This window comes from Watersipora subatra, chromosome 10 (genome assembly GCF_963576615.1).
Source record: "Watersipora subatra chromosome 10, tzWatSuba1.1, whole genome shotgun sequence".
Taxonomy (NCBI): Eukaryota; Metazoa; Bryozoa; class Gymnolaemata; order Cheilostomatida; family Watersiporidae; genus Watersipora; species Watersipora subatra.
In genome coordinates, this window is record NC_088717.1 from 32189815 (window position 1) to 32261903 (window position 72089).

The window sequence follows — 72089 nt, forward strand, 5'->3', positions numbered from 1 at the left end:
TAATTACAGAAACCTTCGGCAATTGAACAATTCCATAGACTGGTGAAATGTGCACGTTTTCTCGTGAAATTTGGACGACTTAATAGTTATACTATCTGTCGCACAGCCTTATTGACGTTTTGTTGGCCGGTCTTAATTTTGATTAAAAAAGGCTTCTCAAGTTTCTATTTCGATTTTAGGCCGAATTAATCTGTCTTTTTATGTATCATACGATCAGATGGGTTAGTTTTAGGACTTTGCAGTAAACTTTCAAAGACTTAGTAACATATTTAAATCGGTTTATATGTGTTTTGTATCATTATTATACTTGAACGACTCTACACAAAAATGGTTAAATTTGTTGAGGAAATTTTGGTACAAGGGTTTGATAATTTTTCGGGAGTTGTGTGCACATATGCATTTATCATAAATCTCCCAACCAATCGCTTTGCTCGTGTTTGATTGCGGGACAATTTAATTGGTTCATGTCATGTCACAGCATTGCAAATCAAGTACTTATTAGAATGCCTGCACTTTGACACAAGCTCGTTTTATGAGTTTAAACTTGCAAGCTCAGGATTGTATAGAATGAAGTACGTCTCCCAAATGCACAAATTACAGCGTTTACTGGTCTTATTGTAACTACTCGCTTTCTTCAATATTCTCCACTTGATGTTGTACTGGATGGACTGATCTTTAAGCTGCCAAATATAACTACTTAGCTCTGTTGGTGTTCGTTTTGATGGATTGTTGAAGCTGCTACGATGGTTGAAGTATCTTTTCTTGAATGTTCCCTCTGTCAGGCTAACATATTTTTGTTTGGCAGCATCAGGTTTGTTGGTCTTAAAGGTTGATTTGCAACAAAATTCACATTACAGTTATTTGGTATCATAAGATTCACCATGTCTTACTCTGTTCTGTTGTAGGTGCAAAATATATGGGAATGTGATTACAAGCTCTTAAAAGTTAAAAAACGAACAATTAATTGCAGCCATACGGGACCGCTGTAGTTTGGATTCGCTTTCCAAAACGGCTCAAACGGGACGTAGTTGTTACAGGATGGTTTCTGTTTACACTTTCATGCAATCTCATTTGTCAAAATATTTTCACAAATATACTCCACACATTCAATAAAACCATGTCTATTGTTCTTACGCATCTGTTTTATCGTCATATTAATGCTGTCACTTTTAGCACTGATATCTTATAACTTACCATAAAAAATCGTTAAACTTTTTAACCTCACCTCGAAGGAGTACATATCATTGTCTGATAATCATGACAAGCCTGTTAGTTACCTGTGATAATCGAAAAGTGCCGCAAAAATTATTTTTGAAGTATTGGGTCACATGATCAGATTACGACTTGACGATTAGTCCAAGCCGAAACAAAACTGTAAAGTAGCGAGCATCTATATTTGATACGGGGTCTTCGGTACAACCCGAAGTGTTTGTCATAAACTACTGCTACAATAAGTTTTATATTGAGCTTTTTATTGGCCTTTCAATTCACGTGAGAACATCACGTGACAAGGCGATAACCAAACTGTAATGACAACGTCAGATAAATAAAGAGATTCCAATCTACGGCGGCTTTTCGTTTTTGAGCTTTTAAAAGCTTGTAATCACATTTCCACGTATTTGGCACCTACAAGACAACAGAGTAAGACATGGTGAATCTTTTGATACCAAATTACTATAATGTGAATTTTGTTGCAAGTCAACCTTTAATTGTAGCCTGATAGATGACAGAACTAAACGACAGATAGACTACAGACCTGCTATATATATAGCAGGTCAACTATATATATATACATGTATATTAGTATATATAAATATAATTTATATATATATTATAGGTATATATATATTATAGGTATATATATACATGTGTATATATATATATATATATATATATATATATATATATATATATATATATATATATATATATATATATATATATATATATATATATATATTATAGGTATATATATATAGCAGATACCCTGCTTTCATATGATTATGAAACAAGGTACCACTACGCAGAGTTAACAAGGCCATACCTAAGAAGCTGTTAAAAGGCATTACTTGGCACTGGACTTTATCTCAACGGGATCGATCAATGAGACTAATGCTCTAATCTGCAGTACGACAACCATCGTCTTAGAGGAGATGGGTAATACACCACTGTCAACAAGGCTTCAAACCAATCCGTTTTGGCAGATGAGGCTGCAAAATAAGATCAAGGACTTGTGCAAGAAACTTAGTAGGCTTGGTGAGAGATCTAACCACATTTTGCAGCATCTAAAAGGGAAGCCACAATGGAAGCTCTAGAATCTGCCAAACAGCAGTTAGTAGCACTTTCGGCGCGACCGAAGTGCTACACCAAAGAGCGGGATAACAAGAGAAGGAACAAACTGTTTACCAGTAATTTATCGAGAATGTATTCCCAGTTCAAGGGTGAACTACAGAGGCCAATGCCAGACCCTTCCAAATCCTGTACCTCAAAGTTCTGGAAGGACATCTGCAAAAACGAGGCTACTCATAACACCACTGAAAATTGGCTGAAGAGGCTCAAAGAGCGCCACCAACACACTGTGGCTCAGCAAAGACTCACCATCAGCAAATTGGACATCAAGTGCAGAGTGCAGCGTATGAAGAACTAGGCAGCACCTGAACCTGACATGGTTTCAGCCTCCGGTTGTAGAATTTGATATCACTTTACAATGGAATGGCAAAGTAGATGGAATGCCAAATGGAAGAAGGTGATTATCCAGAATAGTTGACCAAAGGACAAACTATACTTCTGATGAAAGACGCGAAGCAGGGGTCGATTCTCAAAAACTATCGGCCAATAACATGCTTGCCCACTACATGGAAACTGCTCTCAGAAATAGTTGCAGAGAAACTGGAATAGCACATGATTCACTATGTGACCAGTGCTCAGATAGGAGTTGGATGCAACACCCGAGGAGCCAAACATCAGTTGCTGGTTGATCGAACGGTCTGTCAAGACAGCAGGAGAAGGCATACAAATTTTGCCATGGTTTAGATTGACCAAAAAAAGGCCTATGACTCAATTCTCCAAAGTTGGATACTTGAGTGCCTAAGGTTGTACAATGTTCACCCTGCCCTTGTGACGTTCATCAAGATGCCAATGACCAAATGGAAGATGGAACTGGAGACTAATGGTAAAAAGCTGGCGAGTGCCAAAATCAAGCGAGGCATCTATCAAGGTAACTCCTTATTACCGTTGCTCTTTTGCATATGCCTAAACCCTCTAAGCGATATGCTGGAGAAGACTCAATATGGGTACCAGTTTAGAAGTGGCACCAAAATAAACCACATTTTTTACGCGGGTGACATCAAGCTGTACGCTAAGAAGGAAATTGACACCGGTTCACTAATACATCTTACTCAGGTCTACAGCAGGGACATCGGAATGAAGTTCAATATTGAAAAATGCGGAAGGCTACTTCTAAAAAAACATTTTGTGCACATAAATGGCCTAGAAATGCAAATTGGTACCATCAAAGATATAGAAGAAGCGTACAAGTACTTGGGGATTATGCAAAGCAACATCAACCATCAACCGAATGCAAAAAACGCGTTCGGCAAGTCCTACGAAGTCCGCTCAATACCAGAAATGAAGTCATGGCAATAAATACCTACACACTGCCAGTAATAAGATACTCAGCAGGCATAATAAAGGAAATAGATATAGAAACTCGTAAACTGCTGACCATGCATGGAGCACTCCACTCAAAATCCGGTACTACTAGATTGTATCTCGGTAGGAAAGATGGTGGTAGGAGACTCAAAAGTGTGCAGCAGACAGTGAAAGAAAAATAACAAATCATTAAAGCCTATGCAGCCTCCATGGCCACTACAGATAAGTTGTTAGATGAACTTAAATTGGCTGCTCTTACAATGGAGCTTCACAGTAATGGTGAGGAGCTTGACTGGCACATAAAACCTCTTCATGGTGCTTACCATCAACAAATATCTAAGGTTGGCAATCTCCACCAGACATATGTGTGGCTGAACAAAGGGAACTTACCGGCCAATATAGAGTCACTACTCATGGCAGGCCAGGAGCAAGTGCTCTCAACAAGGCAACTCCAAACAAAGATCTATCACACTAGAAACAATCCTAAATGCAGACTGTGCAAAGATGTACCTGAGACTATCCAACACATCATCTGTGGATGCGAGCGTCTAGAGCAAAGGTTTCCAATTAGGTTCGCTGGTTTTCCCCCTTTCCAAACTACAAAAATTCTCTCCCCCTATTCTATCAGGCTTCGTCGTGCTTTCAATCTGTATACTTCTTCATATTTGGTCATTTCTGCATTTAACAGTGCCAAATATTACGGTAACTATCTCAGCATTTAGTAGTTTACCTAAAGTCTAGTTAAAAATTTTGTAACACATTTTATTTATGATTCTAACAAATTGTGTTAAGTATATACATGCTGTGCAAATGAATAAAATACATATGAACAAAATAGGAATTCATAATAGTGTGATGTGTGACATTTTTTCTCCTCCACCAGTTTGTTTATGCGTGGGTTGGTTGATGATATTGCACACCTGAGATCTGGCTCAACTTTCAGTTTGTTGCACTGCTTCATTTTGATATCTAGTAGCATTGAAAAGTCGGATTCACATAAATAAGTAGAAACAAATGGGAGCAAAGTTTGAAATGCAAGCTCTACCACTTTGGGTAGGAATGCTGCATAAGAGCCCAGAGTTCCGTAGCCTCTTTCTCTTTCCATACATCTTTAGCCGTCAAATAGTTTTTCAGTTCAAGGAACTCATCTTGACATGCATCAGACAGCCTTTGTGTTGAAAACATGAATGGGTTTCAGACCATATCTAATTTATCACTACTCACTTCAGCGAAATAACTTCTAAACTCCTCTTCAAGTTCTTTTAGATGAGCTGTGATGTCACGTTGGATAGAACTGGGCATTTGATTACTGTTCTCTGCCAAAATCATATCCAAGTTCTCAAACATGCCTACATTCTTCACTGCCACTTTCCACTTTCAGTTTCCCATCTTATTTATAAAGGCTTTAAGGCAGTCTACAAACTTAAAATGTTAGCATTTCTGCCTTGCATTTGTAAGTTGCAAGCTTGCTTAGCTGTCCAAAGATGTCAGTAAAGTAGCCAAGGTGCATGATCCACTCAGCATCATTGAGCCAAGACAAAAATCTCAATTCACTTCATTCTTGGAAGAATAACTTCAGCTCATCTCTCAGTTCAAACACTCTTTCTGTGACATTTCCTTTTGATAGCCAGCGTACTTCGGAGTGATACAGGAGAACCTGGTGACTTGCATCCATACCTCCACAGAGCTGCTTGAAAAGCCTTGAATTCAGAGCACTTTCTTTGATGAAGTTCACAATCTGTATAATTTCATCCAGTGTGCCCTGTAGTGATGTTGGGGAGTATTTTGGAAGCTAAAGCCTGGCAGTAACTCATACAGTACATTCGGTTTACCTGCGGTGATTTTTTCTTCACAAGAGCATGAAAGACTGACTTTGAGCCAATCATACCTGGGGCACCATCCGTACAGCAACCACATAGCTTGTACAGCAACCACACAGCTTTGCCCAGTCAAGGTTGCCTGCTTTAAAAAACACTTCTACTGCTCTGAGAACATCTGCCACTTTTGTTGTTGTTTGAAGTGAGGTACAGAGAAGAAACTCCTCCTTACCCTTACCCTGGAGTGCACATACCTCGCGAAAACTAGCAGTTGTGAGCAGGAAGCAACATCTGTTGACTCATCCAATTAGATTGAAAGTAGGCCAAACACAGCGGATTTGATCTCATCAATTACTTGAGCTTTCATACCTTCACACAATTTACCAATCCTTCTCTGTACAGCGTTATTTGACAGCGCAATGGATGCTATCTTTGTTTCAGATCCTTTTCCAATCTCAGCCATTTTTGTGCACATGGTTTAATTAGGTTTTCTCCAATTGTGTGTGGCTAATGTTGTCGAGCGATTTCGAGGGAAACGACATATGAGGCTTCTGTAACTTTTTTATTTGTTTGGCTGAATGACCCAGATGAATTCAGTTTCATTCGTTTCGATGCTTGCCCATGAAGCTCCAAATGATTTTTCTTTGTCCTTATGTTGCGCATGACCATTCTGCAAGTGTCCCTTCAGTTTTGTAGGCTTCATAGAATCATTTGATAGTATTTTTGTACAAAACACACACTGTGGTCTTTCATCCCTATCCACTGTGGTAGAAATAAATCCATACTGGATGTAGGATTTCTCATAATTTTTTTTACTTCTACTCTACACGGAAAAATCTGTAGTAATGAAATTTAATTATACATTTAATATAGTAAACATAGTAATACACTTAATTCCAGCCACCAAAGTAGAGGTATTTACTATTCACTGTAAAGTATTTTTAAATAGTACTGGCTTACCTAATGGCACAGCCCTTGTATCCACTGAAAATATCAACACCTTGCTTCCTCCCAGTGCTGCACATAATTATATCTATAAATATCTATATATATATCTATATAGATTTATTTATATAATATATATCTATATATATATTATATAAATAAATATTTATATATATATATCTATAAATATATATATATATATATCTATAAATATATATATATATGTATATATATATATATATATATATATATATATATATATATATATATATATATATATATATATATATATATATATATATATATATATATATATGATACCGCTAGGTTAGTAGGGAAAATGTGGACAAGAGTTTGAGGTTGACCTCCGCTAGACTCTCTTGTTGAACAAAGGTGAACTGAAAACAAATACAGAGTCGCTAATCATGGCAGTATAGAAGCAAGTGCTCCACACACTAGCCACATAAGCTACGCTAGCCATGTCATCAATATTTCTTGCCAATTATGCTATGTTTAGAAACAATGATATCATGCGAGACTATGACTTTAGAACCTATGTCTATGACTATACAATACAACATTACCACTAATAAAGCAATATTCTTCTTTAGTGCTGTGCGATAGGGCACTGCATGCTAAAACGATATAATTATTGTCCCTGTGAGTTATCGATATCATTCAGTATCAAAACTTTGGAGTTATGCTCTCTCGATACAGATTATTGTGATGTTTCACAAAAAAAACAGCAATACAAGGGCGATGATCGTGTCCAAATGCAAAAAAATTAGGAGTTGTCTTTTCCCGCTACCTTTATTTAAGAGACTTTTATGAAACTTTTTTCTATTTTATCGGTTCGTTTCTAGAAGATTCTCAAAGATAAAACAAATGCGCTGGCTCGCAAATAAGTTTTTAGGAACTAATGCTGTACCGGTATTGAGTCATGAAAGCCGGCAATAATCGATGTTGGTTCTGCCAATTAAACACAGATATTTATCGTCTTGACATGATATCGAGAACGTCGATATACCCCATTATAGAATTGACCAACAAAACATCCCAAAATAATATCGTCCCACACAAAATCGACACCTATCGTCCAGTATCGTTTTATCATTCAGCACTATTCTTCCTATGACAGTATGCAGTAGTTACTACTGCCTAGTATGCAATATACACACAGTACAACTGTTTTCTAATGTGTAGTTAACAGTATTGGTAGTGATGGTATTACCCACTACACAGTGTGCAGTGCTGGATGCCGTGGGAGTGTTGCTAGTGCGCATTTCGTAGTGCTAAATGTAGTAGCAGCTTTTGCATTATAATGCTTACTGAAATATTGAGTTGAGTTGGATGGGACTGAAATATTGAGTCGAGTTGGATGGGACTGAAATGTTGAGTTAAGTTGGATGGGACTGAAATATTGAGTTGAGTTGGAGGGGACTGAAATATTGAGTTGAGTTGGTTGGGACTGAAACATTGAGTTGAGTTGGATGGGACTGAAATATTGAGTTGAGTTGGAAGGGACTGAAATATTCAGTTGAGTTGGATGGGACTGAAACATTGAGTTGAGTTGAATGGGACTGAAATATTGAGTTGAGTTGGATGGGACTGAAATATGAAGTTGGTGGGACTGAAATATTGAGTTGAGTTGGATGGGACTGGAATATTGAGTTGAGTTGGATGGGACTGAAATATTGAGTTGAGTTGGATGCTATCAAAACACAATTTTGAAAAATGGGAATGCTACTTAAACTTTGAGTATGAGTGGGCAAACAAATTGATCACAATGAGCCTGTTGTGAATAATTGAAATGAGAATCTATGATGGTACTAATATATAATGTTAAGAAGAATACAATACAAAGCCCCAATTTAATCTGAATGGTTATAATGCTCAACTCCCTATTTGATGATGATGATGGGGGGGCTAGAGCGGAAGTTCAATTAGTTGATGGCACTTACTACAAGCAATCAAAGTTGAAGCTGTGTAGGTCATCATTTCCGTTGTTAACTTTCAAACACTATTGATTGTGGTGAGATCTTGGGGCAGTGTGAAGTAACAGTAAAATATCAGTACAGATGCTTGTGAAGCTAGTAGTGTCAGTTGATTCACAGTATCAACTTCATACTAGTGAGCAGTTTTAACACACATGCAGCTTCAAGTTTTGGAGAATGCGCATTCACAGTATGCATGAAGTGCCGGGCTTCAAAAATTTCATGATGGAAGTAAATGCGCATTACATCACAGTAGTCAGTTTTCAGTAGATACATACATAGTTTCATTAGAGGTAAATGTCTATTACACATTAGAAAGTTGTAATGCACTGCAAAACCACTGCGCACTTCAATGACACAGTGCAACCCAGCGATGTGTGAACGAGAACAAACAACCTTACTATAGTTGATATTGAAACCAACATTACATTACAAATATTCACAATATGTATCAAATCAGATCGTTTACAGAACTGAAATGCTGTATTACAATGAGGGCAATATGAATACAATACGGGCATCCCACATGCTTTAAAAAGAGGTCTAATTTGCAAGTTGAATAAATTGTTGTACCAGAAAATGTTGCCAAGTTTTCATTTCTCTGGCACACACTCGATAAAGCATTGAGGTTCTCTGGCACACACTCGATAAAGCATTGAGGTTCTCTGGCACACACTCGATAAAGCATTGAGGTTCTCTGGCACACACTCGATAAAGCATAGAGTTTCCCTAGCACACACTCGATAAAGCATAGAGTTTCCCTAGCACACACTCGATAAAGCATAGAGTTTCCTTGGCACACGCTCGACGAAACAAAGAGGTCTTTTGACGGACAAGCTACTTTCTTTACTCTGTGATCAAACAACTTCAGATGTTATGAAAGGTGAAGGTTATGAGAGGTGGAGCTTATGAGAGGTGGAGCTTATGAGAGGTGGAGCTAATGAGAGGTGGAGCTTATGAGAGGTGGAGCTTATGAGAGGTGGAGCTTATGAGAGGTGGAGCTTATGAGAGGTGGAGCTTATGAGAGGTGAAGATTATGAGAGGTGGAGCTTATGAGCTGTGGAGCTTATGAGAGGTGGAGCTTATGAGAGGTGAAGATTATGAGGTGAAGCTTATGAAAGGTAGAACTTATGAGAAATGGAACTTATGAGAAATGGAGCTTATGAGAGGTGAAGCTTATGAGAGGTGGAGCTTATGAGAGGTGGAGCTTATGAGAGGTGGAGCTTATGAGAGGTGAAGATTATGAGGTGAAGCTTATGAAAGGTAGAACTTATGAGAAATGGAACTTATGAGAAATGGAGCTTATGAGAGGTGAAGCTTATGAGAGGTGGAGCTTATGAGAGGTGGAGCTTATGAGAGGTGGAGCTTATGAGAGGTGGAGCTTATGAGAGGTGAAGCTTATGAGAGGTGAAGCTTATGAGAGGTGAAGCTTATGAGATGTGAAGCTTATGAGAGGTGAAGCTTATGAGAGGTGAAGATTATGAGAGGTGAAGCTTATGAGAGGTGGAGCTCATGAGAGGTGGAGCTTGTGAGAGGTGAAGCTTATGACAGGTGGAGCTTATAAGAGGTGAAGCTTATGACAGGTGGAGCTTATGAGAGGTGAAGCTCATGAGAGGTGGAGCTTATGAGAGGTGGAGCTTGTGAGAGGTGGAGCTTATGAGAGGTGGAGCTTATGAGAGGTGAAGCATATGAGAGGTGGAGCTTTTGAGAGGTGAATTTATGAGATGTGAAGCTTAGGAGAGGTGGAGCTTATGAGAGGTGGAGCTTATGAGAGATGGAGCTTATGAGAGGTGAAGCTTATGAGAGGTGAAGTTTATGAGAGGTGAAGATTATGAGAGGAGGAGCTTATGAGGTGGAGCTTATGAGAGGTGGAGCTTATGAGAGGTAAAGCATATGAGAGGTGGAGCTTTTGAGATGTGAATTTATGAGATGTGAAGCTTATGACAGGTGGAGCTTATGAGGTGAAGCATATGAGAGGTGGAGCTTATGAGAGGTGGAGCTTATGAGAGGTGAAGCTTATGAAAGGTGGAGCTTATGAGAGGTGGAGCTTTGTTTCACATGAGTAAGTGAATTGATGTGCAAATGCAAAGCTCAACAATGTTAGACAGAGACTGCCTGGACAGTGACCTTTTCTCATTAAAACTTGCTGCTTCATGCTATTGCTGCATTTATTTTCATATCACAATAAATATGAATCAACCAATATGAATAAAAACAGTTGAAAATGTAGGATAACTCACTTCATAACAGATTTGATCTTTATCAATCAGCTGAGAGCATCATGGGTGATAGAGTTAGTCCAAACAGTAACTATACATTTGATTGTTCAACAAAATGGGATAAAATGCACAATTTTATCCCCACAACGATTTATAAGTGTTGTTATCTGTTCAAAATAAGTTGAAAGTGTCCGATCAGAAACTAATTCATAAAACATTCACACGTAACCTCAGCATATACTACGCTAGCGAATTCTTGACCTGGTCCAACATCTCGTCTAACACTTTCATAAACCTCTTCCTATCTGACTCAGACTCTTGTGTGCAGCATAGCGGTAGATGAGTGGCAACTGGCTGACGGTCTATAACATGTACTAGTATTGAAAGCACCTGCATCAGCTGCCATGCATACAACAACCCTTTCTGTACTAAACTTCATTTTCAGATCCTTTTTAGTTCATATTAATATGCACAAGATTTTCAGACACACCTTGAAAGAATTGTCCACTTTTGACCAATTTAGCTGCAGGAGAAAGAGCTAACCAGACGACTGTATCAGCACCTTGCACAGGGCTCCTCAGCGTTGATTTCATAGCTCTATAGAAAGCTGGCATAGCTTCCTTAACACCTGCATGTACAGTGCATATCGTATGTTCTAAACTGTATGACTACTGCGGCATACCAAATATGAGATTGTTAGGAAGGTTTTTTGGGTGAACCTAGAATAGGTAGGTAAGAACTAAAAGACGTACAGAGATTAACATGTATAGCTCCTAAATTCCTAAAAATGGCAAGAGGGCAGACGACAAATGGCAAGAGGGCGGAAAACAAATGGCAAAAGGGCGGAAGACAAATTTCAAGAAGGCAACGACAAATGGCAAGAGGGCGGAAGACAAATGGCAAAAGGGCATCGCTCAGTCTTTCCCGTTGGATCAATTTAAAAAATCAGACTGAAAGTGAATGTGAAAGAGAATCAAAAAGTGAGTTAAAATGAACCAAGCCGGAAGACAATAATAAAAAATTAGAACGAAGACAAAATTAGAATTAAGTTGTGTGAAAGATTACAACTTATTTCAAGTGTGTGCTTAGCAAGCTAAATTAATTTAAGTTTCAAGTTTATGTGATGTTGGCGTAAAAAAATGTAGCGTATCGAACATGTTGCTGGCAAATATTTCCCACACCGCTGTTAGCCGCTACATCTGTCTGGAATGTAAAAACTTCCTACAGCACCTACATAAAAATAATAGATTTTATTCCAGATCGCAACCACTAAATAGGCATCCGTTACTTTGTGAGCATAGGTGGGGAATTAGTACAATTAAATAAATATGTTGCTTTTAGATGGTTTATTTCAAAGGGTTGAGGATGCATTAATTACTAATTGAATTAGGAACTGACATCGCTTTATAACATTATACGACCTACATAGAGACAGACATAGAGACAGACAGAGAGAGAGAGAGATAGACAGAGAGACCTACATGTAGACAGAGATATTCACCGACAACTTATAAACAAAATTCTCAACACTATATCTTGTTGCGACGGTTTATTCCTATGCCTACATCTATATATAAGTCTAAGTGTTTGTTTGTCATCCGTATGTCCTGTTATCGTGATAAAGTTTTAGGAATCACTATGTTTCCATGATGCGCAGTGCTTCGGAGTTGCGCTATCTCCGAATCGTGGAAACGGCGTCTTCGCACTGAAATCACTGCGCACTGATCAGTGCGAAGCCAGTGCGAATTCGCAGCAAGGAAACAGCGACTGCGCAGTGGCTGCGCATAGCTCTCATGCCGTGAAGACGGATTCTTCGAGGGCCATAAACTAGTACAAAGGTTGTCCTGCTAATCTTGTTTTTTACTATTCTTCCGATCTTCTTTCACCTAAATTTAATTATGGTCTGCATTCACGAGGATGATGAGGTGATTACTTTCCTGGACTTTGTTATCGATGCCAACACTTTTCGAAAAATAGGTGGCAAGTACTAAATAAACGTTTAAATAATATATTACTTAAAAATACTTATTAAAAATACATTACTGTGTAAAAAATGTGTTAAGGTTTGTAAAATCTTGTGAATGTGTATTGTAAATAAAAGTATAATGACGACAGAATCATAAAAAGACCGTTTATGACGTTCGGTATCCGTGATCGATTCTATTTCTCCATCAGGCGATTCGATTTATACAATTTCTCTTCTCTGGCTAATTTGCGGTATTTGCTGAAAACCACTGCGCAGCATAGAAACGTACAATCCCCTCGACTTCGGAGGGGGCTGCTTCGCAGTACTGCGCACCATGGAAACATAGTGATTGAAAAACCTCTTCGCACTGGAATTGAACTCGAAAACCCCAGTTCTGCAAACAGGTGTGCTATCCACTATGCCACAAAACCGACTTGCCATACTATGGAATAATTGTGCACATTATTTGACTTGCCATTCTTTAATGGTAATTGGTTAAAATATGAACGCTTCACGCTAGCGCACTTGAACTACTGGAGAAAAAAAATGTGCCCAGACTTCTATAAAATTCTATAAATACATAGGTATACAGTGCACCCCTGAGTTACGATTCCCTGTTTTATGGTTTTTTCACTTTACGATGGAGAACACGGTGTCTTTCCTTCCCCTCATCATGGTATTTTTTCGCCATTCGACATCAACAAAAATGTCACTCGAAATTCAGATTTGGCGACCGGTGTGCTGAATACATCGCAATAACAAAAAAGCTATTGTAATATGCTATCCGCCAAAATCCCTCCTACAATGCCTGTAAGAGATACCGATGTTCGCTTTCTCTCACTTCAGCATTCTTCGTGTTTCGTAAATGCTTGATATTACGTGAGTGAAATGAAAATTAGTGAAAAGTAAAGGAAAGGGAAAATTTACTGCACATTTTAGTGTTTAATATAATATTTACTTTAAACTTTAATTCATTATACATATTCAACTATATAACTACATATATAACTTTAATTCATTAGCCATGGGCCCTAAGATTAATAACGACAAAGAAGGACCATAATCGTAATCATAACCATAATCATAAGCAAATCATAACCACTAAATACACTAAAGTTCTTATAGGTAACTATAATTACTATAATATATATATAGTATTTAGGTTTATATACTATTTTGTTGCTAATTTTTAATATGTACAGTATGTATATAAAATTTTGATGTTTTTTACCAGGGAGTGTTTGCATTAGATAATTATTATGGGTTTCTATACCCCTCTATACAACATTTTCACCTTATTATGCCAACACAGGAATGAATTACAGTGCACCCTCAGGATACGATTTTGATCCGTTCCATGGTTGGCATCATATGGTAAAAAAATCCTATGTAGGGATATAGAAACCAAAGTAATTATATAATGCAAACATCCCCTGGTATATAAGAGCTGTACATATTGAAAATTATTAACAAAATAGTATGCTAACTTTGGTAACTATAGTTACCTACAGTAACTTTATTACATTAAGTGAATTTATTGGTTATGATCCGCATTAAAATGTAACGTTACAATGTGCTATGAGGTACGCTACTACATACCGTACCAAGTTCTTACCTTCAAGATAGAAGTACGTATAACAAAAACTTTGAATTCACTTTGAATAAGTTTAGCTTACTAAACACATACACTTGAAGCCAAGTTTTAATGTGTATTTTTAACTATTTCACTGAATTTCAACTTTTTATCATTAAAATTTTATCCCTTATCAGTTTTTGTTTTTGGTTTCACTATAACTTTAATCGGACCTGTTTAAAACATTTTCAACCTAATTCAGCAAATAAACCCGAATGATGCTGTGGATGAAGTGGAATTTTGTTAACAAAGTAATTGAAGTTGTCTGTCTACTAGAAGCTGTATGAAAAGGATTGCAACTCCAACTTTGCTACTGGCTTTGAAGGGAAAATATTACCGTTTTACACACGAGAACTGCTGAACTGAGAGAAATCGGTCATCATGTCTCTTTCAGGCGTTGTGAAAATATTTTTGACAAACAGCATCGGTGTCTTGTTTATTTTGACGTACGTAACAAGCACACCGAAAATAAGCAATTTGAACTCGAGGGAAAATTTTGTTGAATTCTTATAGTGAAATAAGATTCGTATGGTTCACCTCACCAATAAGTATGGTTCACCTCACCAATAAGTATGGTTCACCTCACCAATAAGTATGGTTCACCTCACCAATAAGTATGGTTCACCTCACCAATAAGTATGGTTCACCTCACCAATAAGTATGGTGAGGTGAAAAAATCATCACGTTCAACTTCGTAAGGTAAAAAAATTGCATGTCAGGGTTTTATCCTGATTGTGCACTGTTATGTCCTATGGCAGGGTAATCATATCCTGAGGGTGCACTGTAATGTCCTATGGCAGGGTAATCATATCCTGAGGGTGCACTGTTATGTCCTATGTCAGGGTAATCATATCCTGAGGGTGCACTGTTATGTCCTATGACAGAGGTCCACTGTATATAGCATAAACTGTCCTATGGCAGGGGTCCACTGTAATGTCGTATGGCAGGGGTCCACTGTATATAGCATAAACTGTCCTATGGCAGGGGTCCACTGTATACAACATAAACTGTCCTATGGCAGGGGTCCACTGTATATAGCATAAACTGTCCTATGGCAGGGGTCCACTGTAATGTCGTATGGCAGGGGTCCACTGTATATAGCATAAACTGTCCTATGGCAGGGGTCCACTGTATACAGCATAAACTGTCCTATGGCAGGGGTCCACTGTATATAGCATAAACTGTCCTATGGCAGGGGTCCACTGTATATAGCATAAACCTTCCTATGGCAGGGGTCCACTGTAATGTCGTATGGCAGGGGTCCACTGTATATAGCATAAACTGTCCTATGGCAGGGGTCCACTGTAATTTCGTATGGCAGGGGTCCACTGTATATAGCATAAACTGTCCTATGGCAGGGTTCCACTGTAATTTCGTATGGCAGGGGTCCACTGTATATAGCATAAACTTTAATTCAACTTATAGCACAAGCAGAAATAAACAACCACCTTAATTTAAAAGTTAGATGGGTAAATGTTGTATATATCGATTAAAAATAATTTTTTTTGCAAAAAACAAATTTTATTACCCATGAAATGCTGGGCATTCACCTAGCATTATAATTGTTAAACGAAATTTTACGTAAAATTTTTAAGCATTTGTTTAAGAAATATTTGGAATATGAGGCATGGTTATATGGAAGACATAATACAGCTGCTAAGATAGAGGTTTGTCACATCTAATATGTGTCTATAATAATACAGCTGCTAAGATAGAGGTTTGTCACATCTAATATGTGTCTATAATAATACAGCTGCTAAGATAGAGGTTTGTCACATCTAATATGTGTCTATAATAATACAGCTGCTAAGATAGAGGTTTGTCACATCTAATATGTGTCTATAATAATACAGCTGCTAAGATAGAGGTTTGTCACATCTAATACATTGTATGTGTCTATAATAATACAGCTGCTAAGATAGAGGTTTGTCACATCTAATATGTGTCTATAATTTAGCATTAACTCCATACATCTACCCAGTTCTGCATTTAAGCTTGGTGATCTGATTATATATCAAATATATATGTGATGTACATATATCATATATATATATAAATATATATATAAATATATATATATAGATATATATATATATAAGTTTCGGCTAAATATATATATATATATATAGCCGAAACAGTACTATCTGTAGCATGAGCTTATACATATATATATATATATACATATGTACTACATGAATACCTGGCGTTGCACAGATTATAAAAACAACTTACAGTGGCAGGTAATGTAGTTGCTACTGGTTAATTTGAGTAAGATAATATACGTATTGCTAAGCTTATTAATAAAAGCCATTAAAGCAAGCTTTAGTGACACAGGAGCATAACACAGGAGCATTTTAACCCAGATAATGCCTATCTGCTAAATGAATCCAATGTATCCCATGTAGCTTAATGGGCAGCTTGTCACCTTGTTAATGGCCCAGATGAAATTTTCTGCGATGCGGACTTTTCAATGCTATATTTAAATCGCTATAGCTGGACACAGGGATGAAAACGAAAAGACAAACAAACGCTGAGATTCATATAGACGTATATACTCGCTGAATGCCCGAGTAATAAAAAGTCTTCGCACAGAAAACCTATTTTTATTCAACATATAACAACAGTTACCATTCTAACTTTCAAACTACATATCTTGAGAGAAGTGTTTTGTGCAGTTCAAATGAATTAATAGAAAATATAAAAGAACTGTAAAGGTGTTTAAATGTGAAAGAATTAGTAAGTAATGGCTACATAAAGTCTGTTTTGCTAGGATTACAATGGAGTCTGTTTTGCTAGGATTACAATGGAAAATCATTTGGTAATGATACAATTAATATGAACTGAGAAGCAAAATAAAAATCATGAATATGTTGAATTAATAATAACAATTTGTGCATAGAAGTGTGGGTGTGTATAAAAAAGGTTACTGTTCTAGCAAAAGCTATCCATCAAAACTTTGAATACGACGATACTGGTACCTCTCGATACTGGTACCTCTCGATACTGGTATCTCTCGATACTGGTACCTCTCGATACTGGTACCTCTCGATACTGGTACCTCTCGATACTGGTATCTCTCGATACTGGTATCTCACGATACTGGTATCTCTCGATACTGGTACCTCTCGATACTGGTATCTCTCGATACTGGTACCTCTCGATACTGGTATCTCTCGATACTGGTACCTCTCGATACTGGTACCTCTCGATACTGGTATCTCTCGATACTGGTACCTCTCGATACTGGTATCTCTCGATACTAGTATCTCTCGATACTGGTACCTCTCGATACTGGTACCTCTCGATACTGGTATCTCTCGATACTGGTACCTCTCGATACTGGTACCTCTCGATACTGGTACCTCTCGATACTGGTACCTCTCGATACTGGTATCTCTCGATACTGGTATCTCTCGATACTGGTACCTCTCAATACTGGTATCTCTCGATTCTGGTACCTCTCGATACTGGTACCTCTCGATACTGGTACCTCTTGATATTGGTACAAACGCAAAAATGATTTATCGGACTGTCTTTGTCCGACCGAACGAAGAGAGAATGTGGAGGTGATTCCTACTCGAGATTAAGCAAATGTCTGCGTGAAAAGTATAAAGCCTTTACAGATTTAGCGATTGAACCTTGAGAAAAACTGAAAATAAGTGTAACGCCATATTTAAAATTGAAACGGCACGTTTGAAAATTACAAATTGAAAAAATAAGTAATGTTAAAAAATTAACTTTAAAAATTTTTTAAAGGTAATATTAATTAATATCAAAGAATTGCACCTTTAGCGAGTGCAATTGAAAAAAGAATACACATTATACGGTGAGAGCGATGGGCATGATAAAAACGGCTTAGCCTTTATGTTACACACGCTTGTTAGTAGATTTGCGATTTTAATGTCGCGAGTTTAAATCTAGTATGAAGGTGATTTTTCATTGCTATGACGTTCTCGCCATAAAAGGACAGACAGATGACAGACAAATACTGAGATTTCTATGTATAAATAGATATATATATATATATATATAATATATGTAATTTTAATATAATAATTGTAAAATGTTACTTTTATGTCACACTTTAAGCTTTTGGTTAAGAAAGATTTGGAATATGGGGCAAGGTCATATGAAAATCAATGTGCAACGCAAGGGCTGAACTTTAGTTTATACCCCTTCAGCACAAATGGATTCACATTTATTAACCCTTTCAAAAGGAGGGTGAGAAAACCATCACATTCAAAGACTACGCACACTAAAAACCTTTCAATACATGTAGAATACTGCTGTACGTTGCTGAAATAATAGACATATTTATAGCAGTGTTGAGATGTGTATGCTGCAGCTACAGCACAAGTACCTGTAGTGTCGGCCCATCCAGGATGCATAGTACTGAAGTGAACAAGCGGATGCCTGGAGGCATACATCTCAGACATGACAACTTGCTGTCTTTTTTGCTGTGCGGGTGGAGTGTAAGCAGATGTAAAAAAGTTCGCCTTTTCACTCTGCGCGTCATCTGCATCCAATTTCTGTGTCAGCATTCCAGCAGATGACACTGTGACCTGACATTGGAGCAAATGCTGTTTAATAAACAGACAGACGATAATTATCACAGGTGTTACCTGGAGATACTAATAACTGACATTCTATCAACTAGCCACAACTAGTCACACTGACAACTGGGCATCCTATCATCTAGCCAAAACTAGTCACACTGACAACTGACCATCTTATCAACTAGCCAAAACTAGTCACACTGATAACTGACCATCTTATCAACTAGCCAAAACTAGTCACAGTGATGACTGACCATCTTATCAACTAGCCAAAACTAGTCACACTGATAACTGGGCATCCTATCAACTAGCCAAAACTAGTCACACTGACAACTGACCATCTTATCAACTAGCCAAAACTAGTCACACTGATAACTGACTATCTTATCAACTAGCCAAAACTAGTCACACTGATAACTGGGCATCCTATCAACTAGCCAAAACTAGTCACACTGATGACTGACCATCTTATCAACTAGCCAAAACTAGTCACACTGATAACTGGGCATCCTATCAACTAGCCAAAACTAGTCACACTGATAACTGACCATCTTATCAACTAGCCACAACTAGTCACACTGATAACTGGCCATCCTATAAACATGTGACCTAAGCAACAACTCATCAGACAACTAGGGTGAAGGTATTTGTCAAAAATAACATTACTGAGAATGCAAATAAAAAGTGACATAGTGCTGGTACACTCCCTATATATAGCAAGAGAACAAATTTTAAATTTCAAAATCATACCGAATACCAAATTTATATTTTTCATTTCTTTTCTGCCACCAATGCAACATGCAACAGACACACGAAGAGGGCAATAGTCTACAGGCCAACTTTTAAGCAACTTTTTGCATCTGTTTAAAAGTGTGTACGCCTTATAGACACACTCTGTACACCATTTTATATGCATATACAAAGAAGTTACCGTTTTCTTTGTCACAGCTTGTAAAATGGGCATGACAACAGAGTTGTTGGGGTGGTTAGGGGCATTACTAAATCTGATCTTTATCAAACGACAACCCATGAGAGTTAGGAAAACATTCCGAGCAGTTGGCAATACCTTATCATGTAATGTTTTGTGATGAAAGACAAGAGACACAATGGACACAAAGACACAGCAAACACTACAGATGCAACAGACACTACAGACACAACAACTTGTACAGAGTGTTCCAGTTGGCGTATTCAAGCCCTAGATAAAAACAAATACCACTCTTGCATCTTTAGACTCCTCAAGCAATGGCATAAACGTCTTTGTGAGAAGGTGAACAGCCAAGGTGTTTGTAGCGAAGTTAGTTTCAAAGCCGAGGTCATCTATTGTCCTCTTTGGTATTATGCAACCCGCATTGTTCACCTGCAATCAGTCAGGTAGACAAGGCGCCTATCACTACGTTTCATTGTTCACCTGCAATCAGTCAGGTAGACAAGCGTCTATCACTGAGTTTCATTGTTCACCTGCAATCAGTCAGGTAGACAAGGGCCTATCACTAAGTTTCATTGTTCACCTGCAATCAGTCAGGTAAACAAGGGCCTATCACTAAGTTTCATTGTTCACCTACAATCAGTCAGGTAGACAAGCGTCTATCACTAAGTTTCATTGTTCACCTGCAATTAGTCAGGTAGACAAGCGTCTATCACTAAGTTTCATTGTTCACCTGCAATCAGTCAGGTAGACAAGCGTCTATCACTAAGTTTCATTGTTCACCTACAATCAGTCAGGTAGACAAGGGCCTATCACTAAGTTTCATTGTTCACCTACAATCAGTCAGGTAGACAAGGGCCTATCACTAAGTTTCATTGTTCACCTACAATCAGTCAGGTAGACAAGCGCCTATCACTAAGTTTCATTGTTCACCTGCAATCAGTCAGGTAGACAAGCGCCTATCACTAAGTTTCATTGTTCACCTGCAATCAGTCAGGTAGACAAGCGCCTATCACTAAGTTTCATTGTTCACCTGCAATCAGTCAGGTAGACAAGGGCCTATCACTAAGTTTCATTGTTCACCTGCAATCAGTCAGGTAAACAAGGCGCCTATCACTAAGTTTCATTGTTCACCTGCAATCAGTCAGGTAGACAAGCGCCTATCACTAAGTTTCATTGTTCACCTGCAATCAGTCAGGTAGACAAGCGCTTATCACTAAGTTTCATTGTTCACCTGCAATCAGTCAGGTAGACAAGGCGCCTATCACTAAGTTTCATTGTTCGCCTGCAATCAGTCAGGTAGACAAGCGCTTATCACTAAGTTTCATTGTTCACCTGCAATCAGTCAGGTAGACAAGGCGCCTATCACTAAGTTTCATTGTTCACCTGCAATCAGTCAGGTAGACAAGCGCTTATCACTAAGTTTCTATTCTAAAATGCTGCATCAAACATTTGCAAAAACTTGTCATACACATCTGTTGTCAACGTAGGCTTGAGGCATAACCAAAGATTCATTTAGATTTGAACTTACACAGTTGAAGTGATGCAAATGAAATGATATCAATATGAAACAAAGACATCAAGCTTCAGTTTGATACAATTTTTGTCTTTGTAGACTTACTCAGTCCAGAGATATAATAGTTTGAATAAGATCTTTTCTTGGAACACTCAGATTCAAGCACTTCGGTAAAGAGACCGACAGAATTGAATATGACACTGCAATTTGAATGAATTAACTGATATCAATAACAAGAGGGACTGGTAGCCAAGCTACTAGTGACATCATTTTGGCACTTTTTTTTAAGTGCTTTAATCGGAATAAAGTGTTATTATGGCAGTCAGATTACCTCAAATATCAAAAACAATTTCGAATGATAGAGAAATACTGATGCTCTCTGATAAAATCTACTAAGATTTTGCGTAAGTTTATCATTAATAACAGTTTTAATTACAACACAGAGACACAGAGTTTGGGCCCTTGAAAAAAATTTGATATCAAATTATTTTAATATTTGTCCTGTACTCTCATTGTTATCCCCTAAGTCGACCAAGGTTCATGAAAAACTTAAAATGCATCGATAATGCTTTGACACACACCAAACAATTATAACACGCCAACAAGCACTCACTCATCTCCATATTGTGATGAAACAACGAACTAACATACCGCCACCTCTTAGCGGCTAGTAGCCACAGCTATTACGTCTGTTCCTATGCACAAGCTTCCCAAACACAATCTATAAAAATTGAATTTGACCTTTGAATTTGACCTAAGACCTATCTCTAAAAAGATAGAATAAACAAGACATCAGATCTTTGCATCCATAGCCGCTCTACCAACATGTTTAGCTTGCCACATCTCTCAACTTAGTCGTGAACAAAGTGCTTAGATAATCATGGAACATGTCTGAGCACAGTTCACCTACCAATACATCCAGCCCTTCTCCCTTGGCTGCAAAATCACAAGCAAACTTGTAGACCTCTCGTGGTTTAGCCAGATCCACCACATGTAGGAACACAGACTACAAACAATAGAACCTTCATACAAGTATTTACATGTATCACATGCTGGATGACCAGAGTAATACTATTGACTGGCATAAGTAGCACTCTGCTATTTAATTTGAGTAAAATATTCTGGAAAGAAAGAAGACTTGGTAAAAATTCAAGAGTTCGGTAGAACATTCTGGAAGGGAAGCTGACTCAGATGGGTATTATCTACAGGTACTACTAATACTTTCCATTTGCGCTTCTCTTGTTGGTCGAAGTCACAAGTATGAAAATAGTTTATTCTGAAAAGATATAGCCCATTAAAATAATATGAAAGAACAGAGCTCAGTAGAATACTCTGTGGGAACAGATGATTCATGAGAATATTCTAAAAGGATGATGACCTACTAGAACCGCCTACAAGGAAAGAAAAATTAGAAGGAAATTCTGGAAAAAGGTGACTCGGTCAAGTCTTAAAAAGAGAGTTTAGTAGGACATTTTGGAAAAAAGAAGGCTCAGTAAAATTCTAGGACAGAGTACTAAGTTTAACATTCTAGAAGGAAAGAAAAATTAGAAGGAAATTCTGGAAAAAGGTGACTCACATTATTCTTAGACTCTTCTTTAATCTCATTGAGAGCGGCTTCACCTCTTTCTGGATTTCTGCAGACAAGATGTACTGTACCACCAGCCTTAGCTAGCTCTGTAGCCACTACCTTGCCTATACCTTCATTTAAGTAAAACATATACAAAGATAGAGACTACACACGCAATCATCAAATACAGGATAATGAAATCTTTAGAATATAACTGGCATTCATACAATTTTAATTATTAACACCGATGAGTTTCCATTTCCAGCTACCGTAATACCTTTACTTGAACGCAGTAGCGTTCTATTTTTCAACCCGTCCCAGATAATGGCACTTTATTAGAAGTGATGTTCAAAAAGAGGGTAGCATTGAATTTTTCGAATAGTTGGTCAGAATTTTGGAAAGATAAATTTAACCCTTTTACTGGCAAAGTGAGTGTCGCCTATATTTTGCTCTCTCCTACAGGCAGAGCCCAAGTAATCTTTCGGGATGCAAGAAATCTGCTATAGACTCACTACCAACTTGCCATATATCTCTAAATAAATGTGCATTGAGAAGCTGAGAAATACCTCTACCAGTTGATATCTATTGCCTGCAATTACCCTACAGTGATCTTATAACCTGTGTTGCAATTTGTTGGAGCTTTCAACTTTTCATTTTATCATCAATTTGAAAGCATATTTTTATTTGATAACTATATTTAATGTGATGCATCAAAGCTCATTGCATTAATTGATATCTTTGCTACAATTAGCAACAAAAAACTGGCTTTTTATGTGCAATAGAGCAGTTATGAGCGTCGATTCATTGAAAGCCGAGTTTAGATAATGGCAATGATGATATCAAATAATAATCTTAATCTATATATTTCTCAAAGTATGCCCATGTGTCATCGTATGTTGTGTGTCTGTCGGTTTTCCGGCTATAGATCTTAAAGTCTAGGTTTTCTGCATTCTGATGGATTTGAACTCTCGACAATATTTTAATCGACAAGCATTTAATCCGGATGTTCTACCACTGAGCTAGAACACCATAGCTATCAGATACGTTTTCATATAAAGTATACAGCATGCGCACGCTAACCATTTTAGCCTTAGGTTTTCACCAAAGGTTTTGAGATTTGTTTGCCTCGGAGCTTGAACATAAATTCGGTTCTCGACTAAACTGAAGCATGCGCATTGCAATTAGCAAAGCTTCGGAAACGCTTGGAAATCGATAAGCATTTCACGCTTCATAAATTCTTTACAAAAAGGGAGAAACCAGGTGGGACGACGTCTCCTCTACCGAAGAAATTTGCTAGGGAGTTAACTCTTCCGGTCAAGTCACCCTAAACTGTTTTGAAGGATGAGTCTCCTGTAAAGATGTAAAGTAAACAGGCCATTGCTATTTAGATTTTCTTTTTTCTTCGATTTTTGATTTAACTATCTGTTGCATTTTTTGCTATTTCATTATCTATTTTTGCAATTTTTAGTAGTGTATTTTAACCTTTAATGCTTTAGATGTTGTAAAAGCCAAACGTACGAAATGTTTACTTTTGCTTTCTTTTTCCATGATCATAAATATGAAACATTTTGTTACAATTAAACACGATCTATATATATATCTGTTTCAATTAATAGTATCCAGTATACAGTACAGCTTATGGTGTAAAATGTTGAAAACATACTTTACCGAAGTATATCTCCGAATTAACCCAAGTTTTTTCTCATCTTGGAATCTATTAAATACATGTATTCTCAGAAGTTACACATTGTCTAATACCTCCAAAGAAAAGAACCTGTTCTGCACAAAATCATTCCCTCATGATATAAAGTTTGAAAGTTGCAGTTGTTTGACAAAGTTTGAAAACTTTTACAGTTGTTTTTATTTTCTCTCCTAAATTATTTCAACTATAAAAAGACTTCCCTCATGGTATGTAGTTTGAAAGTTAGAATGGTAAATGTTGTTATATGTTAAGGACAAATCAATTTTCTATCCAAAGACTTTTTTATTACCCAGGCAACGCCGGGTGGTACAGCTAGTATGCTATAAATCTACAAAATTATAAGTTATATAGACTAATAATTTATAAAATGCTACAAACATATATTCAAAAGCAAGTGACACAGACAAACTATATTTATCTATATATATATATAAACTTCTCAAAATATGTGTGTTGGTACGCATTCCGGCTATAAATCTTAAAATCTTGGAATAAAGATTCCGTACCAAAGAAGATTCGATGTCGGACCCTGCCGTTAGTCAGTCCGACCCCCGACCCACTAGACCACAGAAATTGAATTGCTAGCTTGCCAATATAAGTCATTATATGAGAGCAAATACCCAACAGATTTGCGTACGGAGCGGGTCATAGCATAACGTCACGAGAAGCTGTTTGCTCACATTATTAAAAGTACTGGCTGATAGCGCAGGCTAATAGCGAGCAACTCTCACTACTTCGCATTGTTTATAAGACAAAACACTTTTCTCATGATATGTAGTTTGAAAGTTAGAATGACAAATTTTGTTATATGTTGAGTACAAAAATCCCTTTTCTGTAAAGACTTTTATTACCCGGGCAACGCTGGGTAGCCAGCTAATATGTATATATATATCTCAAAGTTTGTCTTTGTGTCAGTGTATGTACGTACTTCAGCATGTCCGGCTATAGCTATTAAAATATTGGAATTAAAAGCTCGCATTCAGCTGGATTTGAACTCGCAAAGATCACAACCACAAATTTCAAACCGTGCATTTAGCCACCAAGCTGCGCTGTTTTTACGACTTTATCACTCTATCAAACAACTTATACCCTTTTCTTTGCACACGTTCTCTATGAACTTTATTAACTCTATGAAACACGATGCTTTCTTGTGTTTTCGTGAACTTCTATATCCGAATTTTCCTTAAGTTCAATTGCTAAATCTGTAAAGGCTAATACTTTTCACGCGAACAATTGTATTATCTCGATTAGGAATATCCTCTACATTCTCTCCATTCGGTCAGACAAAGACAGTCCGATATCTCATTTTTACTAGTATCAAGAGGTACCAGTATCGTCGTATTCAAAGTTTTGATGGATAGCTTTTGCTAGAACAGTAACCTTTTTTATACACACACCCACACTTCTATGCACAAATTGTTATTATTAATTCAACATATTAAGGATTTTTATTTTGTTTTCTCAGGTCGTATTAACTGTGTCATTACCAAATCATCTTTTATTGTAATCGTAGCAAAACAGACCTAAATTAACTATTACTTGCTAACTATTTCACATTTACATTTAAACACTTTTATAGTTGTTTTATTTTGTTTCTTTGGTCAGCACAAAACACTTTCCTCATGATATGAAGTTTGAAAATTACAATGGTAATCGTTGTTATATTTATATATATATACATATATATATATATATATACGTGTATATACGTATATATACATGTATATACATGTATATATATATAAATATATATGTATATATATGTATATATATGTATATACATGTACATGTATATATATACATGTATATACATATATATACATGTATGTATATATATATGTATATATATGTATATACATGTATATACATATATATATATATATATATATATATATATATATATATATATGTATATACATGTATATATATAAATCTCAAAGTTTGTCGTCGTCTGTTCAGATGTCTGCCTGTCCAGCTATATAAAATATATGTATAAATGTATATCAAACTCAAAGAGTGTCATCGTCTGTAAGGATGTCTGCCTGTCCAGCTATAGCTATTAAAATCTTGGAATAAAAAGCTCACTGCTTGCTGGGCTTAAACTCACAGTGATTGCAACCGCAGGTTAATATCTGATTGTCTAACTGCGAGTCTACGAAGGCTCTTACCATTCATAGCTCTTACTATATATTGTATACAGTCTTTTCTCGGTGCTCACGCTAAATGATGTATTACTTGAAACTCTATTAGCTCTATGAAACACAATGCTCTATGACGATGCTTTTTTGTCCCCGTCGTACTAGGGCTAATTTGTTTCCCGCAAAACTATATCAACAATAATGTCTCTCAAAATTAAAACTTGGCGATTATATCTCAGTTCAGTGTCATCCGTTATGGTAAAATCGGGTTCGCGAACAGATTAGTGATAAAATTTTAGTTCAAAGTTTGCTAAAATGCGTACTAAAACTTCCTTCAAGTATGTTTTCAGTAAGCTAAATTCATATAGGTTAGATTTAGCATTTATGTTACACGCCTGTCTCCAAGGTAAGAACTCTGCACGTTGTACATTGTAATGTTACATTTTTTGCAGATCATACCTACAAAATGCGCTAAAGGTATTGTAGGTACATGTAACTATATTTAGTAAGGTTAACATATTGTTTTGTTACTATTTTTTAATGATGATGATTTTTAACAGACAGTGATTGCACTAGATAATTAATATGGGTTTCTATAGCACTCTACACGTCTATATGATATTTCCACCTTATGATGCCAACACTGAAATGAACTAAAATCATATAATCGTATACCAAATAATTTTTCATTGTAATCGTAGCAAAACAGACTGTATTTAGCCATTACTTGCTAATAATTTCACATTTACATTTAAACACCTTTACAGTTTTATTTTTCCTCCTAATTTATTTCAACAAACCACTTCTTTCATCATATGAAATTTAAAAGTTGCAGATTTTAAAAAAGTTTGAAAACCTTTACAGTTGTTTTCTTTTTTTTCTTAATTCATTTGAACTGCGCAAAAAACACTTTTTTCATGGTATGAAGTTTAAAAGTTAAAATGGTAAATGTTGTATATATATATATATATATGTTAAATAAAAATAAATTTTCCATCCAAAGACTTTTGTATTACCCAAGCAATGCCAGGCATTCATCTAGGAATACCTATGAAAACAAGAATTAAAATTTTTGAAACAACAATATTGACATCGTTTGCTCGGCCAGCTGCGTTCTGATTGTTGCTTGTGTTTGGAACCATTTCATCTTCTTTTGGCTGTTCAATACTTCCCACAGTATATGTGACCTCAATTCTTTTCCTGCACTGCTGAGCTAGTCGATACTTACACATTGCCGTTTAGTATACACTTTTCACGCAAATAAACAGAAACTCTTAGCCATGTGTAAGCTTGCGCACGTGTGCTTAACAGAAGTTTTAGCCTCAAAATATTCATACAGATTCCATTGTAATTGCTGACCCATTTTTTACATACGGCGGAGTATCAAGACCGTGTTGGACAAGGAACTACTATTCAGTCTCATACATTCATTAATTATTTTTATGGTGTTGCTTTAGAAGCTTTAACAAAAAAATTATAAAGCTTTGAAATAAGAAAACGGACTTCAATACGAACAGCAACAACAAAGGAATTAATTGTTATTGATGTAACCAAGTCATTATTAGCACAATTTTGTGAACACTTTCTACTGATCACTTGCTATTATAGGTTCCTAAAGATCAAAGAATGTCGAAGTGGCGGTCAAATAGAGGTGGCGTTCAAATAGAGGTGTTGGGGTAATTCGTTTCAATTCTCTATAAATGCAGTATTACTAGAAGATTAATAATGTCAAGAACAAACAAGTGTATCAAGTATTAAGGTATAGTCTTCCGACTGCCACAATGCCTGTACGACTAGACCAGACATAGTCTTCAACAGTGACAAATGCTTAAGCTTGCTCACCAGTGTTTGATCCAGTCACCATGTAATTTCGACCATGAGCTTTTACATTTTCCAAATCAGCGGCGACAAAACCTTTGGCAGCTTTCTCAAATCCACTTCTAAAATTGGCAATACACCACGATTTTTATATGCTTATATCTATTTAGAATCAACTATGTTTTATGCTATCATTTTACCACACAATCTTACAGTACGAACAGAAAAATAATTTGCTAATTTGACCACCATGGAGCTATGATAGACCAATGTCAAGGTTACAAATAAAAACCAAAACCAGGATGCTGCTTATGAACTAATAACACCATATAATTGTTACAACTCCACAATTAGGTGCATATTTTAGACTGGATTTCGAGCATTTTAGAAAATGTGATTGAACATAGAAATTTATACAAAACGAAAACCCTCAGACGAGGTAGTAGGGTAGATCTACAACCAGCGGTTTTGACGCATCAAAGAGGACTATCAAACATTTACTTATTTCAGACAACCGGGATAACTTTCAGTGACACTGTGGTTGATAAAGTCATAGTGACACCGTGGTTGATACAGTCATAGTGAAAGTGACACTGGTTGATACAGTCATAGTGATAGTGACACTGTGGTTGATACAGTCAAAGTGATAGTGACACTGTGGTTGATACAGTCATAGTGACACTGTGGCTGATACAGTCATAGTGATAGTGATACTGTGGTTGATAAAGTCATAGTGACACTGTGGTTGATACAGTCATAGTGACACTATGGTTGATACAGTCATAGTGATAGTGACACAGTGGTCGATACAGTCATAGTGATAGTGACAATGTGGTTGATAAAGTCATAGAGACAATGTAGCTGATACAGTCATAGTGATAGTGACACTGCGGTTGATACAGTCATAGTGATAGTGACACTGTGGTTGATACAGTCATAGTGACGCTGTGGTAACACTTTTACATCTACATGTAGGTAACTAGAATAGGTGTGAAGGTATTTATTACCATCCACACATCTCCATAGATATTAGGAAGTATCAACTTCACAGATAAACCTACATTATCCATAACATTTCCCAATGATGAGCAGTGACAATGGGGGATGCGGACTAGACCCAACATCTTATCTAAACATCTCGTCACCACCCTTGATATATACATTAAGTAAGAAAATACTCAAGTCCAGCCATCAACGTTGGCCTGCAGCATTCACTGACTAACGTTCAGGAATAATGATGTTGCACAATTACAGCTTAGAGCAAATATTACAATTGCTAATGGTAGAAAAGCCAAATATATAAAAATTGTAGTTTCATGAGCCAATTATGATATAAGCAAAGGTGCCTCTCACAGTGTCCCAGGCTGACAAAGTATTTTCCACAGTGTCCCAGGTTGAAGAGGCATCAATAAATACAAATATAATAAATAATTAAAAATACCCTTTTTGATATCTCCATCCTCTCCTTAATATATAACAGTTTTTGTCGTGGAAACATTGCAGGTGTGATTTCTCTATTTTGTGTTTATAAAAATGGGCTCATTAGTAGTCCTTATTTAGAGATTACCACTCCAAAAATATGCCGACAACACAGACCCCACATATTTAGGCTAAGATAGACCATCTGTAACTTACAAGCTGTAAGGATCAGCAACTGTAAACTGAAGGAGTGCAGACAGTGAAGAACTTTTTAAAGCCGAAATGCTGTGACTTAACCAAGTTCGAATGTTCCATTCTTACGCTCTGCCTAATATATTTTCTGGCCTAAATGTAATCCTGTCAAGAGTGGTTGGAATTGCTCATTGGCATCTCAGCCATGTAAGCATATGTCCTAGTGATGGATATCAGAGATTCGCTTTCTACAGTTTCCCAGTCCATGATACCAGAGTCATAAGGGTAACCACATGGCCTTGAATGCTTTGTCAAGGATTTGTTGTACCACATCTCGTTCACTTCACTTCACCATCCATCTCGTTCACTTTAGTAAGCTTGCTTGTAGTATTTTGCTAACCTGGTGTATTGTATAATCATGCAACCTGAGTTTAATTTGATTACTTCTTCAATAAATGAATACAACTCCCCCATCCTTAAACATAGATTAGAGCGTTCTAATACTCTTGCATCTGTAATAAAAAAGCGGACAGTAAGTACGACACTGAGTTTCCTCTATTGTCATCGCAGAACAAAACCCTTGAAATGGAAATGGTGGCCCTGAAAAGGGCCGAAGAGGTTGGTGGGACTACTGGCACTCAGTAGTCGACTTTGACTGGTGAGTCCAGTAGCCCGAGAGGATCACTGTCGTCACCGATAGGGTCTACCGGCGGGCGAACTATCTTGGACTCCACTGCATGCCATGGAGTAGGGCAAGCGTTACGGGCTGGCCTCCAGTACGGTCGTCAGTCTTGTTGTGGCCTTGTGTAGTGTTGCCCTCGGTGATGGTGTTGGCCGCGGGGTGAGCACGCTCTTGGTCTCTGAGGTTTGATCTGGGTAAACTGTGTTCTTCGGTGCTCAGCAGAGATGAGCGTTTGCAGGAGAGGCTGGGTTGTGAACACTTTGTCACAGGAGGAGCAGCGGTGTTTGTGAACACGAGCATGCCTCTGTAGGTCACGCTCCTCGTTACAAGAAAAGTCGCAAAAAGTATACGAGTACTTCATGCTCGTAAAGGCGAATGAAATGTCAATCAGTGTGCACCAGTATTTATAGACTGTCAGCATGCGTAAGATAGTTGGTGATGTCTTTTCTAAGCCTATAATCCGACAGCTTCAAATTGCTGACTCAATGAATCTATATTACATTCGTAGCAAATGCAGTCAAATTTGAATAGTCATTTATAAGGCGAATGCTTAACACTTGTTCAATGTAGTGTATATGTATGTGTTATACCAGCAGTTTTTTATGTTAACCATTTATTACCATATTGTTCCAAGATTCGCATGTTACTAGACAAATACTCGAAAAATTATTAATACTCGTCTTGCGTGATTAGTTAGTGACAAATGTTATCATTTTTGTATTCAAATATGTGATTGTGGCAACGGTTGACCTAATTACTGTGCAGCCAATCAACTGTAGATTTTCTCTTGATTTGCTATATAACCTTCCAGTTTTATCATTGCTGGTGTATTACTGCTTGGTGCTGTGAGATATAACACCAATAAATATACTGCGTTCTTTACAATAGCTCTGCTTGATTTTCTAAAGCAAATAGTGCATAAAATTTTTGTCACTGTTCTGGCTTTAGCATTGTGATATTAGCCAGCATATCATAGCTGCATTCACTATAAGTGCTATTGACCGAACATCAAGAATTATTGAGATTGGCTTACTAGAGTGTAACAGTTGAGAAAAGGCACCATCAAGTCTGTTTATCGGCTCACCTTCGAATCTGTTTATCGGCTCGCCTTCGAGTCTGTTTATGGGCTCACTCACGAGTCTGTTATCGACTCATCGAGTTTGTGTGAACTTGCTCTTGAGTTGGGAGTCGTCTATCATTTTCTAGTAAAATTTACTTCACATCCCGTAAGCTAAACTTACGTAAGCACCACTTAGCAATTGATATCGGACCTACTATTTTTTGTGGTTCGCAATCAAGTTTGAACAATTAGAAATTGCACTCTTTTGCCGATTTCTCAAATCCTACGTGTTCTGCATAAATACTAAAAGAATAATTCAATATTTTCGTCAGGACGCCTAGGAGCAACCCATTTCTTGAAACGTTATTTGCTCAACTTGGTTGAGTACAACTTTAGTTTATTAAAATCGTACCAGTAGGATTCCATTGTAATCCAAAGGACAGTCTTAAAATAAGTGTCGCCTGAAACGTTATTAATAGATAATTAGAATGAGTTTGGTTATCACTGCCATACCATTATCATAATTTATTTTTCTCGCGAACACAACCCTTGTAAAACATTTCAAATCAAGCAAAACTTAGCGAGAAGAGAAATGCGTCTTTAGTAAAATACATACTTTGTGAATTCTTGGAGACCTTTTGCTACAAAAAAGGATTGTCTAATGAGATTCATTTCCGCAGCTAGAATAAGGTTCAATTAAGAAAGTTACTAGAAGTCCAGGACAGCCATGCTGTAAACTTACTATTATTACTGTTATACGTAGCCTGCGAGTGTAATATTAGTTATGCAACTTTCTGGTGGCTGCCTTTCGCTCATGGCATTTGATTGGCTGGATTAGCAAAAGCTAATAGAGGATTGGAGACAACCAATGACCGAGTTTCTAGATTCAACTCTTAAAATTCGACCTGGTACTAAAAACAAAGCATTTTCATTGGACATCATGTCTCCACTTCGCAGATCGTTTACAGCCTTTAATGTTTCGCTAGCGCTATAACAACATCGGAACAGTGTGGTAGAAAGTTGCGCGACCAATCGAAGAATGTAGGGAGATGGCTAGTTTCCAAACAAACAGGGCACGCCCACTATTTTTCATATACATGTACATGTATCTGTAATCTCAAATGGAGAGATCACAACATTATCAAACAAAAATAACTCTTATTAACAGTAGCTGCAAAATTGATTGTTGTAAGTATAGTATACACCATGTGAAAGAGGACAAAATTCCCTATAAGACATGGTCAATAGTTTTAGACATTTTAATAATAATAATTTTAATAAGAAGATAACCCTTTTAAAGCTCAATTCAAGGCACAAGTCTTACCTAAATTGGTATATAGCTCAAATTCTGATAGGTTTTGTATCTGCAACCATCTGTAACATCCCTGTATGCTAATCATTAAACAGATATAACAACATAGTGGCTGGTGGCGATCTTCATTTGAATACTGTATGTGGTTGCCTTTCCTTACCCTGTCCGTCTCACAAGCGCGCAAGATACTTACCAACTATAGCAAGAAACAGCGGCAATTGCAATTAAAGCAAGTGACGTGCAAAAAAAAACTTCTCTGCTTACATAGCTCCAACATACATCGACAAAGGTTCTTTCACATAATCAAAGTAGATTTACAAGCAGAGTTAAAGGTGGAATATTAAAAATAATACCACTTGCACGTGTCAGTTATTAAGCATATTACATATGCAAAACCAGACTCAGATCAGCAGTTACAGATATTAAGAACGCCTGCATGCGAGTAGATAAAAATATAATTTAGCAGGAAAGTGGAAAAACAGAGCAAAGGATGCAGTCAAAAATGTTATTCTGTTAAATAGTTCCCCTGCGTTTGCAACACTGAGTTCAGGTCCGTTGGATACTAATAGTGTTTTGACAATATATTAGCATGAAAAATATTAAGCAAAAGAAGGTGTAAACACAGAGTAAGTTACGAAAAAAATTCTGCTTAGATGGTGAACTTTGGTTATGCTCCTTGACACAAGCTTTAGGCTAGGAGTTACCTAGTGACACTAACTCATTGCACCGCATATCTCATCAATATTGAGGCACTAGTCAAACTTACTGAAGAATCATTTTTGAATTTTCGGCCCATGAAGTGTAGACGTACTATAACAAACTTCTTTGCCAGACGATGCTCTAGCTGATGGCGGCAGCTTGACGATGCCAGTTTGAGATATGTAAGCGAAGCAGTTTTTGTATTTGAAATTGTAGTGCAATATATACAGAAAACCTTTTAAGCTAACGCTTTAATTACAGTTGCTGCTGTTTCTTGCTATAGTTGGTAAGTATCTTGCGCGCTTGAGAGACGGACAGGGTAAGGAAAAGCATCACATACAGTATTCATATAATTATTGCCACTAACCACCCTTGTGTTATCAGGGTTGAAGTGATGGCAAAACTTGCAATTAAATTTATTAATAATTAAATTGTAGTTGAAAATCACATTAATAATTAAATTGATTATTTTTGGGTTTGTAAACATGCATTAACAGTTGAATCAACAGATTGTTTTTTGTTTAAATTCAATTAAGCATTAATTCAGCAAATTAGTTTGAAGATTAATTGTATTATTATTAAATTACCAAGTAAACTTTGATATAATTAAAATTAAGCATTAAATTAATAAATTGGTTTAAAAAATAAATGTGTTGATTAAATTATTAAATTTTGCATAAAATTTAATTATGTTTTAACAAAATAATTTGTAAAATATTTTCATTAATAATTAAATCGACTAATTAATTCATTTTCAAATTAAATTTTGCATTAATTTAATAAATTAATTTGTGAAGTTATTGCAATAATCATTGAACCAACGAAGTAAATTGTGATTAAGTTGAATTATGCGCTGAATTAACAAATTGATTTGTCAAGTAAGTGCATTTATAATTGAATTAATGAATTAACATTTCTCAAAAGCTGAATTGCTCACTAAATTATCAAGTAAGCATTTGATTAAACTGTCCTAATAGTTAATTTGATATGTGCAAAATTAGTATACCTGATTAGCACATAGAAACAAAGGACTACAAATTATACATAGTAGGCTATAGCTAACGCAGTTACCCTTCCGAAACAAAAGCCACGATTCATGACTGGCATATCCTATGAACTAAGTATTACCATCTAATTATACATACTTCAACGGAACCAATGCTGATGTAAGAATGAATAATTTAACCTTGAAAGACACACAGCATTGGATCCCTTATGGCTCAAATAAGGGTAAAGACAGCCTACCAGTTTCTAGATACTGCCTCTGAGTGGTTGATTTTAGAATAAGAAATCTGAAGCTCCCAATCTCAGTGAGCTCCAGGGACTTGAAGTTGGACAACACTCAGAGGTAGACGTACCGACGAGTCCTGCAACAAGTCGCAAGCCTAAGTACTTTGGTGAGTCAATGTGCTCTCTAGTTGTCTTTGATTTATAGCTTGTAAATACTTATCATAACTAATTAACAGGATAACTAGATAGAGCAAATTTAATAAATTATTTACAGTATTAAATATTAAAAGTTTGAATTAATAAACCTAAGAATTTGACATTAAATTAAATTGCTAACTAATAATTTAATGACTAATTTAATGCTATGATTAATTTACATTATTAATTGACATTAACCCGAGTTTTTATATCTGTTGACTGTTTAGTAGCAGCAATTGAGGTTTTTACACAAGCATCAAAACATATAATTCTCTAAAAGCACAAACCATAAACTGGCTGTAGATACAAGCCCTATCAGAATATAAGCTACATATATGCCAATTCGGGTATGACTTGTGCTTTGACTTGAGCTTTAGAAGGGTTATAGTATCATATATTATAAAATTATTAGCATTAACTTGTAGAGAGTTTTGTCTTTTTTTTAAGTGGTCTATAATACAGCAATCAATTTTACAGCAACTGCATATTAAATATACATATTTTTGTTCTTTAATGTTGGGCCTTTCCATTGAAAATTATATAAAAATAGCGAGCATTGCCTGTTTGTTTGAAAACTAGTGTATTAGTTGTCAATTTGGGTCATGCGACATCCTACATGGCATGGAACAATGTACAAAAATGTAGTGGCCCTGAAGGCCATAATTTCACATAATTGTATTAATCTGAATGTTTGTCTGTCCGTCCATTCTTCCGTCTGTTCCGCTATAGCGATAAAATATTAAAAATGAGTAATCCGCTGCTAACTAAATTCCTAACTACGGCGGTTTTTTGTGACGGCTGCGATTAACTGTTCGTTTTTGAGCTTTTAAAAGCTTTTAATCACATTTCCACATATTTGGCACCTACGACACAGCAGAGTAAGACATGGTAAACCTTATGATACCAAATAACTGTTATGTGAATTTTGTTGCAAGTAAACCTTTAAACTCATACAGCCAACAAAACTATTGCAATCAAGATAAATCTGTAGTAGCTGGTATAGTATGAATTACGCAGAAATCAACTGAGTTAAATTGTATAACACTATCTATAATAATCTTTTTAGATTATGAATAATTGCTTAAAATGTGAAACCTGAACAATCTAAAAATAAAAGAGCACGATTTTTCTATTTGGAGATGAGTGAATGGAAATCTCATACGAATACATGTAAAGGTTTTATGGTGACCATATTACATTTCCTTATGCATAATGGGGAAAATTTCAGACAAGGTCTAGTCTACACATGGTGTTTAGCAACATTGTGGAAAGTTTTTGACAGTTTCGCCCGTAGTCATTCGAGGTGCGCATGCAATTTAGTCTGTGCAAAGATGCTGAACAAACTAGTAATATGAATTTCTGGTCACAGTAACTAATGAGGATCGTCTTGCAACTGATCCGACTAATCAACTTAACTGCTTACTGTTGCTGATATTAAACCAAGACTAAGCTGCCGCTGTTTAGGTGAGCAGCCTTTGTAATCCCTTTGAACTCACAGCAAGTTGTTGAAGTTATTTGCCTCTGATTAGCTCACTTTTGTAGCATCCATGTTGCAATGTTTGAGTGCATAAAGCATAACATAATACTACCTCCTATTTGAAGCAAAAATGTTTAACATGCCTTCCACCAATTAAATTACCTTTTGAATAATTTCTGTTAGTCAGTCAATAAATAAATGTCTAGCGCAATTCGCAAGAGGCAATTTTGGTATGTTTTCAATTATCTTCACCTCTTTTTCTTTACCGCCACCAACATTTTGGACCATGACTGTCACACACCTCGGTAACCTGCTTTACCTTCTTTTAAGGAGGCTCGAATGACACTGTTTTCTATAAGGGTCAACTAAGTTGGATTTGCTAAATCCTTCTTTAAAGAATTCAACCCTACCTCTCAATATATACTGCACAAAAAACTTCTAGTATGAAATCCTAGCTTTTGGCATGGTGAATCATTTTCCTTGTCATGGCGTCTCCCCCATTTTAGATTTGATTGTTCGATGACAAGTCTAAAACTGTAATACATAATATAATACTAGATTGAACAATGCAAGCCTTAATGTTTAGTTATTTTCTCTTGAGAAACAAAGTTACCAAGAGAAGATAACTACTTCAAGATTTGCTAGGTGTGATTTGAGATGGCATACATGTACATGTAGTTCGTGTTCTATTTCTGTATGATCGCATCATGTTACGGTAATCAGAATGTAACATTATGTCTACTAAACCTTTTTAAACAAAATATGGACTTCACACTACATATCACAGTTGAGACTAACATCTTGATTCTACATTTTGAACAACAGTCTTTATTGCTAAGGCTCATTGTCTACATGAGCGTCTTACAAAAATATTTAATTTATTTAAAGTTGTAAACTTGTTTTACATTTATGAAGCTTTGTATGAAGACACATATGTGGGTCAAACTGCATGACTGGTTATTGAGTAGAGTGATAGTGGTAAATACAATACACCTATGGTTTATGTAAATACTTTGAATATTTACAAATATTTCTATATATGTAAATTTTCAAGTTTGTGTGTGTGATTCATTTTGTCCAGCTAAAGCTATTAAAATCTTGGAATGACGAATCTGTATCGCAGAAGATTTGATCTTGAACTTCCCTTTCCCTGTACGACTCGCTAAACCCATAGACCTATTAACTATGTATAGTTAATTGGTCTATGGCTAAACCATTGAGCTACACAAAATTGACGGATTCATTGAGCGATATATGTCGCTATGTGAGCGGAAATACGCATACCGCTCTCCATTATAGCACAACATCCTTTTATGCTTGCTCTCACGGCTCTTATTAGTAAGTCTAGCTTACTCAAATTAGTCATTGGCAATGTGATAGGCTAATGGCGAATGGCAAGCAACTACATTACCTGTCACAGTTTATAAGCTGATTTTTAACACCCGTGCAACACCGGTCATTCTGCTAGCACACTCATACAAATAATCATATACATATATACACAAAGAATATCGAATACTATTTATTAAAAGAATAAAAACACCATATTTCTAAATACACAAAGAATACTTTGTAAAGCTACTGGAACACAGTAATAATATCTATGGAGGGCATAGATAACAGTTTATAATAGCTTTGTGAACTGACAAGGCAGGTAAAGCATAGCATTTGTGAAAACAATTCGCAATCTCATACAGTTGATGTATATTGCTAGAACTGCACTGATATAATGATCAAACGGGCAATCCTTGTAAGTGCCAAACTCAATGAGTACAAAAATGCAGCAAAGCAAGAGTAGCTATAGCTATATATCGTATTGTTAGCAATATAGTTAACAGGTACGGTAAGTTATTTCGTGCTATTCATGAGAAATTCAAGAGTAACTATCAGTAATTACTTGAGGAATTCACCGTTTTTAGCACAGATTACTTGTACAGAACTTGTTTAAGAAAACCATAGATTAGAGCAAATCAAAGGAGAGCTGAAAGCTCTTTTATTTGGTTAAAGGTTGACTTGTCTCCATAAGTCGACTATTTAATCAACTAGTATGCATCATACTTGCTTGACTTTAAGTGCTGCCTGAGTTCAACGTTCTGATTATTGGACTTCATGCAAACAGTCAGCACCACGAGTAACTCACAGGGAAATTTCTAGAAATTCCCCTGTCATACAGCTCACAACCAAAGTGATAATGGAAAAAGAAAGGGTACTGCTGGTTGACAAATGCGATATTAGCACTCAAATGGCAGTGCAATAGGAGAACTGCAATGGTAGCTGAAATGATCTGGGAGTTATTATGTACAACAAACAGCAATAATGAAAGAAAAAGATGATATGTTTATATCTCTCCCTGCAATAGGAGAAATGCAATATTAGAAGTAAAATGGCAAGCTGCTGGTGTATATATATATATATATATATATATATATATATATATATATATATATATATATATATACTCATGCTACAGACAGTACTGTTTTGGCTATTGAAGCCTCATCAGTGCAGCTCAGAGCTTACGCAAGGGACACAAATCCCATTACCAATGAGAGTTGATTTTCTGCCATAAAACAACTAGGTTGCCTCACAGACTTTAAGAAAATCAATGTGCTGGCACCAGAGTGCTCAAATCACAAAAGTGATGAGCTTTGCACAAAGGCTAATAGTGCCACACCTCTCACAGAGTGCTCAACCAAACCGAAGTAAGGGAGCATATACTCATGCTACAGACAGTACTGTTTCGGCTATTGAAGCCTCATCAGTGCAGCTCAGAGCTTAGGCAAGGGACACAAATCCCATTACCAATGAGAGTTGATTTCCTGCCATGAAACAACTAGGTTGCCTCACAGACTTTAAGAAAATCAATGTGCTGGCACCAGAGTGCTCAAATCACAAAAGTGATGAGCTTTGCACAAAGGCTAATAGTGCCACACTTCTCACAGAGTGCTCAACCAAACCAAAAAAAAAAAAATATATATATATATATATAGTGTATATATATAGCCAAAACATGGTATAATAATTAACAGTTTTGGTATATACCAAAACTTTGGTATATATATATACCAAAACCAAATATATATATATATATATACCAGACATATATGTGGCTGAACAAAGAAAACCTAACGGCCAATACAGAGTCGCTAATCATGGCAGCCCAGGAGCAAGTGCTCCCAACAAGGCAACTCCAAACAAAAATCTATCACACTAGAGACGATCCTAAATGCAGACTGTGCAAAGATGCACCTGAGACCATCCAACACATCATCAGTGGATGCAAACAGCCAGCAGGAAATGCATACACTGAGCGGCATAATCATATCGCAGGTGTTGTGTATAGAAGTCTATGTGATGAGTATGGCCTTAATAAACCCAACACTGGTGGGAAGCTTCTGGTAAGGTAAATGAAAATGACTGCGCTAAGATCCTCTGGGACTTTTACATTCGGACTGATAAGCATATCCTAGCAAACCAACCAGAGATAGTGGTGGTGGACAATGAGAACAAGAGGGCTACTATAATAGATATAGCAGTACCCAATGACTACAATATAGCCAGCAAAGAAAAAGAAAAGGTAGAGAAATATCTCCCTTTTGGAGAAGAGATTGAAAAATGCTGGGATGTAAGAACAACTGTAATCCCAGTAGTCATTGGGGCTTTGGGCGCAATAACACCGGCGCATAAAATGTGGCTTGCCCAAATACCGACAGCAATCAACTCAGGTGAGTTGCAGAAAAAAGTGCTATTGGAAAGAGCTAAGATCTTGAGGCGAGTGCTCAAACTCCCAGGTCTCTGGTAGGAGACCCGAGTTAGAGCAGAAATTACCACCCATACGGGTTAACCGGGGTGAGGAAACAAAGTATATGTATTTATACATACATATTATATATAGTATATATATTTTGTATATATATATATATAGTTGGGAGCTGTATATAGCAACCATAGCATACCAGGTCATAGCAACCGATATCAAGAGGTTGTGATATTTGTCTAGATTTCTGTATTTATATCTAAAACATTATGCTGAATTTAAAAAAAATCTCAACAGATTTTAGCTTGTTGTCATAGAAATGGATGTATATTTATAAAAAAAATGTAGGCCTATTACTTAATTTTGCAGATATTAAAAACGGCTTAGCAGTACCGCAAAATTGGGCACAGCATCAACAAGTACTTTAGAAAAGAATCAACAGTAACATATTGCACACCATCGGTCACTATTTACTTCGATCTTGTAAATTCGAATGATTATTTTTATAACTAAATCTTATAAAATCGAATAATCATTCTTACAATTAAATATTGTAATAATCTTATAAAAATTGTTAGAAAAATATCATTGTCATTTCCTTTACGTTCACTGCTTTGGACATCAGTTGGAATACCGCATTACTCATTATAAGTATCCAAAATGTCAGAGTCTCGTAGAACCGGCAAAAAGAAACAATTATTTTTCAGTACTTCTACATTAACTATATATTGTATCGTTATAAATCGTTAAAATAGAAAAATAATCGTTAGAAAAATAACATTGCCATTTCCTTTACTTTCACTGCTTTGGACATCAGTTGGAATACCAAAGTATTCATTATAAGTGTCTAAAATGTTAGAGTCCAGTAGAATCGGCAAAAAAAATGATTACTTTTTAGTACTTCAACGTTAATTACATAAACCTTCGGCAATTGGACAATGTGATAGACTGGTGAAATGTGCGCTTTTTTCATGAAATGCGCACGACTTAATAGTTCTACTCTCTGTCGCACCGTCTTATCGGCGTTTCGTTGGCCGGTCTTAATTTTGATTAAAATAGGCTTGGCAAGTTTTTATTTCGATTTTAGGCCGAATTAATCTGTCTATTTATGTATAATCCGATCAGATGGGTTAGTTTTAAGATATTGCGGTAACCTTTCAAAGACCTGGTAACATATTTAAATAGGGTTATATGTGTTTTGTATCATTATTATACTAAAACGACTCTACACAAAAATTGTTAAATTTGTTGAAGAGATTTTAGTACAAGGGTTTGGATAATTTTTCGGAAGATGCATGCACATATGCATTTATCATAAATCTCCCAAACAATTGTTTTGACCATGCTTGGTCGTGGGAAAATATAATTGTACAACTGCTTCGCTTATATATTTGAAATAAGGACAAAAAGAGAATTAATTTAACATATAATTTATGGCCATAGACTAAATTTGCAGTGGATAACAAAGTTTGTAAATGAGAATTTTAGTTTCCCAGAAAAGAGGTCCAGTTTATTTTGCACACTACTGTATATGTCATAAGTTTGTGAGAATGTTTCTTTACACGGATCAATAGGACTCAAATGTTCAATAAACACGCGCTTTACACACTGTCTGTACCATTGAGCATTGAGCTAAATGTTTAACTGCTGTATAGTAGATGGCAAACACCATAATTGATGCGATCAAATGGGCTCCTGTAGTGTGAGTTGATGTACATCAAATATAATAATAATTCATCAAACCATGACTGTACCGTTGCTTGACAGATCTATAACATACGGTAAGTGATTCTCCTTTACTACCGGTACTACAAAAGACAGTCTTAGCTATGCTCACCAAACTACACACCAACTATGGAAAAATTTTTAAAATGATTGCAATTATTGGTATCACCGTACACAAATTGCTGATGAGAAATGTCAGAACACAAGAGATGAATTTCAAGCAGCCTAGTTATAAAATGCTTTAAATTAAGCTTACCTGTATCATTGTGACAATGCGTACTCTCTCTGCCACCAGACTGCTCCATCCTTGTTGAGATAATCACAGTACTGTTCCCAAACCATCCTAGCAGCTTCAGTTGGTCTAATGGGGCGAGCTTCAACACTATGCATAGTGTCCGCTAGATTAGACGGTTCTCGAAGTAATGGTGGCACTGTTCCTTCAGGAGGATGGCAAGAACTACGAATGAGATTGTGAAGAGTGCAGCAAGCCAATACAAGACTTCTAGTTTTATCTGGTTGAAGGTCAATGCGACGAATTATAATTCTCCATGTCGAAGAGAGAAATCCAAAAGAGTTTTCGATTAGCCTTCTAACCCGTGATAAATGGCAATTAAAAATCCTTCTCTCACTTGTCAAAACCCTTTTCGGATATGGTCGCATCAAGTGAGATTTTAATGAAACGCCTCCTCGGCTAATATTACATAAGGTAAAGGTTCTTTACACCCTGACAGCAAGCGGGCAGGCGGTACATTAATATTATTGCTGGTTAATGCTGCCTGCAGCGTACTCTCTTCAAAAACACCCCCTCTGAAGCTTGACCTTGAGCCAAAACATCAACTTACGTAAAGGAGTAGTTTGAGTCATACATAGCCAGCAAGATAATTGATTCCTGCCCCTTGTAGTTATGGTACTCAGACCCAGCATGCCAAGGCTTGTTCATCATGACATTTTTGCCGTAAAGGGCACCAACGGTATTTGGGAAATTCCATTTCTGTTTCAAATCAGTGGAGATGTTAAACCATTCTTGCACACTAGATGGACTTTTAATAAAGTCAGCTTTTAAAAAAGTGTAGATTGCTCTTGAAGTTTTAGAAATTATTTGTGATAAGCTATCAACTGAAATGTACCATTCATAATGCAGCTGAGTTAAACTAGCGCCGGTAGCAAAATATCTCTGTGTTACCATCAATCTTTCTTCTGCAGTAATAGCTTCTCTATTATAGTGGGTATCTAGTTTCTTTATTTGTAGCTCAACTTTTGACAGAACTAAGCGAAACTCTTTAGACAATCGGAAGTAATTTTGGAACATGCCAACTCGGTTGGATGGTAGCTGGTCATCGCCAGTAGCATCAATAAGATTTGGCACAGTTGAATAAGCGCCATGTATGATATGTAATCCAGTAATTAAATGGACCCATGGTTTACCCTTTCTCAAATCTTCCTACAAATACACAGAACATGCGGTGGTAGAATCATGTGAAAAGTCGGTTTGGGTCACAAATGGAGGAAATATTTTCCAGAATAATAATAGGCAATATTTCTTGGCCGGTTTTTAACGGTTGGCCTAACCGGGTATAGTGACAATAAATAAAATTATGTGAATTCAAAATATTGATAAAAAAATCACAAACAAAATTGTTAAATTGAATGTTCACAATATGAATAGCATAAACAATAGACATATTTCAAAATTAAAATATTCGAACGCACCTGTTTTTATCTGACTTCATCTAAAGCAGGGGTTCTCATCCTTTTTCATTCAATTCCCCCTTTTGCCTTTTCTTAAATTTGATTCCGACCGCACTTTTAACTCACATGACTAAAAACAACCGATACAAATTATAATCCCGTTTTATTGTACACATCTAAACATATAACAACATAATACAAATATTTATACAGCATGCATACGACAAAACATCACCTTCGGCATGGTGGTGATTTGGTTTATGACTAGCTTAACCTACTATCCAATTAAAATCTGGATGGATGTGTTCACATATATTTGGGTTCTGACTAGTAGCTCATTATTAGCAACCAGTGTTATAGATAAAACCATAATGCTAAATAATGAAACCCAAACTCACTCGGCACTGCAAGACATAAATTAGAAATTTATTAAATCAGACACTTCTTTGGTCCCCTCTTGTATATTCAAAATTCCTCCTAGAGGGAATTCCTCTCTGGTTGGGAACACCTGATCTAAAGCTATAACGACTGCAGCACAACATAGTAGTAAATCGTCGTTGTATTACTCCATCATTGCAAAAAACTACTTTAGACGAACTAAATTATTACTATTATTACTAATTACTATAAGAATTACTGTAAGAAGCAGAGTGGGCGTGATATGGATCAATGGCGAGGCTTTAGTTTACGTTTTTGGTGATAAGCGGTAAAAATGGAATAGGGATCGATGTTGTATTGGTTTATATTGGTTAAAAATAGTGACCCATTTTGTATAATCGGAGTTCGAGTTGGTAGTTCAAAAACGTAGTTCAAGTCGTAAACAAGCTCGAAGTGGTTCCAACTCTATCGTAGTTGAAGCAACTCCGATAATCGGCCAGGTGTAAACACATCTTTAGTATAATAAAAATCTATCAAAACGAAGAAAAAGACAAGCGGCTCGATGAGCTCGACGCATTGACGAAATATTTTGGAGTAGCGCTTGGGCTAAAATCTAAGCGCTGAGGTTAAAGGTCATCCTTAGATCGCGCAAGTCTTTTTTCGCTGCAAAAAGTTTACACAAAATATTACACTCTATTCTTGTTTTTTTTACGTAGCGCTTTCTCACACTATGACATCACCAAATCGAAATCTGAATATTGAGTTTACTAAGGTAATTTCAAATGAAAGGCATAGTAATTGGATGTTAATGTTATTATTTACAAATATGAACAAGGTGCTCAGCATCTTTTTAGCGACAATACCCGTAATAATAATATCTTTGCCACAATTTAATTTTTTAAATCGTCAGTGTCTCGTGATCAAAAAGATGCCTTCGATGTAATGGCTGTTATCTTGTTCTTGAAATTCGCCATAAAATGGTTTGAATGTTGTCGTTTGGTAACTGTTGCAAACCCTATGTAGTTAACTACAGTTGGTTGTTGCAAAACATGAGCGTTTATTTGGCGCTGCGTTACCTTTTCAAGTGTTGGAATGAAAAGAACTGTTGAGTTTATAAATGTGCATGGTTGAAGCTCAGACAATCGTATTGTTTTATGCAAACGTAATTGTCATGAGATTATGATCAAGTTGAAGTGATTTTTGTAGTTAAACTGTCAGTAGTTAACAGTCACTTTGATATACATAAACAATCAGCTAATTCGTCAGTACTATTTTATTGCACTCTCTCAATAATCCAATTAGTTCACGGTCAAAACGTGTACAATACAAAAACCGTGCTCGCTAGATCCTGTCCAATGCGCTAGATCCTGTCCAATGCGCATGTCTCCACAGGTCAAGGTTAGCAACACTTAGTTAGCATGACAGCCTTGCGTAAAGTTACATGTATAAAACAACACTTCACCACATTCCCTTCTGATCTCAAGATCACTTAACAATATCAAAAAAGATGATAATCTGCCAAGTTTAGGGGAGGCCTTCTATCCCAGACTGGTCTCATGTGATTGTCATTGTCAATATCATCAACATCTACTACCGGATTGTCAATATGGAACTCCATCTCAATGCCTCCAGCACCACACCACGTCTGCACCACATCATTCTCGGAGCTACATCTCTCACCATCAGCGCATCTTACATCAGCGGCATGTCGATTCACACCATTCACTTCCAGAGTATGTTCACCGACAATATTTGCGACATGTCCAATCTTTCATTGGGAGTCACATCTGGCATTTCTGGGTTTGAAAAAAACCATGTCTCCCACTTTGAAAGGGTTATATTTTGCATTCCTTGACCCCACATCTGTCTTGCTCGCACCTGGTAGTTTGGTCTCATACTGAAACAGGGCTTGCATCGGTACCGTGCCGCCTGAATTGGGAGAGAATTGTACCAATATACCATGGCTTCTACTGATCCTCCAGAACGCGCAACCATCCGTTTGATTGTACGATGATTTCTCTCTACAATACCGTTCCCTGAGTGCCTGTATGCACAACAATACACTGGCACGACTCCCCACCTCTGTAGGAACTCTTTAGTCTGAGTGCTTGAGAAGCATGGCCGGTTATCCATCAATAACTCTTCAGGCGCTCCTCTCTCACGAAACGCTCTCATTAGCTGCTTTGTCACTGCATCTGCCGTCTCATTCTGCAGTGGCATCCATATGGCATATCGACTGGGACCGCAATCAACAAGTGTTAAATATGGTTTTCCTGTCACAAAGGCAACATCTACTGTCAGCCGAAACCATGCTGTGCTTAAAGACAGCTGCCCATGTTCTCAGCGCACTGGATGTGGATCAATACTTCTACATTTCTGACATGCGTTAACCACTTGTTCTACTACATCATGAGTGAACGCAACTTCTGTCATTTTCTGTACCAGGTACAGAGTTCGCGCAATCCCGAGGTGATGTCGCTCATGATTATTAATCACCACTGATTTCATATCTTTCCCCTCACTGTCATCAAACAACACACTCAAGCACACCTTTGACTCCTTCAGCCATTTCTGCGGCACCCGTGTTAGTTTGTCTGCTAAGTTCCTCTCCGAGGGCACCAGACTTACATGAACATCTTGCTGATAATCTGCAATGATCTGTGCTATGGTCCTGAGCTTCTCTTAATAACCATTTCACTTAATCTACTAACCTTCGGACGCTTGGTGCCTGCTAGTATTGACTTCACCCACGCATGCGCACTAGCAGAGTCAGTAACTACTTCGGCTCTCCTCTGCCCCCCAGTGCAGCATCAAATTTATACCTTTGATCACAGCTTCTAATTCTGCTAGTTTAATGTGGGCCACATCATTCTTTCGTAGCCATGACGCATTTTCGACTATATCCTTATCTATCTGCAGTGCACACCCTATAGCTATGCTACTGGCATCACACCATACCACAGCTTCTTTGTTACACATCACACTCTATGTTCCCTTCACAGTATCATGATTGCCCAGTCTCCAGGCCAAGTTTTCAACTTGTGATGTAACGTAAGAGGGCAATGCATCATCCCACTGAATCGCATTCGTCTGGCGTTTTATGTAACTGCAGGCCACTCGTAACCAGCCTGCTACAGGATAATGGCCGGTTAGCTTGCCACAAACAGAGAACAAGTCTCTCTTGGTAGGTGCTTTCTTCGGATCAGGTAACAGCCCGTCTCGCTTCCACTCTAACTTTGCTATAGGCCCAGATACAACACGAAAACTGAGCACTCGAGTATTTCCATAACTGAGCAGGTGTTTTTGCACACTCTCTGATGATACCACTTCCTCAATAACCCAGATATCATCAATGTAGTGATCTGTCCCCTCCTTCACTTCTTGGTTTAAAGCAAAAACTGCACAACTATCTAAAACCCCTAAATCTATCCCAAAACCCATCCTAGTCATCACATATAACCTCCCCTTGTACTTTACAGCTTGAAACTTTCTTAGCTCATCTGTGATGTGAACCTGGAGATAGGCTTTCTTCAGATCTAGAATAGAAGCCTGGCTTTTTCTTTTACTCCAAGCTCTCAGCTTTTTCTGGCACACAGCAGTGTCTTGACCTGGAAAACTTCTAACATGCTGGTTAAGGTCCCGATAGTCCATCACTGGTCGCACTTTCTTTGGTTTATTAGGTTGTGCCGCCGCCATCAGAGGGATTATGCCACTAATATTTCTATGGACACTACTATCATACGCCTGCAACCAACCATCTTTTATCCATCGCTCTGCCTCGTTACAGAACTCCTCTCGCTGTTCTTTGGAAACAGAATATTGGGGACACGTATTTCTCAACTCTGGTTCTCTATCCTTCCATTTCCACTCTGGGATGCACTTTCCACCATCAAATACAGCTGTAAAATCATTGTCTTCAACTCTCAGAGCTCCGTCTCTATCTGAAGTCACCATCCCAGCTGCACAACATTGATAGCCCCAGGTCACGCTGCTGTCTTTACCAATCAACACGCCTCCCATCTTAGTGATAATATCCATCCCCAAGATAACATGAGCGCTAGACACCAGCGCTGGTGCTACCAGGCACCTATTTGTTACTTCCAGTCCATCAACAAATAGGTCTACATCTGCCTCACCAATGCACAGTGTCTTCTCGCCATTTAGCATTGTCACAATTCGTAGTGGTCCTAATGCAACAATGTCATTATCTGCACACATCCTTTTAGTAACCACCTATTTCTGACACCCCGAATCAACTAAAGCTTTTAATGGCCTTTGATTTTTTGATATGATAGTGATAAATAGTAACACCTCGTCAGCTATTGTTGACTGAGGTAGGCATCCGGTGCTGATGCTCCTCTTCTATGTTTTCCGTCTGACCCTGTTTTGGTACAAGTTTCTGGGGGCAACTTCTCGCTATTTGGGACTGATCACCAAAGATATAGCATGCTCAGATTTCACTGGGATTAGCACCACTATTTGGTTTCACCCCCTTTTCTGTGAACAGTCTCGAGCGAAATGAGAACCTCCACATATATAACAACTTAGTTTTGGTTTGTGTCCATATTGGCTGTAGCCCACAGCACAGGCTTGACTACCTGATCTACTGGACAACATCAGTCTGGCGTGTGTGACCAAATCAGTCAACTCCAGGGTTTCTACCGAAGCCATTGATTTCAGTTGAACAGATATGTTCAATAGAAGGCCAGTCATAAATGCACATTTCAGCAAGGGGTCTGCATGTGTCCGTCCAATTAGATTAACCAGCTTTCTCAAATTAGATAGATATACATCTACAATCTCACCTTCTTGTAGGACGCGTCTCTGAAGCTGGTCGTAAGCAGCATAGCAGTTGACACCAAACGCCTGGAGCATCGCAGGCTTCAGCTTCGCATAATCATTTTTAGTTTCATCTCCCAGCTGCTTATAAACAGCAAACGCTGGCCCATTCAGAAACAAAGGCAAGAATGCTGTTAGATCGTTGATCTTTTGTATCTTTGCTACCAGTTCAATTTTCTCTAGCCAGTCAGCAAAATCTCCACTCATTTGTGAATCCTCATATCTTAAAATTACATCCGATAACTTAAGTGTCGCCATTTTTATTGCCGAAATAGCCTGTAGTTAAACTATTGTCACTTTAATATACATAAACAATCAGCTAATTGTTATTCATATTGTAACAATATTCAGTATTGTAACAGTATTGTAACAATAAACAATATTCAGCTAATCATATTGTTTGATGCACACGTAAATGTCATGAGATAAAGTTGAAGTGATTTTCAGTTTTGTTCTGCAACTTTTACATTATACCTGAAACTAGAGAAAGTAGAAAAAGTACTGCAATAAACAAACGCAAGTATTTAAAGATGTGGTTGCGTCAAAAAGGTCAATTTAATGAAATTAAGACCAATAAAAAGCTAAAACATTAGCTACAATTTGGTGTCATGTTTGTCTTTGTAGACTAACCCTGCCCAGAGATATATGCACTTAAATGAGGTAATCTTTTAAAAAGCTCACATTCCAGCGGGTGCTTCATTCGTGACATAACTCGTGATACATCTAAGATCGCCTAACACAACAAACAACATATCGACTGATAGACAAAGAAAAATACTTTCTTTTAAAATCAACTCAATTTTGACGCAACCACATCTTTAATACAATTATGCTTTAATTTGCTCTATGAAGCAAGGATTGCAGTCTTGAGTCATACAAAAAATTAGTAAGGCTCAATTTAGAAATTATGCAGACTGTAACCTTGGTGGATGATACCAATAAGGGTAGAGATTACAATAGCTGCAACAAAATAATGCAGTATGTATTTTAGCCATCAAATGAAAGTCCCTATTTATATATTTTGTATGTCACAAAGTGAATTTTAGATATGGACACAAACGATTATCATTCAATAACATGTTTCTAGTGCAGCTGCTTGATTCCTTGATATACTAACCATGCATGCCTAATGCCTGCATAGTCTCAAAACGATGAAATATATATATATATATATATATCTCAATGTAAGCATATCTTTTCAAAACGTAATAGAAAGAAGCACGCATTGAATATGAGCACAAATACTGTAAAGACTGGTTCATGTTGATTTGGAGAATAACTGGCTTGGATTGTTAGATATCTTTCAATTTATTGAATTCAAGGCGTAAAAACTAAAAATGTATAAACAATGAGTAGTACAATGTTCTAATAATACATGGAGAGCAGAGAGAGAGAGAGAGAGAGGGCACAGGTAATAATAAGGACCCTGCGCAGCAGATTGCAAAGGCAGCGCAACGGATCGCATCACACAAAGCGAGGCTGGGCTCAAACGATCACCCCAGCCAATGCGTGGGCCCATGCTGCCACAATAACTAGGCAAAACACAAACAACTACATGCTGTCACAGTATCTGAAGATTCAATTAATGCAAGGCAATGTCCTGGTAGCTATAAACAATTATCACTTTGTTTACAAATACCGTATTCATAATGCTACCAAATGACTATTACAATATGCAATATAAACAACATAATACTACTCATGGGTAGATAAAAAAGGTACGTAGACTATTCCACATTGTCAGTATTTAAACATGAATAGATGGAAAGAATATTAAACAATTGTTACAATGCAGACAGAATATCCAGGCTCTTTGAATTAATTAAAAGACTCAATCGCTTCAGTCTTGGAGTACGTTTAGAATTTGGTTTTTTAAAGATGCTTGAACGTACAACTATTCGAAAGAGCATTTTTTGAGTCAGCTCCTACAAAAGAACAGCAGTGGTAGCCAAACCAACGCACATTCGCCAACAAACTGTACCAACCCTAACAACTATTTCAATTCTGAAATCATTTTTGGTTTTAAGCTGGCAACATTTATTTTCCTTTAGAAGGAAATACCATCGTTAGACAGAGATTACATCACCTAGAAAATTTATAAAAGACAACTCAATGCTACATTTAGAAATATTTTATGTTAGACAACACTTGGAAAGACGAGTCTCAACTTGCAGCAAACGTTCTCTATGCTCTCAACACTCCTAGCAAAAGTTTTGATATCATCTGCCAGATTCAAAACCCCACTCAGACCATTGAAAACCTTTTGGATAGTTTACTGAAATACTTTGTGTGCTGCAGTTATACCCATCACAAGTCTTTTCATTTGAAACAAACCAACATGACTGACAAAAGTAGCTATATCTCTAGAAAATGGTTCCATTTCACACTGGATAAATTTCAGTTTCAAATTCAATTTTAAAAACAGTTCCGTGTCACCCAGTTCTACCAGCATCTCCTGTACTGTAAGTACAGAGTAGCACTCTTTGATAATAGCAGTGCTTACCCTTCGTATGTCAGCGCATAAGCGAACATCACCATTCTTCTTGGGCAGCACAACGAGTGAGCTAACCAAAGTGAACCGTGCACCTTGTGCTGTTTCAATAATCCCTTCTTGCAACAACCTATCAAAATATCATCTGCTTGATTACAGTTGCTGAAAGGCACACATTCAATGGGCTTTTCTACAAGATTAATATTTGGATCTATGCCCAGCTTGACCAGAACATTTTTCAATTTTTCCATCCCTTCAAATCATTCTGGGTATTTTGCTTTTACAATAGTTTTTAACTCAGTACAATCTCTATTAATCGTACATATATCAAACTTTACATGTATAATTTTTAAGCCTACTGGCAATGTTAGTACAAATTACATTACATGCCTTACCTTTAAATACATCAAATGTAGCAACAGTCAAAAGATTATTCAGTGTTATCTCAGCAGTAAACTGCCAAGTAATGGTCAGTAAGGACTAAATTGTCCAAATGTTTAGCTGTCGGTTGTGTTCAACATATACTAGTACCTCCTATACTAGTTTTACATTGGGATATTTGACAAATATTCTCATTTTTCCTCGTGAAATCGTGGCTAAAGTTGTGTACAGCTGTCGGGGTATGATGTTCTAAAACAGTAGGTTCTAATCCGGTGATAGCTGATTGGCTGATGGTTTACCATCGCTACCAGTATTCTTTTTTTTGGCAATATTTTACTCTTGCATAATGTCCTTCTTTCTTACAGACTCTACACGTTTTGCTTGTAGTCTGATTACTAGAATCGCTAAATTTATTTCTTTGCTTAGAACATTAGAAATGAGTAGTCCTCTTGCTACTAGTATCGCTAGATGATATAAAAGCCTTAAAGTCCATGTTTGGTACAAGAATGTCTAACTAGTAAAAGCCTAGCCGCAAGCTTGCTTTCAAACAGCAGAGCCATTCCTTTTATTTGAGTAGCACCAGCAAGTGTTTTGACACCCTCATCAATGAACTTTTTGTGACAAAGTAACGTGATTGACGCCATAAATGAATTCTCCAATGAATTTTCCTTTATTGCTGCACCAAAGTTACAGTAACAGGCAATTTTCCCAAGGCGCACCTGAAAATCCATAATTAATTTGCCATCATGTCTTTTCATTGCACTGAACTGTGTACACTCTAGCTGCTAATTTCTGAGCCTGTCATAATGATCGATAAGAATTCTACTGAAATCTATAAAATCTTTATCTAGGGTGCTGCATAAAAAACTAAGTTTTTGGGAGTTTGATACTGTGTGATACTAAGTCCCTTGAGAAAGACCGTTATAGAAATCCTAGCAGCTGACACAATTATAATAAAGTTACATGAGACAATCTTGCAATGAGCAAGAACTTCCCCATTGTTAATTTTATGTTTTGTAGTTCACAAAGGAGGTTGTATATATAGATGTAAACAACTATTATTCAATAACATGTTTTTAAATCAGCTGCTTTTTTTCTTGAAATACTAACTGCGCATGCCTAATGCCTGTGTAGTCTCAACATGATAGAATATTAGATATGTGTATAATATATATATATATAATATATTTATATATAATATAATATATGTGTATAATTTCAATATAAACACTATACCCATTTTTTATTTTCACACAAAAACTAACTAGAAGAAGAACAAAATATTTCTAAAGTTACCAAGTATATTACGTCTTTTTTTGCCAATTAGCTTACATATAATAGATCTAAAAATATCACAAAAACATTGAGCATGCGAAACATTATGGAGTGAGTACTGTGAGTAACTGAATACTAAAAAGTATTAAATTCAATTAGTTAAAGGTGTATGAATCTATGCATCTGTCTAAGTGAGAATCTTTACCTATATTCCAGTATAATGAACATTAGACAGTCTTCCAAAAGACTTGACCTTTATCTTGTTCTTCATATAGTTACCAAACCTATTCAACGTTCGTTGGTTAGCTATGGCTGAAATGCATTTTAGTTATACCTGATAGTTCAAAACTGCGTCAGATGGGCAGTTGTATGCATTCAGCCAAATTTGCTTTGCTTGAGCACTACAGCATCTGGAGAAACTGGTCATAGGACTTTTTCTCTGAACATCCGTAGGTGTACTTACCCCTGTTTGTCCTGATGAGCCTGCTCTCAGTTGTTACCTCATATGCTTTATAATATGGCCCTCCTGCATATCTATTACATATACTGGGCAACCAGGTTTTAAACTAGGCAAATGGCCTGCTCTATGGTGGATATCATGATTGATTTCAGTATGTAAATGTATATAATGTCCATTCATTGGTCTCTGGCAACTTCCATTGGCTCCTGCAACTCTCTCTTTCTCTCTCTCTTTCTCTCTCTCTTTCTCTCTTTCTCTCTCTTTCTCTCTCTCTTTCTCTCTCTCTTTCTCTCTCTTTCTCTCTCTCTTTCTCTCTCTTTCTCTCTCTCTTTCTCTCTCTTTCTCTCTCTCTCTTTCTCTCTCTTTTATTGGAAGTGTCGTACATATCAGGTGTAAAGCTCAGGTATGGGTCATCAGCCTTTTCTCACATTTTCTTTACACCACTGACAGCATGCTCAGCCTCACCATTTGATCTAGAAAACTTAGGCGAGTTTGTGACATATCGACTTCCATAACTCTTCGGGAATTCGAACACCCTCAAGCTGAGCTGAGGCTTGTTCCCTGAAATAATGATTATGCACAGCAAAAATTGCCTTGAACTTGTTGATCATAGCTGGAGATCTTGTGGACTCCTATAATCTAACTCTGATAAAACAACTATATGTATATTCTAAGTAGGTACGCTGACTATGGTGTATCTGGGAAAGTTGAGTAGTATTCTCTACGGAAGTACATATGTTGGTACCACAAAATTTTTCACATTGAAAAATTTCCATGATTTGTAATGACATAGCAGTCTACGAAACAACACTTATAGCTCGGATTTAACACATGGTAACATCTTGATGAGACTGATGAATTCGTTGTGATACCTATAGCCTTTGGTCAGCTGGGATAGCAAGCCTTTGATTAAAATATAGTGCACCGCTGATCTCTGTAAGATCTCTCTTCATGTCTCAATACGGATTAATTACTGTTCTGGGATTTGTTTTGTGAACGTCCCAGCATTTCCTAATCTTAAAGCTTTTCCAGAATCACAAAGCGGAATAGAAGGCATCAATCTTGGTGTGGTCCGCCGTCAAACTATTGTCCATTGGCTTGATATATCCTCTTTGACTTTTACCATTGAAAAATTATGCTACCACTTTGTAACATTGGCAAATGTTATAACTACTAACATAGAATTTATAATTGTCTAAAGAGAATAATGCCATGTTTTTAGTCACCAGATAAAACTCTTTGCTTCTTTAATTTATAAACGGCTGTATTATAAACGTATGTATTACAAGCAGAGACTATTTCCATTGTTTTAAAAAACATGACAACATTGACTAACAGTAGACCCTCCTATAACATATACCTCCGATACCGTAAATTCCAAATAATGTAAAAAATTTATGGGAAGTTTTTATTTCGTACTATGTAACAAATTCCATGTAACGTAGTGTCAAGTTGGGCGAGTTCTCAAACTTGGTTTGAATGGTAACCTATCTCGCCGCACTTGAGAGAGAAAAGACCATGTGTGTATAGCGTTATATCTATTATATATCCAACTTCCTTGACACTCTAATTCGTCGTGATAGCTAACCATAACCATAATCTTTAGCAGATTTAGCACGTACTCTCATATTTGCTGGCAGAGGACAGAATAGCACTACGCACTTTTGTTACCCTTTTTGAAGATCAATGAAGTTTAATAATATTGGAAGTGCTACTACATTCGTAGTACTTGTGTTTAATTTGGAAAATGGGTCTTTTTGTTGGACAATAATATTCTAGGGGCTGAAGCTGCAGTGGACAAGTGGTCCTTTTAAGCTTTTTTCGGATTTTTGATTCGTCAGCCAACAATGTTTTTTTTTCATTGCTTACTCATAGACATGGTGGTAAATCCTTTTCGAAGAAAAAACTATTCAAGCACAGATTGGCCTAACTGATAAGCAACCAATTGTATGTCAATTGTAGTTGTTCATAAACAACGAATGGAGTCCGTCAACTGATGGAAAGGTGTTTCCTACCTTTAATCCAGCTAATGAAGAGAAAATTTGCGATGTGTCAGAAGCCAGTCAGGTATGTGTATTATATATATATGTTATTGCTGTCCTGTTTGACTGTTTGACTTGTGCTTTCTTAAGGTATTTTTAAAATGTCAAGCAAATTCACATGAATTAAATTTTTTATCTGAAAAATACCATGTAAGCATGCAGTAAGCATGCAGTCCATACTCAGGTTATGCTAACTGCTAGTTGGTATCCTATAGATGAACCTAAAAATACCATGTAAGCATGCAGTAAGCATGCAGTCCATACTCAGATTGTGCTAACTGCTAGTCGGTATCCAATAGATGAACCTAAAAATACGATGCAAGCATGCAGTCAATACTCAGGTTGTGCTAACTGCTAGTTGGTATCCTATAGATGAACTTAACAATACGATGTAAGCGTGCAGTAAGCATGCAGTCTATACTCAGGTTGCGCTAACTGCTAGTTGGTATCTTATAGACGAACTTAACAATACGATGTAAGCGTGCAGTAAGCATGCAGCCCATACTCAGGTTGTGCTAACTGCTAGTTGGTATCCTATAGATGAACTTAAAAATACCATGTAAGCATGCAGTAAGCATGCAGTCCATACTCAGGTTGTGCTAACTGCTAGTCGGTATCCTATATATGAACTTACAAAAATTTATTGTAGATGTTATCGGAAAACGTCAGTATTTTTCTAACATTTGCGATTGTTTTTGATATTTGAGATGATCTGATTACCAGGATGTTTCTAGATTAAAGTCGATATAACTAGATCACGTTTAAAAGACTCAGAAAAAAGTACGTATGAAACAACGCCACTAGTTGTTATCGTTGCTATAGTTGATATCGGTTATTGCGTTCAAGTTGCAGCGCTACTCGTCTCTATTCTGTCAGACTTTTTGCAATTATATCTGTCAATTATATCTGTCAATTATATCTGTCAATTATATCTGTCAATTATATCTGTCAATTATATCTGTCAATTATATCTGTCCTAATTGAACTTTCGCTTAATCCGAGCATTTTAATCGCAAGCAAGTTTTATTGATTTTCATTTTGAAACAACCTGCAATCAGATCACCTCAAGCATAAAAAACAATTGTAAATGATAAAAAATATCGATGCTTTTGATGAAATCTAGAAAAATTTAGTGTGAGTTCATCTTTAAGTACTTTTAATACTCGCAATCACTTGCTGTTCAACTACTTTTAACACTCGCAATCACTTGCTGTTTAACTACTTTTAACACTCGCAATCACTTGCTGTTCAACTACTTTTAACACTCGCAATCACTTGCTGTTCAACTACTTTTAATACTCACAATCACTTGCTGTTCAACTACTTTTAACACTCGCAATCACTTGCTGTTCAACTACTTTTAATACTCGCAATCACTTGCTGTTCAACTACTTTTAACACTCGCAATCACTTGCTGTTCAACTACTTTTAACACTCGCAATCACTTGCTGTTCAACTACTTTTAATACTCACAATCACTTGCTGTTCAACTACTTTTAACACTCACAATCACTTGCTGTTCAACTACTTTTAATACTCGCAATCACTTGCTGTTCAACTACTTTTAACACTCGCAATCACTTGCTGTTCAACTACTTTTAACACTCGCAATCACTTGCTGTTCAACTACTTTTAACACTCGCAATCACTTGCTGTTCAACTACTTTTAATACTCGCAATCACTTGCTGTTCAACTACTTTTAACACTCGCAATCACTTGCTGTTCAACTACTTTTAATACTCGCAATCACTTGCTGTTCAACTACTTTTAACACTCGCAATCACTTGCTGTTCAACTACTTTTAACACTCGCAATCACTTGCTGTTCAACTACTTTTAATACTCGCAATCACTTGCTGTTCAACTACTTTTAACACTCGCAATCACTTGCTGTTCAACTACTTTTAACACTCGCAATCACTTGCTGTTCAACTACTTTTAACACTCGCAATCACTTGCTGTTCAACTACTTTTAATACTCGCAATCACTTGCTGTTCAACTACTTTTAATACTCGCAATCACTTGCTGTTCAACTACTTTTAACACTCGCAATCACTTGCTGTTCAACTACTTTTAACACTCGCAATCACTTGCTGTTCAACTACTTTTAATACTCGCAATCACTTGCTGTTCAACTACTTTTAATACTCGCAATCACTTGCTGTTCAACTACTTTTAATACTCGCAATCACTTGCTGTTCAACTACTTTTAATACTCACAATCACTTGCTGTTCAACTACTTTTAACACTCGCAATCACTTACTGTTCAACTACTTTTAATACTCGCAATCACTTGCTGTTCAACTACTTTTAATACTCACAATCACTTGCTGTTCAACTACTTTTAATACTCGCAATCATTTGCTGTTCAACTACTTTTAACACTCGCAATCACTTGCTGTTCAACTACTTTTAACACTCGCAATCACTTGCTGTTCAACTACTTTTAATACTCGCAATCACTTGCTGTTGAACTACTTTTAATACTCGCAATCACTTGCTGTTGAACTACTTTTAATACTCGCAATCACTTGCTGTTGAACTACTTTTAATACTCACAATCACTTGCTGTTCAACTACTTTTAATACTCGCAATCATTTGCTGTTCAACTACTTTTAACACTCGCAATCACTTGCTGTTCAACTACTTTTAACACTCGCAATCACTTGCTGTTCAACTACTTTTAATACTCGCAATCACTTGCTGTTGAACTACTTTTAATACTCGCAATCACTTGCTGTTGAACTACTTTTAACACTCGCAATCACTTGCTGTTCAACTATTTTTAACACTCGCAATCACTTGCTGTTCAACTACTTTTAACACTCGCAATCACTTGCTGTTCAACTACTTTTAACACTCGCAATCACTTGCTGTTCAACTACTTTTAACACTCACAATCACTTGCTGTTCAACTACTTTTAACACTCGCAATCACTTGCTGTTCAACTACTTTTAACACTCACAATCACTTGCTGTTCAACTACAACAACTTGTTCATTTTCACTTAAATGCTTGTGCAGTTCGCTTTCACATCTGGTTTGCTGCCACGTTTTGATTACGTATTACGAAAGTTCATCCTAACCTAAACAGGTCTTCTTTACACTCCATACATGTCACTGCAGGACGATGTAGACAAGGCGGTAAAGGCTGCGGACACTGCATTCAAGAGGAATTCACCATGGAGATCAATGGACGCCTCTGGTCGTGGGAAAATCTTGGGAAGGGTGGCTGACATCATGGAGCAGCAGAAGGGTGAACTTGCAGTAAGTGATTCTTTAGGCATTTAAGTGGACAAGGAATGGAGGTACTCTAATAGGTCTCTTGAGGGAGACAAGGAATGGTAGAACTCTAATAAGTTTGTTGAGGTGGACATGGAATGGTAGAACTCTAATAGGTCTTTTGGGGTGGACAAGGAATGGTAGAACTCTAATAGGTCTTTTGAGGTGGACAAGGAATGGTAAAACTCTAATAGGTCTCTTGAGGTGGACAAGGAATGGTAAAACTCTAATAGGTCTCTTGAGGTGGACAAGGAATGGAGGTACTCTAATAGGTCTCTTGAGGTGGACAAGGAATGGTAAAACTCTAATAGGTCTCTTGAGGTGGACAAGGAATGGTAAAACTCTAATAGGTCTCTTGAGGTGGACAAGGAATGGTAAAACTCTAATAGGTCTCTTGAGGTGGACAAGGAATGGTAGAACTCTAATAGGTCTCTTGAGGTGGACAAGGAATGGTAGAACTCTAATAGGTCTCTTGAGGTGGACAAGGAATGGTAGAACTCTAATAGGTCTTTTGAGGTCTCTTTCTTCGCTGATGTTTTTTCTAACGCAAGACTTATAATTTAGTGTCTTGTGATGTATTTGCCATATATGCAGAGTATTGAGACATTGAACCTCGGTAAACCATACCTTGATGCCATATATGCAGAGTATTGAGACATTGAACCTCGGTAAACCATACCTTGATGCCATATATGCAGAGTATTGAGACATTGAACCTCGGTAAACCATACCTTGATGCCATATATGCAGAGTATTGAGACATTGAACCTCGGTAAACCATACCTTGATGCCATATATGCAGAGTATTGAGACATTGAACACCGGCAAACCATACCTTGATGCAGTTCAAGATGTTGAGTTCACCATAGATGTCTACAGGTATCACGGATGTCTTGCAGACAAACTCAGCGGAAAGACAATTCAAGTTGGTGAGTTGTTGTGTGAGTTATTGAGTTGGTGGGCAAGTCGGTCGGTGAGTCATTTGAATAAGCCATTTGAATAAGTTAACCACGTATTGAGTGAGTATGCGGGTCGGTTTCACTAATGACTAAAGTTGATTGCATAAGCGTTTCATAATTTTGCTATTACTGTCGCTATGATGAGAATTGCTTGTATAGGTTGAGTTGATGAGTTTAGTTGGTGTTACTTATTTATAGACGGTCCGTACTTCTCTTACACCCGGCCCGAGCCTGTTGGAGTCTGTGCTCTTATTCTGCCTGTGAGTACGCCTGTTACAAGTTTCTGCTACTAACATCACCCCCTTCTAATGTTTTTTTACCTTGCATCTCAATATTCAGCCCCTCAGATGTACATGCACTTTTCATGGTCATATAGTTACAGGAAATTAGCCAGGACAAAAATTCTCTAGGAACTACAAGGGCAATGACACATGACGTTGGCCATGTGACCATCATCATGGCGCTCTATTTTTCAACCCTTCCTCTATAGTGGCGGTCAATTGGAGGCGGCATTTAAATAGAGGCTGGCGATGCATTTTTTAAATGGCTCATCAGAATTTTCGGAAGATAAGTTTTGCCCTATTACGAGCAAAGATAATTATGCCTATATTTTGCTCTCTTTTTCCGCTGGAGCGATATTAAACTGTTTGGATGCAATAAATCTGCTAACTTACATCTCACTTGTCAAAGATCTCTTAATAACTATGCATTGAGAAACCGAAAAATATCTCTACCGGTTGATATCTATTGCTTACAATTGATCTGCGATGATATAGCCTGTGTCCTTCTTTGTAATTTGTTGGTGCTTCCAATTTTAGCTTATTCTCAATTTGAAGACATATTTTCATTTTATATTTATATTTACCATTGTTGCATAAAAACTCATTGTACTCATTGATATGTTTGCTGCAGTTTGCAGCCAAAACTAGCTTTTAATGTGTAATAGAAGAGGAGTTATTAGCGTCGATCAATTGTATAAACAGATTATCGCAATGATGCTATTAAATAATATGCTATAAATTTGTAAATTTATAAGTTATACATTGATAATCTACCAAATGCTACAAATATATATTCATGAGCATGTGACATGAATGAACCACACTTAGATTACATGCAGAAACAAAAATTAACGTTTTAAAACAAAAATATTTCCATCGTTTGGTCGGATAGCTGCGTTCTGATTATTGCTTTTGATGGAACAAACATCTTGTGGTTGTCCAATATCTTCCACAACTAGTTGACCAATACCTCCCACAATGTCTTCTGACATCAACTCTTCTTCTGCACCGCTGAACTAGTCGATATTAGCATCCAAACAATTTTTTGGCAGAGCAAAACTTTTACATGCTGCATTTAGCACAGTTACAATGTGTAAAGGTTTTGCTCGCTAACCGTAACCTTTGGTGCAAAACTTGCAAACCGTTTTTCATATATCTACTTCGAAGTGAAATATCAATATCACGTTGAACAAGGAACTACTATTAGCCCGAGACCGTTATTCATTATTTCTATGGTGTTGCTTTCAAAGTTTTAACAAACAAAAGCCAAAAGCTTGGACAAGAGTTGGACAATGAGAGAATTGATTGTTATTAATGTAAACGATTTACTATTAATACAATTTTGTGGACACTTTTTTACTGATCACTTGATATTATGCTTTCATAACGATCAAAGATAGTCAGATGACATGGAGACGTGTAGGTAGTCAGGTCTAGGATCTGGGTTAGAGTGAGATGGCAAGGAGACGTGTAGGTATTCAGGTGTAGGATCTGGGTTAGAGTCAGATGACATGGAGATGTGTAGGTATTCAGGTGTAGGATCTGGGTTAGAGTCAGATGATATGGAGACGTGTAGGTATTTAGCTGTAGGATATGGGTTAGAGTCAGATGGTATGGAGACGGACTTTGCCGCGATTACGTTTATCTAATTCTAACAGAGTACAATCACACGGAGCGGCGAAGTTGGAACAAATACCTTCATCAGTTTGAAGATTGATTGTGCACTGTTCATACTAAGTTAAATACTAAGTTAAACTAGTCGCACACTTGTTTCACCTTCTGCGCAACTTTGAAATTATTCTTTTGCTGCGCTTATGGCTTACGCATTTTGTTGGTTGTCTTGTCTATCCGCCACCACGAATATGGCATAAATTTTTTTGTTATTTTTGTAGTGGAATTATCCCCTCTCAATATTTGCTTGGAAAGTTGGGCCTGCACTGGCTTGTGGAAATACTGTGGTAGTAAAGCCCTCAGAGTTGTCCCCCTTGACGGCACTCTGTCAAGCGGCTGCATTTGCTGAGGTCTGATGAGAAGTGGTGAAGCAATGGCTGGGTTTGACATTGGTAGCATTGTTTGGTAGGAGATTGTTAAGTCTTCAGCTCGAGATCATCAAGTTGGTTGTATCAGTAAGGGTTGAGCAACTCATACAACTCAGGTCAGGCAACTCCAGATAAGCGTTTGTATGTACAGGCATGATCTAATGCTAACGGAGAAATATAAGGGAAAAACCCATTATGTTGGGCAGAGGTCATCTTATCCTTCTCGCTATAACTACTTATGATACATATATATATGTATCATAAGATATCAGTATCAAATCCTCTGTGATATGGATTTGATACTGTTATCTTATGATACATATACAGTCAAACATGGATAACTCGAACTTCAAGGGACCGAGCAAAAGTGTTCGAATTATCAGAGCATTCAAGTTATCAGAGCACTGTCACAAGTCCATATATTTACTTATTTATTAGTAGATACATGTACATATACAAACTATAATATAAATCAAAAGCACAAATGGCTTGTTTCAAATTAAATGCTTCTAATGTAAAGTTTAAAACGTTTTCATGAAAAAGTATAGAGATTTTTCTATCACTTGAGATTGGTTTGTTGTTTGAGGTGATGTTATTGCCAGGACGTTTTTCAGATTGACATTGGCAAAACTTGATCGTTGTTGAAATGCTCAAAAGAAAAGACATTTTTTTCTTTTGGGGTTTTACCCACGATCAATTTTGCCGTTTTTTCTTGAAGTTTATGCAGATTACCTTACTTTACCTGGGATTCGTTAAGAGCAACACTCCGAGGCAGTTCAATTAGAAGTTTTACGAGGTTTCACGGTACATTCTATATCACTCACGCTTTTTTAATGGATACTTATTGAATGTACACACGTATTCTGTGTTTAGGTCAAACGATGAATAGTTTTTTGTAGCTCAGACAACGTATACGTTTAATTACAACATTTTTTAAGACGTTTTAAACATTCAACATTCCGACGTTGATTCAACACGGAATCAACGTAGGAAAACTATTCATAACGGGCTTGCCGAGTCACGCACTCAAGGATTTTCGCCACTCACATACAAAACAACATGCGATTTTTGTTTTGTATGTGCGTGGCGACAATTCTTGCGCGGGTGACCCGGCTAGCCCGTGCTATTCATCGTATCGCAGTATAAATCAAATTTCACCAAACTTTTAGAAAAGTCGTTGACAAAAATATTTTGCCGATGGTGGTAATAACGACGCTTATGAATTACGAAAAGATGAAGTTTACCTCTATGGCTTTGAATAAAGTGATTTTCTAAAGCGAAAACAACCGTTTCGGTAGCTGTTGGGCAAAAAAACAGTTCGAATTAACAGTGTTGAGTTCGAGTTATCTATAGCAATTTATCATTACGTGGGAACGGACCAAAGGAAATGTTCGAATTAACCATGTGTTCGAGCTATCCGTGGACGAGTTATCCATGTTTGACTGTATATATGTATCATAAGATATCAGTATCAGAGGATTTGATCTCAGAACCTTCCGATCACCAGGCCATTACCTATATATATATATATATATATATATATATATATATATATATATATATATATATATATATATAGCTGGGTTTGTGTACCATATATATGAAGCCCCTTAAGTTCCACAATATGAGTATATATATATATATATATATATATATATATATATATGCTGTATATATATATGCTGTATATATATATACTGTATATATATACTGTATATATATATACACAGTGTATATATATACAGTATATACAGTATATATATACAGTATATATATATATACTGTGTATATATATATATATATATATACAAGAATTATTATTACTAATTCAACATCTTCAGGATTTTTATTTGTTTTCTCAGTTTGTATTAATTATATAATATTAATATTAATTGCATCATTACCGAACCACCTTTTATTGTTATCGTAGCAAAACAGACTTAATTTAGCCATTACTTGCTAAGTATTTCACATTTACATCTAAACCTTTTTATACTCGTTTTATGTTCTTTAGTTTATTTGGCCTGCACAAAACATTTTCCTTACGGTGTGAAGTTTAAAAGTTGTTTTACAAAGTTTGAAAACCTTTACCGCTGTTTTTATTTTCTCTTAAATTATTTCAACTACACAAAACACTCTTTCATGGTATGTAGTTTGAAAGTTAGAATGGGAAATGTTGTTATATGTTAAATACAGATCAATTTTTTGTGCGAAAACTTTTTTGTTACCCGGACAACGCCGGGTAGCACAGCTAGTATATATATAAATCTCAGTGTTTATGTGTGTTTCTGTGATTCGGTCTGTCCAGCTATAGCTGATTGGTATCTAGCAATGACAAAGCCATATCACGGAGGATTTGATCTCGCAACCTCCTGATCACCAGACATATTAATGGATAGTTGGCTGTTTAGCTGTAACTACAACAACACTCACTTACCATGGACATGCACTATGACTGGTACACCAGAATTTCATACAGTATGATTTCACAAGGAAACTAGAATAAACTAAAATAGTTTGTTCTATAACTGTTTGTATGAAATGACCAGTGACACAGCTTACCATTACACAACTTTCTATCGTTACTCAAGTTCTGTTAAGTCGTACACTTGCCTTTCGAAAACCACAGAAAGTGCTAAAGAGAGGCTTTTAACGAGCTCAGATGCATGACTATAGATACCGTTGCAGGCTGGCCTTCCTGCGGGTGTGCTGAATGTAGTGAATGGCTATGGGCCTACCACGGGGGCAGCGCTAGCCACCCATCCTCTTGTTAGGAAGGTGGCCTTTACTGGATCAACAGCTGTGAGTAAAGTTGACCTGTTTATGAATGAAATAAGGAGTCACTTGGGACTAAATAGACTAAATACTAAACTGATTGAGTTGTTGTCATGGTTATTCCTCAGAATAAAATAGCAACTTGCTTGAATTAATACATACAGGGAGTAGCTACACCTTTCTGAGAATTGCTATCTGCATGAGTGCTACATCTCTTTACTAGTACGATCTGTCCTACTAGTACGACCTGTCCTACTAGTACGACCTGTCCTACTAGTACGACCTGTCCTACTAGTATGGCCTGAATGTGCCGAATGATTTAATGAAAATAAAGCAGTCCGAAACAGTTGAGCTTCAACAAGAACACCAGCTGCCTGCCCCATGGAACATACTTAATTATGGTGGACCTATTATTTGCCCATAGATAGTAATTGACTAATTATTATCTAACTTTGTTATATGTTATAGACAGGGAAAAAAGTCATGACAATGGCTGCTGAAGGTACACTGAAAAAATTAACTTTGGAGCTTGGAGGCAAAAGTCCTTTGGTGGTTTTCCCAGATGCTAACTGTAAGTTGATTCGTAGCTTGATAAGTTATTCTGTGACTTTTGTCTCTCCCCATGTTTTGAGACTTGAAAAAGGCATGACATGAGAATGTTTCTACGTTAAAATGATAGTTTGCTTTTGCTGAATACTAAATTCAGACTTTCGGTATTTGGCAGACTGTTTGCTAGATAACAGGATGAATAGCTCATGATGGTTGTGTATAGCTGTCAGGATTACAATTGTAGTGGAGAGTGCTGCCATCTCATGCCACAACTCTATTATGATAAATAGTGGGCAGAACTGCTGTGCAGGATCCAGGGTATTTGTTCACACTGACATTTATGACGAGTTCGTCGAAAAGGCTGTCGCCTGTGCTCAGAACAGGGTAGTTGGAGATCCATTCGATTCCCTCAGTGCAAATGGCTCACTTGTAAGTCATATCACTCTACTGAGCTTTTTTATTAACTCTGTCAGCTGACATGAGCTTGTTTATTAACTCTATCAGCTGACATGAACTTGTTTATTAACTCTATCAGCTGACATGAACTTGTTTATAAACTCTATTAGCTGACATGAACTTGTTTATCAACTCTATTAGCTGACATGAACTTGTTTATTAACTCTATCAGCTGACATGAACTTGTTTATTAACTCTATCAGCTGACATGAACTTGTTTATTAACTCTATCAGCTGACATGAACTTGTTTATCAACTCTATTAGCAGACATGAACTTGTTTATTAACTCTATTCGCTGACAGGAACTTGTTTATCAACTCTATTAGCTGACATGAACTTATTTATTAACTCTATTCGCTGACAGGAACTTGTTTATCAACTCTATTAGCTGACATGAACTTGTTTATTAACTCTATTAGCTGACATGAACTTGTTTATTAACTCTATTAGCTGTCATGAACTTGTTGATTAACTCTATTAGTAGACATGAACTTGTTTATTAACTCTATTAGCTGACATGAACTTGTTTATTAACTCTATTAGCTGACATGAACTTGTTTATTAACTCTATTAGCTGACATGAACTTATTTATTAACTCTATTTGCTGACAGGAACTTGTTTATCAACTCTATTAGCTGACATGAACTTGTTGATTAACTCTATTAGCTGACATGAACTTGTTTATCAACTCTATTAGCTGACATGAACTTGTTTATTAACTCTATCAGCTGACATGAACTTGTTTATTAACTCTATCAGCTGACATGAACTTGTTTATTAACTCTATCAGCTGACATGAACTTGTTTATCAACTCTATTAGCAGACATGAACTTGTTTATTAACTCTATTCGCTGACAGGAACTTGTTTATCAACTCTATTAGCTGACATGAACTTATTTATTAACTCTATTCGCTGACAGGAACTTGTTTATCAACTCTATTAGCTGACATGAACTTGTTTATTAACTCTATTAGCTGACATGAACTTGTTTATTAACTCTATTAGCTGTCATGAACTTGTTGATTAACTCTATTAGTAGACATGAACTTGTTTATTAACTCTATTAGCTGACATGAACTTGTTTATTAACTCTATTAGCTGACATGAACTTGTTTATTAACTCTATTAGCTGACATGAACTTGTTTATTAACTCTATTAGCTGACATGAACTTGTTTATTAACTCTATTAGCTGACGAGAACTTGTTTATTAACTCTATTAGCTGACATGAACTTGTTTATTAACTCTATCAGCTGACATGAACTTGCTTATTAACTCTATCAGCTGACATGAACTTGTTTATTAACTCTATTAGCTGACATGAACTTGTTTATTAACTCTATCAGCTGACATGAACTTGTTTATTAACTCTATTTGCTGACAGGAACTTGTTGATTAACTCTATTAGCTGACATGAACTTGTTTATTAACTCTATTAGCTGACATGAACTTGTTTATCAACTCTATTAGCTGACAAGAACTTGTTTATCAACTCTATTAGCAGACATGAACTTGTTTATCAACTCTATTAGCTGACAGGAACTTGTTTATTAACTCTATCAGCTGACATGAACTTGTTTATTAACTCTATTAGCTGACAGGAACTTGTTTATTAACTCTATCAGCTGACATGAACTTGTTTATCAACTCTATTAGCTGACATGAACTTGTTTATTAACTCTATCAGCTGACATGAACTTGTTTATCAACTCTATTAGCAGACATGAACTTGTTTATTAATTCTATTAGCAGACATGAACTTGTTTATTAACTCTATTAGCTGACATGAACTTATTTATTAACTCTATTTGCTGACAGGAACTTGTTTATTAACTCTATTAGCTGACAAGAACTTGTTTATTAACTCTATTAGCTGACATGAACTTGTTTATTAACTCTATTAGCTGGCATGAGCTTGTTTATCAACTCTATTAGCAGACATGAACTTGTTTATTAACTCTATCAGCTGACATGAACTTATTTATTAACTCTATTAGCAGACATGAACTTGTTTATCAACTCTATTAGCAGACATGAACTTGTTTATTAACTCTATTAGTAGACATGAACTTGTTTATTAACTCTATTAGCTGACAGGAACTTGTTGATTAACTCTATTAGCTGACAAGAACTTGTTTATCAACTCTATTAGCTGACATGAACTTGTTTATTAACTCTATTAGCTGACATGAACTTGTTTATTAACTCTATCAGCAGACATGAACTTGTTTATCAACTCTATTAGCTGACATGAACTTGTTTATCAACTCTATTAGCTGACATGAACTTGTTTATTAACTCTATCAGCTGACATGAACTTGTTTATTAATTCTATTAGTAGACATGAACTTGTTTATTAACTCTATTAGCTGACATGAACTTGTTTATTAACTCTATCAGCTGACATGAACTTGTTTATTAACTCTACCAGCTGACATGAACTTATTTATTAACTCTATTAGCAGACATGAACTTGTTTATTAACTCTATTAGCTGACAAGAACTTGTTTATCAACTCTATCAGCAGACATGAACTTGTTTATTGACTCTATTAGCTGTCATGAACTTGTTGATTAACTCTATTAGCTGACATGAACTTGTTTATTAACTCTATCAGCTGACATGAACTTGTTTATTAATTCTATTAGTAGACATGAACTTGTTTATTAACTCTATTAGCTGACATGAACTTGTTTATTAACTCTATCAGCTGACATGAACTTGTTTATTAACTCTATCAGCTGACATGAACTTATTTATTAACTCTATTAGCAGACATGAACTTGTTTATTAACTCTATTAGCTGACAAGAACTTGTTTATCAACTCTATCAGCAGACATGAACTTGTTTATTAACTCTATTAGCTGACATGAACTTGTTTATTAACTCTATTAGCTGACATGAACTTATTTATTAACTCTATTTGCTGACAGGAACTTGTTTATCAACTCTATTAGCTGACATGAACTTGTTTATTAACTCTATTAGCTGACATGAACTTGTTTATTAACTCTATTAGCTGACATGAACTTGCTTATTAACTCTATTAGCTGACAAGAACTTGCTTATTAACTCTATTAGCTGACATGAACTTGCTTATTAACTCTATTAGCTGACATGAACTTGCTTATTAACTCTATTAGCTGACATGAACTTGTTTATTAACTCTATTAGCTGACATGAACTTGTTTATTAACTCTATTAGCTGACATGAACTTGCTTATTAACTCTATTAGCTGTCATGAACTTGTTGATTAACTCTATTAGTAGACATGAACTTGTTTATTAACTCTATTAGCTGACATGAACTTGTTTATTAACTCTATTAGCTGACATGAACTTATTTATTAACTCTATTCGCTGACAGGAACTTGTTTATCAACTCTATTTGCTGACATGAACTTGTTTATTAACTCTATTAGTAGACATGAACTTGTTTATTAACTCTATTAGCTGACATGAACTTGTTTATTAACTCTATTAGCTGACATGAACTTGTTTATTAACTCTATTAGCTGACATGAACTTATTTATTAACTCTATTTGCTGACAGGAACTTGTTTATCAACTCTATTAGCTGACATGAACTTGTTTATTAACTCTATTAGCTGACATGAACTTGTTTATTAACTCTATTAGCTGTCATGAACTTGTTGATTAACTCTATTAGTAGACATGAACTTGTTTATTAACTCTATTCGCTGACAGGAACTTGTTTATCAACTCTATTAGCTGACATGAACTTGTTTATCAACTCTATTAGCTGACATGAACTTGTTTATTAACTCTATCAGTTGACATGAACTTGCTTATTAACTCTATCAGCTGACATGAACTTGTTTATTAACTCTATTAGCTGACATGAACTTGTTTATTAACTCTATTAGCTGACATGAACTTGTTTATTAACTCTATCAGTTGACATGAACTTGCTTATTAACTCTATCAGCTGACATGAACTTGTTTATTAACTCTATTAGCTGACATGAACTTGTTTATTAACTCTATCAGCTGACATGAACTTGTTTATTAACTCTATTTGCTGACAGGAACTTGTTGATTAACTCTATTAGCTGACATGAACTTGTTTATTAACTCTATTAGCTGACATGAACTTGTTTATCAACTCTATTAGCTGACAAGAACTTGTTTATCAACTCTATTAGCAGACATGAACTTGTTTATCAACTCTATTAGCTGACAGGAACTTGTTTATTAACTCTATCAGCTGACATGAACTTGTTTATTAACTCTATTAGCTGACATGAACTTGTTTATTAACTCTATTAGCTGACATGAACTTATTTATTAACTCTATTTGCTGACAGGAACTTGTTTATCAATTCTATTAGCTGACATGAACTTGTTTATTAACTCTATCAGCTGACATGAACTTGTTTATTAACTCTATTAGCTGACATGAACTTATTTATTAACTCTATTTGCTGACAGGAACTTGTTTATCAACTCTAATAGCTGACATGAACTTGTTTATTAACTCTATTAGCTGACAGGAACTTGTTTATTAACTCTATTAGCTGACAGGAACTTGTTGATTAACTCTATCAGCTGACATGAACTTATTTATTAACTCTATTAGCTGACAGGAACTTGTTTATTAACTCTATTAGCTGACATGAACTTATTTATTAACTCTATTAGCTGACATGAACTTGTTTATTAACTCTATTAGCTGACAGGAACTTGTTGATTAACTCTATCAGCTGACATGAACTTATTTATTAACTCTATTTGCTGACAGGAACTTGTTGATTAACTCTATTAGCTGACATGAACTTGTTTATTAACTCTATTAGCTGACATCAACTTGTTTATTAACTCTATCAGCTGGCATGAACTTATTTATTAACTCTATTAGCTGACAGGAACTTGTTTATTAACTCTATTAGCTGACATGAACTTGTTTATTAACTCTATTAGCTGACATGAACTTGTTTATTAACTCTATTAGCTGACATGAACTTGTTTATTAACTCTATCAGCTGACATGAACTTGTTTATTAACTCTATTAGCTGACATGAACTTGTTTATTAATTCTATCAGCTGACATGAACTTGTTTATTAACTCTATTAGCAGACATCAACTTGTTTATTAACTCTATTAGCTGCCATGAACTTGTTTATTAATTCTATTTGCAGACATGAACTTGTTTATTAATTCTATTTGCAGACATGAACTTGTTTATTAGCTCTATTAGCTGACATGAACTTGTTTATTAATTCTATTTGCAGACATGAACTTGTTTATTAACTCTATCAGCTGACATGAACTTGTTTATTAACTCTATCAGCTGACATGAACTTGTTTATTAACTCTATTAGCTGACATGAACTTGTTTATTAACTCTATTAGCAGACATCAACTTGTTTATTAACTCTATTAGCTGCCATGAACTTGTTTATTAACTCTATCAGCTGACATGAACTTGTTTATTAACTCTATCAGCTGACATGAACTTGTTGATTAACTCTATCAGCTGACATGAACTTGTTTATTAACTCTATCAGCTGACATGAACTTGTTTATCAACTCTATCAGCTGACATGAACTTGTTGATTAACTCTATCAGCTGACATGAACTTATTTATTAACTCAATTAGCTGACATGAACTTGTTTATCAACTCTATTAGCTGACATGAACTTGTTTATCAACTCTATCAGCAGACATGAACTTGTTTATTAACTCTATCAGCTGACATGAACTTGTTTATTAACTCTATCAGCTGACATGAACTTATTTATTAACTCTATTTGCTGACAGGAACTTGTTGATTAACTCTATTAGCTGACAAGAACTTGTTTATCAACTCTATTAGCTGACATGAACTTGTTTATTAATTCTATTAGCAGACATGAACTTGTTTATTAACTCTATTAGCTGACATGAACTTGATTATTAACTCTATCAGCTGACATGAACTTGTTTATTAACTCTATTAGCTGACATGAACTTGTTTATTA

General features: G+C 36.4%; 3 protein-coding genes across 3 annotated transcripts in view; 1 reads left to right on the plus strand and 2 right to left on the minus strand.

The window, feature by feature from the left end:
• Positions 1-5206: 5206 nt before the first annotated feature.
• On the minus strand, positions 5207-5931 carry LOC137406976 (zinc finger BED domain-containing protein 5-like). Its single transcript, XM_068093575.1, has 3 exons — positions 5824-5931; positions 5540-5707; positions 5207-5413 (listed from the first exon to the last, which is right to left on the minus strand). Exons 1-3 carry the CDS (start codon positions 5929-5931, stop codon positions 5207-5209), a joined length of 483 nt encoding a protein of 160 aa, XP_067949676.1.
• A 4632-nt stretch (positions 5932-10563) lies between these two features.
• Positions 10564-32698, minus strand: LOC137405817 (dehydrogenase/reductase SDR family member 12-like). Its single transcript, XM_068092231.1, has 8 exons — positions 32420-32698; positions 28475-28572; positions 22802-22923; positions 22136-22231; positions 19998-20141; positions 18586-18787; positions 11117-11254; positions 10564-10988 (listed from the first exon to the last, which is right to left on the minus strand). Exons 1-8 carry the CDS (start codon positions 32473-32475, stop codon positions 10867-10869), a joined length of 978 nt encoding a protein of 325 aa, XP_067948332.1. The 5' UTR covers positions 32476-32698; the 3' UTR covers positions 10564-10866.
• Positions 32699-44912: 12214 nt separating this feature from the next.
• The window catches only part of LOC137406573 (retinal dehydrogenase 2-like), a 105651-nt gene continuing 78474 nt past the window's right edge, over positions 44913-72089 (plus strand). The window contains exons 1-9 of the mRNA XM_068093172.1: positions 44913-45040; positions 55677-55781; positions 58885-59025; positions 59843-59969; positions 60198-60259; positions 62173-62301; positions 65008-65121; positions 65563-65665; positions 65888-66072. Coding sequence (XP_067949273.1) covers positions 44999-45040; positions 55677-55781; positions 58885-59025; positions 59843-59969; positions 60198-60259; positions 62173-62301; positions 65008-65121; positions 65563-65665; positions 65888-66072 — 1008 coding nt within the window. The 5' untranslated portion in view covers positions 44913-44998. The remainder of the gene's footprint in view (positions 45041-55676; positions 55782-58884; positions 59026-59842; positions 59970-60197; positions 60260-62172; positions 62302-65007; positions 65122-65562; positions 65666-65887; positions 66073-72089) is intronic.

Coding starts and splice junctions, on each gene's coding strand:
- LOC137406976 (XM_068093575.1), bottom strand. CDS start 5,931: ATGGCTGAGATTGGAAAAGGATCTGAAACAAAGATAGCATCCATTGCG. Junction 5,708..5,823: donor GTGAAGGTATGAAAGCTCAA/GTAATTGATGAG, acceptor TGTGCACTCCAG/GGTAAGGGTAAGGAGGAGTT. Junction 5,414..5,539: donor CTGTACGGATGGTGCCCCAG/GTATGATTGGCT, acceptor ACATCACTACAG/GGCACACTGGATGAAATTAT.
- LOC137405817 (XM_068092231.1), bottom strand. CDS start 32,475: ATGAATCTCATTAGACAATCCTTTTTTGTAGCAAAAGGTCTCCAAGAA. Junction 28,573..32,419: donor GGTCTCCAAGAATTCACAAA/GTATGTATTTTA, acceptor TGCCAATTTTAG/AAGTGGATTTGAGAAAGCTG. Junction 10,989..11,116: donor AAGTGGACAATTCTTTCAAG/GTGTGTCTGAAA, acceptor TACATGTTATAG/ACCGTCAGCCAGTTGCCACT.